At 43.4% G+C, this 60948-nt stretch overlaps 5 protein-coding genes and 1 long non-coding RNA gene across 6 annotated transcripts; 2 read left to right on the top strand and 4 right to left on the bottom strand.

Annotated features, from left to right (window-relative positions):
* The first annotated feature begins 11812 nt into the window (after positions 1 to 11812).
* LOC131916976 (olfactory receptor 5AR1-like) lies at positions 11813 to 12738 on the top strand. Its single transcript, XM_059270641.1, is given in 2 exon segments — positions 11813 to 12206; positions 12209 to 12738. Coding segments are annotated over 2 exon segments (924 nt in total).
* A 2269-nt stretch (positions 12739 to 15007) lies between these two features.
* On the bottom strand, positions 15008 to 17092 carry LOC131916991 (uncharacterized). Its single transcript, XR_009380625.1, has 2 exons — positions 16819 to 17092; positions 15008 to 15337 (listed from the first exon to the last, which is right to left on the bottom strand). It is a non-coding gene; the product is annotated as an uncharacterized LOC131916991 (long non-coding RNA).
* A 66-nt stretch (positions 17093 to 17158) lies between these two features.
* On the top strand, positions 17159 to 25196 carry Cfap144 (cilia and flagella associated protein 144). The gene is made up of 4 exons (XM_059270651.1): positions 17159 to 17368; positions 19874 to 19933; positions 22907 to 23010; positions 25001 to 25196. The coding sequence occupies exons 1-4, from the start codon at positions 17236 to 17238 to the stop codon at positions 25109 to 25111; spliced, it is 408 nt and encodes a 135-aa protein (XP_059126634.1). The 5' UTR covers positions 17159 to 17235; the 3' UTR covers positions 25112 to 25196.
* A 5214-nt stretch (positions 25197 to 30410) lies between these two features.
* Positions 30411 to 31445, bottom strand: LOC131916061 (olfactory receptor 2T8-like). Its single transcript, XM_059269366.1, has one exon. The coding sequence runs from the start codon at positions 31406 to 31408 to the stop codon at positions 30416 to 30418; it is 993 nt and encodes a 330-aa protein (XP_059125349.1). The 5' UTR covers positions 31409 to 31445; the 3' UTR covers positions 30411 to 30415.
* An 8188-nt stretch (positions 31446 to 39633) lies between these two features.
* LOC131916060 (olfactory receptor 2T33-like) lies at positions 39634 to 40724 on the bottom strand. The gene has a single exon (XM_059269365.1). It carries the CDS (start codon positions 40722 to 40724, stop codon positions 39795 to 39797), a length of 930 nt encoding a protein of 309 aa, XP_059125348.1. The 3' UTR covers positions 39634 to 39794.
* A 12619-nt stretch (positions 40725 to 53343) lies between these two features.
* On the bottom strand, positions 53344 to 54264 carry LOC131916059 (olfactory receptor 2AK2-like). Its single transcript, XM_059269364.1, has one exon. The coding sequence runs from the start codon at positions 54262 to 54264 to the stop codon at positions 53344 to 53346; it is 921 nt and encodes a 306-aa protein (XP_059125347.1).
* Positions 54265 to 60948: the final 6684 nt, after the last annotated feature.

The raw sequence follows: 60948 nt of genomic DNA, 5'->3' as shown, positions 1-60948 counted from the left end.
CAGAACCTCTGTGTAATCCACCTGGAGCCCTCCAAGGTGTGTAACTGAAAGGCCCGAAGTCAGAGTGCTACAGAGATGTGTGCTCAGCCACGCTTACTGTGGCACGGAAGAGAACCAGCCCAGGTACTCACCAACAGACATGTAGATTTAAAAATAAAGTTTTGTCCATCCTTAAAGGGGAAAAAATCATGCCGTTGGCAGGAAAAATGGATGAAACCGGGGATCATTGTGTTAAGTAGGAGAAATCAAACCCAGAAAGACAAACACCACACACTTGCTGTCGTATGTGTAATCTTGAAAACCAACAAGAGTAGAAGGGAGACGACTTGGGGAGAGACAGGGGACTGGAGGGAGGAAGCGGGTACAGGATGGGTTAATGAATGAATGTGCTCAGAGCATGTCCTGTATGTGCATGGAAGTGTCATGAGAACACCTTATCTATCTATCTGTCTATCTATCATCTATCATCCATCTATATTTATCTATCTATCTATCTATCTATCTATCTATCTATCTATCTATCTATCTATCTATCTATTATGGGTTCATGAGTGAATGTACTCACCGTATATCCTGTATGTGTCATGAGAACAGCCTTTATTCTATCTATCTATCTATCTATCTATCTATCTATCTATCTATCTATCTACCTATCTATCTATTACGGGTTAATGAGTGAATGTACTCAACGTATGTCCTGTATGTGTCATGAGAACAGCCTTTATTATATCTATCTATCTATCTATCTATCTATCTATCTATCTATCTATCTATCTATCTATCTATGTGTATGTACCCCTGGCAAGTCTGGAACTCTCTATGTAGTCCAGGCTGGCTTCAAATCCACAGAAGATATAACTGCCTCTGCCTCTCTAATTCTGAGATTAAAGATGTGTACCACTGAACACTATGGAATAATCAGAACCTAATGTTCATGTCCCTGTTTTCCTCAAAAGACATACAAAATGATTTTTAAGAGCTGCAATAAAATTATGGGGATTTGAGGTATGAATTTAGTGTAAGATTTTTTTTTTTAACATTTGGGCCTGAAAACCTGAGAGCAAGGTTCATGAACATGACTTCATAAATGAATTTGACTCCACAAACTTAACAGCTGAGATTTCCATTTTTAACCCTTTTTCTTAGCTCTGTCTTGTATCTCCGTGGTGGTAAATTTACTACTACAGAGTAAATTATTTGTCTGAATTGCTTGCCTGGATGTGACCTCTGCACTGGATGTGCCTGAAGGTGGCTGATAACATTAGCCAGTGCATGAAGAATTTCAACTTTTGAATTGACTTCATTATAGCCATACTTCTTCCTGTGTTTTAATGGACACTGATTTTGAGCAGGCAAAAGTCAATGTGAAAATTCTAAATAAACTCAACCAAGTCACTAACTGATGTCTGCACTCCCTTTAGGAAGATTTAAGAATATTTTGACTTTATTGTGCTACCCCAGCACTGGGATCATGGAGATGGCTTTCCTATAGACATCAGGACGCACGCCCCACGCTCCATGCAAAGCCAAAGCACCACATACGAAAGTGATGCAATGAGGCATGGAGGCATTAATGGCTGAAATAATGAGTGTGGTTTTGGAATGCAGGAAAACTTTTTGTAAATGAAGTATTTGGACAATAGTCATGGGACCCATTAAGCTAACAAGATGGCAGTCTCCTGAAACTGTTTTTCAGAGTTCCTTGGTGAGTCTTGGGACTTACACCGCAGCCACACTTCTGATGAAAGTTGGGATCTTTGGGGAAATTAAGGGACTAAAGAGTGAGTGTCACTCTGGGGCTGAAAAAAAAAATCAGTGTCCCAGAGCTTCTCTGGGAGGAATGCACCAAGAAAGAAGCGGCCCTAGTGGACCTGCTGTCCTTGGAAGGCTAGAGCTAGAATAAGTGGACAGAACTCTGCTGCCTTAGCTAGGGGTGACTGTTACCTCAGCTAGCTGTGACTCTGCTACCTCAGCTAGGTGTGACTCTGCCACCTCAGCTAGATGACTTTGTTACCTCAGCTAGGTGACTCTGCTGGCCTTGCCATCAGTCAGCTTCGTCACATAACATGGGAGTAAAAGACTAGGAGTTTAGCTTTAGGAAAATGAATTTGATTGGAAAATATCTCCTTTAAAAGATCTGAACAGGGAATATTTCCTCTGAATTTTTCCTCTCTATAGTCTTTGTTGTTGACATTGGTCATTGATCATGTACTTCTGGGGGCCTAACCTTGTTTTCTCAAGCCTCCGTTCAGTACGTGCTCTGCCCTCATCCTTAATTGGCTACCATGACTGTTCCATGCTGAAAGTGGGCAGGGGGGCAGGAAACCTTCATTACACATTTAACTTCAACAATTATCTACAAATAAGATCTCAAAAACATAATTTCCGGTCTACCTACCACACACACACACACACACACACACACACACACGCACACACCAAAACAAAACAAAACAAAACAAAACCACGAAGTAAAATAAATAAGCCTCACTTGTGTTTTAAGGCTTTTGTGACAAGTATGTCTACTGATACAATAAAGAGTGAAAAAATAAAAACTAAGGTACTTGGAAATAAGAAATTAGAGGGTAAGACACAAGCTTGCAAGAACCTGAAGATGCAAAAGGACTAAATGGTTTATAGAGAAGGGAAGAGAGTTAAGCATTTAAGGAAGAGGTAAAAATACTTTAAGATTAAAAAACAAAACAAAAAACCAGAGAGGATACCAGGAATTATACTAAAATCAAGAGATAAGCTTTGGGTTTCTCAGGTGTTGGTTTGGTGTGTCTACATATTACATCTTTCAGGAAGCTTGTGTTTGGGTGAAAACAGGACCTCTGAGCAGCGAGTTGTCAATGGTCCTTGGTGAACATATTTCTGGACGATCCTAAGGAATCCTACTGTGTTTTGTTCATCAAAAGACTTTTAAAAATGTTTGTCCTTGACCAGCTTTGCCCACTTCTGACTTCACAAGAGCTAGTCACTCCTTATAAAGCTGCTCATTCTAGGGAAGCTGTTTTGGGTCAGATGATCTGAGTTATTTTTTCAGTTGTTCTCAGAATGGTTTTCAACTGTTTTAAAATGAGTTTGTCTACATGGGGAAGAAGCCCCATGCAATACATTTTTTGAATTGACCTTTATTATAGCATTGAACAAATGAATGGGATTTACTGATATTTTCACACGTGTCTCTGTCATGAATTGGTCAAGTCTATACACCCCTCTACTACCCTTGATGCCTCTGCCACTCCCTCTTAGCATCCTTCCTAGACCATAGAAGACCCTTTGAATTTATTTCTGTTCTCTTCTACTCCACACTCCCACTTCTAGCAATCAGTGCTCCATTGTGTATTTCTGGTAAGATTGTCTCATTCCTTTCTGTAAGTATGTGAGAATGTGTGGCATTTGTCTTGTTGTGTTTGGTTTGTCTTGCTTAAGTGGGTTCTGGATAATTCTGAGTCACCTAGTTTGGCCAACAAAACAGTGAAACTAACATATTGTATCTTCTACAAAAATTATCAAATATTAAATGTGACAAATAAAAAATTTCTTAGAGAAAACTGGGGTGAATACTCCTGACTTTGAGTTTTCTAATGGATTCCTAAATATGACACAGAACAAGTTGAGTTGCAAGACATAAAAAAGGCAGGTTACAGTCTATGACATTGACAAAACACATCAAGAAGGATGGTCTCGAGATTAAATGATTTATCAAGCCGCCCAAGTAGCTGGAGAAAATATTCACAGAACATAATCTGACAATGCTCTGGAGTCTGGATATATAAAGGTATCTCTCAACACCAAAATAAAAGCATTGCAATTTGAGAAGAGGCAAAGGATGGGGATTTGGTATCATAGCAGAATAGGAAGCCCCAGATGATGCTGGATCCCACAAAATGCTCCATTCATCAGTTCTCAGACTCAGACCTTCTGTAAGGTTCCAGAAAACAGAGGCTGCCATATCAAGTCCCATGGAAACCTCACAAAAACATACTGGCACAGTGCCTACCCCACACAGTGCCACACAGTATGGAAGGAACACACAGATTTAGCTTCTCCACACAAAGAAGAAGACAGGAGGGGAGTTGGTTCTAAGTTTCAGTGTTTGTGGGGAATTTCTGGATGGAAATACACACATCAAGGGTCTGGAGGACACTAGAACCAAAAGAGTTGTCTGGTGTGACGCTGAGTCACAGGACACCAGGTCCAGTGGACAGGAATTAGGCAGCACGTGATGAAGAACTTCGTGAAGAAACTGGCAAATTTTTCATATTACTAAGTGGACTCTGAAAGTTCAGAGTGGACTCATTAGCTTCCAGAACATAGATGGAGAGGTCAGGAAGTATGTGAAGAAAGGTTGATTAGTGAATTATCAGATGTTTGGATCCCAAATAAGGTCACAAAAAATATTAGGAGACAATGGCGATACTCTGGAAGATTCAGACTAATATCACAATCCAACATGAAAGAGACAGTATATGTTCTGCCTATACTGTCATCATATACATGGTTGGTATACGATACTGAATGAGACCAGCAAGATGGCTCCATAGACAAAGTCGCCTGCTCTACAAACCTGATGGCCTAATTTTGATCAGTAGATCTCACATAAATGTGGAAGGAGAGAACTGACTCTACACATACATGTTGTGCACACATAATATGACAAATACAATTAAAAGAAGCAAAATGTAAGACATCCAAAGGACTCAAGAATACCAGACACAGGGACAATTTGATAAAAGACACAGCTAGCAGCCTGGGAGGGCTAGAGGACACAAGCCAAGGCAGAAGAGAGGCTGAGGGTCAGCCAAGCTTGGCCCAACACAACTTTGCGAGCACGGAAAGGATTTCACCTTCAGCTGCAAAGTTGGACAGCATTGGGGGGATTTTAAGTGTGAATGTGTATGATATGGTCACACAAAACCAGCACCACTCTGAATGTAGTTGGGGTATGAAGCACTGCAGATTTGGGAGCATCTTATCAGATGCAGAGCAAGAAATGAAGAGTTTCTCCTGCAGTGGGTTTTAAGACACACAGGTTGTTCATAACAAAGGGGGTTTGAAAGGGGCTTTTACAGTTTGATTTCTACCTGAAGTCATTTCATTTTCACATTTAGTTTCTCTTCCAAATGTAACATAACAGCAATATACTAAAAACATTTTACTACCAGCTCTAGAACCTCTGCAGAAAAAGAATCTGATATTTAAGCCCATGAGTCCATTTTTTTTTTCTGAAACTGTATGAGTGATTTGATGTGTTCTCTGCATCTCAGTCTAGGTAGATGTCTGCATTGGCGTGAACTGTTCTGCCTGCCATACCCATGCTGATAGAGTCCATCCTCTAAAGCTTCTTCTCCAGAGTCAAGCATTTTGGTGACAGACATGTTGCAGCAACTAAAACATTAACCAGCAACAACATAAACACTTTACACTGTCATGGAAAGATCTGACTGAAGGAAAAGTACTGGGTGTCGTAGATCAAGCTCTCTCCTTTTATAAGTGTCTAGGGCTGTCCTTCACTGCTCCTGGGCACATACATTCCCCAGGTAACTTGAACTTCTTGCACCTCTTCTGCCCACCCCACCATGAAGCCTACCATCTTTCCCAGCCTGTCAATGCCAGCATGGCCAGAATTCCCCTTTCTCCAAGCACCAACTTTACAAATGGCTGATAATAGAACTGCAATAAATGAGGCCATGTAATCAATATCTGTGGAATTCAGAGAAGCCAGTTAAATCACTGGAGTGGGGAATGGTGGTTTCCAATCCTAGAGGGAGTTCCATTGAGGCTGGAACTCTGAGTATAGGATAAGCAACACCTGGGTTAGCGAGGACTGACCCTCTGGTTCAACATCGGATTTCATTGTTTCTTTTTTCTTGGTTAGAATTTAAGATAGCTCATAGTTTCCAGGAACTAAGATTACAAACCCACAGATAATGAAAATAACATTTGCAACAAAATCTGCCTTTTAAAACTACCCGTTAGGAATTCAGATTATGAGCCAATTTGGGGAAATCCAGGGCTCAAACACATCAGATATCTGAGTAATGAAGTTGACGCTGGAAATGCATGCCCAGGTGAACTAGGCACCCAGGCTTCAACAGGAAATACGGCAGGAGGATCTGTTTCCTGAGCTAAGAGTATCACCCAACCTTCAGGATATGGATGTCATGGCTCTGTGTCCTGGACTGACAAAAGATCCTGATCTCCATCTTTCCTGCTCAAGGGGCTTGAGCCAGCATTACTGATTCAGTGTCTTTATCTCTGTGTGATATGTGGGTTTGCATAAAAGGTCCTCACTAGGGGGGCTGGAGAGATGGCTCAGAGGTTAAGAGCACAGACTATTCTTCTAGAGGTTCTGAATTCAATTCCCAGCAACCACATGGTGACTCACAACCATCTATAATGAGATCTGGTGCTCTCTTCTGGTGTGCAGGCATACATGCAGACAGAACACTGTATATGTAATAAATAAATCTTTGAAAAAAAAAAAAAAGGTCCTTACTGTATCTGAAGAGGCCATCAGGAAATTTGGCTCCATATTCAAAACTCTCATCCAAAAGGAAACAGTGTAAAAATAGTATAATCACTTGACTGGTTTTTTTTTTAATAAGATTCTGATCTGCAGTGAGGGTCAACCTTTTATTAGCAGTTCCAGGAACCATTTGCAGTTACTGAGTAGCTCCCTGATGAAAGCCATCTTATTAGTCATTTCACAAAAATCGTATTCAATACAGTTGTGCTAAGTGTTAGATGGGATCAGGCACGTTCAGGGTGGCATGGCCATAATGCTTGTGCTAAGTATTAGAAACACACCGAATCTATACTTACTAAATACAGTCTGTCTGCACCTTTTTAGTATATAAGGTATTTTGTAATAGAATAGAAAAAGAACTCCCTATATTGTTTGTACTTATCTATATTATTTACACATTTTGATTCTGCAAAATTTGTTAATTCAACATTAATAAACATTAAGTTGCTTATGTTTGAAAAAATCAAGTATATAATTAAAATGAACCCTTTTGCCCTCAGGAGAAGAACTTCAGGAATAAATGGTGATACAGCAACCTCTTCCTATTCAAAGCGCTAAGTTCCGGCAGCAGATGGAACATAGTGGTAGAGTGCTTGTCCAGCACACGAGGCCCTGGGTTTGATCCCAGCACAAAACACTAAATCCTCATCTTTTGTTTCTTAGACCATCTGATTCTCCCGATGTGAGATCTCAGAGTGTGGCAGAGCCTTTCATGGCTCTTGCTTGAGCTTAGCTCAGGGTGCTTGGGTCCTGGATAATCAATCACCATCACAATGATCCCAAACCAGTGGTTTCCTGGGCCACTGGATTCTAATTTTGATGTCTCATGAGCAAGAAGAATAAGGAAACCCAGACAGAGAGCAGAATGGACACAGAAAAGAAGGGGCTTCCGGACAGGGATATCTTGTTTGTCTGTCTGCACATAGAAAGTTGTTTTCTTAACAACTGATTTTGAATCATTTATATATTATTGTGAATTTTAAAACTTTTTTTTATTTATTCTTTGTGTCTTTTAAATTATGCATCTTGATCCCATTCATTTCCCCATCCCTTTGCATCCATCCTCTGCCCTGGCAACACTGCCCCCGCCCCGCACAAATAAAATAAAGTTTAAGAGGAAAAAAAGGAAAAATATCGTCATGGAAGTTGTAGTGTGACACAGTGAGTCATGCAATAAACCCCTTCACCCTTATATTTTTATCTGCAAGTGTTCATTGTAAAGAGTCATTGGTCTGGTTTGAGACCTCTGGTTTCTGCTACACTGTCAATGCTGGGCTCTCATTGGAACTCCTCTGGGACATCCTGTTGTTGCCCTGTGTCATGGAGATCCTGCAGCTTTGGGTCTGCAGAACCAACCACTTCACATACTCTAGCAGATCATAGATGGGGTGAATTTTTGGGGTGGGTCAACTCATAGACCTGGTTCTGGGTTGGTCAGCCTGCCAGCTCTCCCCCGTTTCCACCACCAGGGTGAGCTCTCCAGCAATGCTCTGGATAGTTCACCCCTTGCAGCAATGGGGAAGGGGTGGGGCCAGTTCTTCCGCTTTCATGCCCTTAGGGTTGGCTCTCTCACACTTGGATCACCAGTGCCAGCTCTACTGTGTTGCCCAGGTGAGGTGCAGGGGCCACTTTCCTGAGTGCTGCAGCTGGTGAGGGGCAGGGGCAGCTCTCCCAACTGCCACAGGTGGCGAGGGACACAGGAGAGGGGCATCTCTCCCCTACCCACACAACCATATGGCAGATGAGGGGTGGGGCCAGATCTCCCATGCTCATGATCTTGGGCAGGTTCACCCGTTCCCCTGTCAACAGGGTCAGCTCTGCTCTGCTGCCCAGGTGAGGAGCAGGGCCTGCTTTCCAGAGTGCTGCAGCTGGTAAGGGGGAGGGTGGGCTCCCTCATCTGTCACAGGCAGCGAAGGGCAAGGAGAACGTGGGGACATCTCTCCCACGCTCACAACTTTGCAGCTGGCTCACCCACACCTGTGCCAACAGGATCGGCTCTACTGGGATGCCTGTGTGAGGTGCAGGGCCTGCTCTCCCAAGCGCTGCAGCTGTTGAGGGGTTGAGTCAGGTCTGCCACCTGCTGCAGGAGTGAGGGGAGGAGGGCATCTTTCCCTTACCCATGCCACCACATGGCATATGAGAGGGGCACAACCTACTCTCCCATTCTCACGCCCTCAGGGCCAGCTCGCCTATGCCCCTGCAAACAGGGTGAGCTCTATTTTGCTGCCCAGGTGAGGTGTAGAACCCTCTCTCCTGAGTGCTTCAGCTGGTGAGGGGCAGGACCGGTTCTCACAAGTGCTGCAGTCAGTGAGGGGCGGGACCAACTCTATACAGCCCTATCCTCTTGGCTTTCGACGGTATTAGGAGCCACGGACATCAACAGAGACAGTGGCTGCATTAGAGCCATGAATCCAGACATGGGCCCTAGCAGCAGCCCAGGCCCAGACATCACCATGGCCCTGGGTGGCAATCAAGCTACCCACTCAGCCCACTCCTTACCTCTTTCTCCTGATCTTCAGACATGCCTCTGTCCTCAGGACATGAACCATTCTCTCTCTCTCTCTCTCTCTCTCTCTCTCTCTCTCTCTCTCTCTCTCTCTCTCTCTCCCATACCACACCATGCAGTTGCTCACCATCATAGTGCCCATCTTCCTGGTGCTGCAAGGTACCAGGTGGGTCCGTGTTTTCTCCTCAAAGCCCGGAGCAGACCTCCCCAGGCCTGCGTGTGGTTCTCCTTGTCTCAGTTTGTCATGGCCCTGGGCAGGACAATGCTTCCTCATCACAAAGAGATCATAATAGTGCCCAACGGCCCAGCACCCTCCTGGTTGGTGCAGAGTTGTTGCTGGCCTCCTCTTACGGGCAAATTATGAACTTGTAGATTTTATATACTCAAGCTATTTTTTTTCCTGCAGACTCTTACAGTGGTTTTACAGCCATCTGCATGATCCATTCTGATATTTTTCTTGGTGTTTGTGATGGTTTATTTTGTCAATTTATCACAGTCTAACTGCTGTGATTCCCCCACAATGGTGAACTATAACCTGACTTTAATCTTAAACCATTTCTCCTGTATTTTATCACAGTATTAGGAAACAAACTCAGAACAAAATTGGTCTGAGAAGCAGAGCCATTGCCGTGTTGACCCTGACTACCTAGCTTTTAAGCCTTTGGGACTGTTTCGAGAAATGTAAAAGAATTTGGAAGTTTTGGCTGAAAAAAGCCACTGAGTGCTATAAGCAGAGCTTGCAACAAAAGAATGCAGAGAAATGACAGACACCAAACAGCTTATGAGATTTCAGAGGTAACAATAACTCTAACAGAAACTGGGACAGAACCATTCCTGTGATATTTTGGCCAAGAATTTGGCTTTATTTGGCTTCTTGTCCTGAGAACCCGAGTGAGGTTAATTGAGAGATAATGGACTCATTTATTTGGCTGGGGAAATTTCAAGGCAGGCTGGTGTTCCGGCTGTAACAGAGAGAGCAGCACCATCGCAGAGAAGCCTCCAGCATGGGGAGAATGGAAAAAGCGTCCTGAGGGAAAACCTGATCCATTGGAGGAACCATCTTGTTTAATGAGAAAAAACCTAAGCCAAGGGGTTCCTTCCCTGCTCCTCAAAAGCAGCTCCATGGCGAAAGTGTTTCCCCAGGGTTAGCTCCCAGGACCTGTTATAATGTGTTTCAAGGGCCGGGCTACATCTTGAGCAGACAGCAGAACTTTGCAGTGCTGTGAGTGGCATGCGTCTGTATTGGCTCTGAAGCCAAAGATGCAAGATTGAGGGGTTATGAGAGTAGTTGAGGCCAGGTACTGGGTGGGTCCATGCCCACCTATCCTAGGGGAATAATAATTATGCTTTATTTTTGTGATATTTCCCAAACTCCAGGAAACACGGAGTTTTCACTGGGGCATCCATACCCACTCTTTCCCACCCAGCTCCTTCAGGCTCCTTCCATTGATGGGAAATATCTGATATGCTGTATCAGGAATTCCAGGTAAGACCAAAACCACTCTGTCCCACCCCGAGTACACCAGCAGTTGTACTTTATACAAACTTTGCTCTTTCCTGAACACGGTGTACATTTGCCTTTTCCAAGGGAAATCCCCACACTGTTTCCTCCAGCTGTCCAGGCTCTGGTACAGGACCCAGGCTGTGGCCAGTGCCTTCATCACCCCCCATGCCTGCACTGCTCCCTCCCAGCTGACCTGGGGATGATCTTGAGGTCCTCAGCCAAATAGTAGCACAGTCTTTCCCAGGAGTGTAGGGAATACATGATAAAAGTGGGAGCCTCAGCCCCCCGTTCAACACCTGTGGCAGCTGTCTTCTCTGGAGCTGCTGATGAACCAGGAAAAGGGCTCAGAGCAGCAGATACTTCCATGGGTGTAACATAGTCTACTAAACCTAATCAGCAGGCTATACATTCGGCATCAATGAGTGTTGGGGGTTTATGTTTGTCCACACACATGAGCTTGCTCACAGCTCAGTCCCTAGAGCTCAGAGCTAGGCTTCGAGGCTGATGTCTGAGGGGGATTACAGTCACTAACGTCCACTGAGGGCTCATCATCAGATACTGACCATCTCTACAGGCAGAGAAAGAGTATAACATGTTCCTGCATTACACACCCACAGGGTGAAAAAATCAGGAGGATAAATAAAAGCAAGGTCTCTAGGAACAGGGATTTACAGAAACCTTGAACTCAAGTGTTTCATGTTACATGTGCTCTTCAACACTCCTTCAACAGTGTTGGTAGAATGATTAATTAAAAAAGTCTCTTAAGAAAAATTAATAATGAAATTGCCACTAAACAAGGTAGGTGTGTGTGTGTGTGTCTGTGTGTTGAGTCAGCAATAGAAAGATTATATGAGGAGATTCAGAAAATCTGTAGGATATTAAGAAGGAAATGTGCTAATAATGAGAGTAAAAATAAACCTGCTCTGTCCTTTAAAACAACATTGAAATGTTTATGAGTTGACTTGCTTCAATACATAGAAAGCAAATGCATGGGACTGCTTCCCACTTGACTCCATGGAGAATTTAAGAGCAAGTGTGCCCTCTCTCCTCTCTTCTCCCTTCCCCTTTTCCTCTTCCTCCCTTTCTTCCTTCTCATTTCCTTGAAATGCCTTTTGGATAAGCTACTTCTTGGTGTTAGTTTTCTGGTGAAAGCCATGACTCTGCAGACAACATGGAGCTGCAGACACATGTTCTGAGCCTGCCTCCTATTTCTGTCCCCTCCCTTAGCTGTGTGTGGTCCCTGCTTCTGAGCACAACTTGAGCAGACATGTCCAATCACACAAGAGTGACTCACTTCATCCTCAGGGGCTTCTCAGATGTCCCACAGCTGAGATGGGTGGTCATCCCGTTTTTCTTGCTTGTCTACACATTTGGCCTCCTGGGGAACAGCTCCATCATCATAGCAGTGATGAGAGACAGTAGGCTTCACTCCCCCATGTACTTCTTCCTGAAGAATTTATCTTTCCTGGACATGAGCTACACTTCAGCCACCATCCCCAAGGCCGTGCTTATATCCTTCACAGGCTCGGGAGGCATCTCCTATCTCGAATGTGTAGCCCAGCTTTACATATTTCTCACACTTTCATCTACTGAATGCTTCCTGCTCACGGCCATGGCTTATGACCGGTTCCTGGCCATCCTCAGACCACTGCTCTATGGCACCATATGAGCCAGAAATGCTGTGTTGAGCTGATGGTCACTGCCTGGGTGGGTGGGGCCATCTACTCAGCCTTCCACACTTTCAACACCTTCTCCCTCCCCTACTGTGGAGCCAATGTTGTTGAACACTTCTTCTGTGACATCCCTCCAGTCATGAGACTGTCCTGCACTGATTACCGTCTCCATGAGGAGGTGGGCTTTGCTGTCAGCAGCTGCATTGTCATGAGCTCCTTCGCCGTCACGGTCCTCTCCTATGTGGGCATCGTGTCCACAGTTGTCCGCATCCCCTCAGTGGATGGCAGGTGGAAGGCCTTTTCTACCTGTTCCTCTCATCTGACCACAGTCCTCTTGTTCTATGGAACTGGAAGCTTCGTGTACCTGAGGCCCGCCTCACGGTACTCCCCGACCCAGGGTCGCCTGGCATCTGTTTGCTACTCTGTCCTCACTCCTTTTTTGAATCCAGTTGTCTATTGTCTGAGGAACAAAGATATGAAGTTTGCTCTGCAGAAACTTTATTGTGGAAGAAAGTCCTGAGTCCTACAAGACTGCAGTGTGTGGCTCTTAGGGTCTGATGGCTGTGGCTGGAGCCAGACAGTTCATCCTCCCAATCTCATTTCCCTTCCTGTGCCACTTGGCATTGCTGATCAAGGCTGTTGTAGGCCCTGTAGGAGCATCTTCAGGCCCTGAAGATAAGCTTCACTCCCTCCCAGTGACCTTTAACTTCAGCAGCTTATGGATCCTGCAACAGGGCACACAAATGACATTTCTCCAGAAACCTCCCATGAGTCTTGTTTTTTTCTAAGCCAGATATGGTGGCTCAGGCTTGTATCAACTGGGAAGGTGGAGGCAGGAGCATCAGGACTTCAAATTCAACCTCAGTTGTGTGGTGAGTTCAAAGCTAGTGTCCCCATGAGACCCTAGCTCAAAAAAACCAGAGCAGGGGCTGGAGAGATGGCCTAGCCATTATGAACACTTGCTGCTGTTACAAAGGACCTGCGTGGAGTTCCCAGCACCCACAAGGTCGCTCATAATCATCGGCAATTCCAGTTCAAGGGAATCCAACCTTCTCTTCTGACCTCTGTGGGCAAAGCATCATGTGATGCACTACATACATGCAGGCAAAACACTCATACATATAAGAAATAAAAAGTGAATCAACCAAATCTCCCACCTGATATAGTTGTGGAATCATGTTTTCTGAGCTATGCTCATTACAGGAGACAGGAATCTCAGGTCTTTTTCATCAGCTGGTGCAATGGCCGCTAATTTGGATTTTCAATGTTTATTTTTTTATGCTTTATTTTTCCTGGATATCCCACAAGCAACACATTTTTTTAAATCACTCTAACTGTTCTTTCTCTTTCAATGTCAAGCTGTCTTACTCTTTCAGTCATTTGGACCTTCCTCTGATTTTGTCCCATGCTGAAGAATTTTAAATATTCACTTCCTCTTTGACTTTTGGCTAAGTGTCCATCTGCAGCCTCCACACCCTAAATGTCTCATTGTTTGGCCCTTAATTGCCATTTCTTCTTAGTCCAGGATTTCTTTCTGACCTTCTAGGCAACCCTAGCACCAACCCTGCATGAAGGGTCCCAGATACAAGGCTAATAACTCAAGCTGAGTCGACGTGTTATTGACAGAGCACAGGTGCAATCTTGTAAATTATCCTCAAACCAACCATGTGAGTTTGAAGGCTCAGCTTATTCCTTCTTACCCTCCAGAAGGCAGTGAAGATTCCAAGAGGCAATTTGAGCCTTGTTTGAAACACAGAGGGCCAGGCATTGTCACACTGATAAGTCATAAACGTATTATTAAGTCAGTGTGAAACAGTCTATCTGAATGTTTTAAGGGATTATATAATAATGTAAGCAAACAAAACTACAGACACCCAGTCAGCCAGCAAACACAAAACACATACTTACCTCTACCGCGTGGCCTGGAAATGCGGAGAGACATGATATATCTCATCTTAAGTAGCTTAGATATAAACAAGTACATCTAGGGAAGTAACTAAGTTTGCCACAGAGCATCAACAGACAGGGACTCTACAGCTTGGTAAGGCTTTTGAAAGGCGATTGCATGTGAGCTCAGAGAAACACTGGGTAGAAAAGTTCTGCAGACAAGAGGCAAAGAACCCTACAGGCCAAGGAGAAAAAGCAGCTGATTATGAAGTCATTGGTAGATGTGGGGATTTGGGGATGGGAAGCAATGGCCACAAACTCTTGAAATAGTGTCACACATCAACTATCCTGGGTCATGATGTAGGAATGAGTGAATGAATGAACGAGTACAAGCTTTAGCATCTGTGTTTAGCTGCTCACTAGAGCCAGGGACGGCTTCTCTCCCTACTGTAGGCTACTTCTGGTTATTTAAACATAAACTATGTTATAGAAGGCATTTAAGGGTTGAACATAGGAATAGAAAGATGGCGGTTGCCAGGGGATGGGTCAGAAGACAGTTGCCTAAGGGGTGAATTCTGGACCTGGGCTTCACACTGTGCCCGTGCTTCATGCAGCTGGACTGCACACTTGACAATGGCTAAGATGGGAGATCTTAGAAGATGTGCATTTTACTACAATGAAAAATTGAAGGTAGTTGCGTTTGGTGGGGCAGGCCTATAATCTCAGCACTCAGGAGGCTGAGGCAGGAGGATTGCAAGTTCAACCTTTACCTGGGCAACTTAACAAGGTTCTGTCTTAAAAAGGCTGGAGTATAGCTCAGTGTTGGAGCAGCTCCCCAACATGCAGAAGCTCCTAGTTCAACCCCTTGTATTGCAAGAATAATAAATAAAACAAATCACAAAGATGTGGAATTACTTAGATTAGAAAGGGCAGTGGTCCTGTCTGTCTCTGGGCACTGATCAGAAGATTGACTGCAGGTGGTCCTGTCAGAGGACCAGCAGGTGGCAGTTGAGGTTCAGGAAGCCAGCCCACTAGGAAGCAAAGCTTTGATGTGTGATTCTTGGATAGGCGAAGCCTGGAGAGCCCCTGGATATTTCTTGCTCCTGCTGTGTCTTTGCATGTTTACCGTTGCCATTTTCTCTGGTATCTGGCATGGTGTGAATGGGTGTGGGGAGATCCCCACTGCCCTTAATGTAGTCTTGGAAATATCCCGTTCTGCTGGGCATTTTTACCTGTAGATTATTATGAAGATGATTTCCTCTTAAGCTATAATGTTTAACTGAAACAATGATTTTATATATAATAATAGGGTCAGTTTAAATAGAATTTTGATGGTTGAGGGTTTTTAATAAATATAGTAAGGGATTATGCTAGAGATTAGTTTAGTGGAAAAATTAACATAGGATAAAATGTTGCCCCTGCCTCTGATAAAGCAGAGGCTGCAGAGGATAAAAAAATAAAACAAGGAAAGGTCACACAGCTAGTTTCTCTTGAGGAGCCATATATATACAAACTATGGCTTAGATTTATGATTAAGAAAAACAATTGAGTCCCAGAAGCCCAACTAGCTTAAATTCTTTTAATGTTGGGAGATGCATTCCTAAGTTTCAGAGTGCATCATAGCAGAAACAAAGCTTCGAAAATGACTTAAGGTTAGACTAAGATGTTTTTGTCAATAGCCTTGAGGTGAAAAAATCCTAGGAAACAATCTAAAGTTTTAGAAAGGCACATAGCTGAGTGAGGGACTCATTAAAGTCGGGGGACAAGAACAAAGCAGCCTAATTATTATTAGTTGACGTGCCTTTCTTGCTAGGATTGGTTGATGACCAAAGGTGATGATTAATTCTGCCCTTGGCTTCCTGATACAGAAAACTGTTGATGAGTGTGTATTATGCACCCTGAGGACTTAAAACAGAGCTATTTCTTTTTCATATATAAAAATTTAGGTTTGTGATTCTTTTAAGATTTCTTATAAGATTCACTTTTAAGATAAGTAATAAAATGATTGATTCTTTCTCTGTAACTGCAAAATGCAGCCTGCCAGCAAAAGAACTGGCTGAGAAAAATGCCTTGCTTGCTCACACTCTGTTAATTTCTAACAAGCTGCTTGGATATGAATGTATGTGGGTTCTTGGGACAACTTGTTTTTCACCTGTAATACGTAAAATATTTAATCATGTAAGGGGTATGGAAAACATGTTGTTTTTTACTTGTATTTATTGTAATCATTCACTTAAAAAATAGAATGTAACCACATTGTAGTTTTTATATTGCCTGAAAGATTTTGTTGGGATATGTAAGCTGTAAAGGAAAAATAAAAGACAGAACGGAGACAGAAGATGATAGAAAGACCCTAGGAGTGTACGTGTGTGTTCTTTCCCTCTCTCTCCTGCCCCAGAGAGTTAAGTTTAGCAACCCCTCGCTGGCCCCAGAGGATTAAGTGTTACTCCCTCAGATAGAAAAGTCAAAGGTCTGCTAACTTCGTGGCCCCATCTCAAGCCCTGAGCTGCTGGAGGCTGGTTCTCACGGTAGCAGCAATATTTAACTCTTTCTGTCTCTGTCTCTGCCCCGCCCCCTCGTGTGTCCCTGTGTGCCAGAGGTGTTTTGTTCTCTCTCTCTCTCTCTCTCTCTCTCTCTCTCTCTCTCTCTCTCTCTCTCTCTCTCTCTCTCTCTCTCTCTCTCCCTCCCCCCCCCCTCAATTCTGGGCACCTACTTTCAAACCTATAAGTTTCTGTCTCCTCCTCAAACCGTCTTTAGGAAATGATCAGCCATGTTGAGGTCCACTCTTCAGTCTTTTCTTGCTGGGTGGGGGGAGGGACAGCAGCCCTTTCCTAGCAGTGCACCCGGGCCGCTCTAGATCCAGATGCTGGATCCGGGTCTGAGGACATTGGTGGAGGATTAATGAGACACCAAGGAGCCTGAGAACTGGGAGGGGTGGAGTGGACAGAAGCCAGAGAAAGACTGCCAGGGAGGGTGGTGCGATGGAATCTGGGCGCTGTTGCCTAGAGACAGAAAGGACGCTGTTGCCTGAACACAAGGGGAACTCTGTTGCTAGGAGACAGTAGAAGGCGACCTTTCTCCAGGCAAGGGAAGGTCAAATAGCCTGACCTCTCAGAGCAAGGGCAAGGCCATGGCAGGACACGTGGGACAGAAGATGATTCAGGATGAAGTTCATCAGAATCAGATCTTGCGAGAACTATTCCTCAAAGAGCTACGAGCACAGAAGTTGTACACGCAGTATCACGTGAATCCCCTGCGCAAGGGTGAGCAGGCACAAGAGGGTTCGGAGGAGTGGGAGAGCAAGCACCCCCTGCCTCTAGTAGTCTCCTTAGAGTTCAGACATGTTGAGCTTTGAGGGGATCTCTCCCCCACGTCACCACAGGCATGATAGATGCATTCAAATGCACCCAGAATTGAGTATTTTAGATGCAAAATAAAGGTAAATGATTTTTTTTTTCAGGGGAAGGGTAGTTTTGTTTCTCAAATAATTGTGCAGGGTTTTTATGTCTGCTTTTTGTTATGTTTTTATGTTTGGTTTCTTTTTAATACACCAAGGGGTTTTGTTCTTGTATGGTTTGTTGTTATTATTATTATTTTGACTTCTTGCCACAGACCTTCCTAAACTCAGAAGTGGTGGGCTACTAGGCTCAGAGCTTGAAATTCCCCCTCGCTCTCAAGCCAGCAAAACCGCCTCCTGCCCCCAACCTCCCACTGTCTCCCTCCTATGTGACTCGGTCAGGTTCTGTGAAAACTCTTCTGGGCCTGAAACAGAACTCCAGACCCATGTGTCCCACCACTTCCCAGAAGCCTTCCTGGGAGCAGCTCACGGGTACCTTGCTAGCTGAATGTTTTCCCATGCTCTGCTGCTCTGCTAGCCTGGTTTAACCATCCTGTTGCACTAGCTAAGGAGTTACCCACCCCCCAGCCCACTCCACCTCACTGTACACATTGATCATTCCTCAGTTTTCCCAGTTAACATCTGCGCAGCCTGGTGAAAGGTCACAATGCACATGGCAGCCGCTCTGTCCGTTCAGGCCATTCACTCTCTAACAGTGTCTGAGTATGCTGCTATGGACTCCAGACCCCCCAGATTTGGGGTAGTCTGAGGGGCTCCAAGCTACTCTCCCTCCAAGCACCAACTTCCTTCCCCACATTCCTTCCTGCTACCTATGTTAAAAGACCAAACAGAGGAGACCAGTCCCTTTGTACACATTTTGTTGGCCTCCTGCGGTTTCTGAGCTGGTTTCAACCCAGCAACCTCTGAGGCCCCACTGGGTCTGGCTCTGGTTCTTATCCAGCTTCCATCCATTCCGAACCCCCCATATTAATCCTACCCCACCCAAGATCCTCCAGTAAAGTCACAGTGCTACTCTGCTCTGCCTCAGCCACTACTACTCTACTACTACTACTACTACTACTACTACTACTACTACTACTACACACACACACACACACACACACACACACACACACACACACACACATGTTCCTTTCTCCTTCATTCCTGGAGAAACAGATTTCTTAAATGTGTCAGGCCATCTCCCATCCCTATGAGTTCCTTGTCTCCAACATCTGTTCCTACTTAGCCATAGTGCCCAGCAGCCCAGCTGTCTGCAGAAAGTACGGAGACTCCATTTCCCCACAGGTAACCTGGTTTTCGTCAGGAGCCCTGATCACCACAGTGAGAAGAAAAATTATTCTCTAGTTCTGTCTAAACAGTGTCCATTTTAAGAATTAAAATGATCCCTGAAGGCCACATGCAGGCTTTCTTAGACAGTGCTATCTCCTGACCCAGCTCCCTTGGGTTTATGACTAATGGGGTTCCCTGGAATAAACTGAGAATATACTATAGCATGTTGGTGTGTGCTTTCATCCATAAATATTTTGGAAACACAAGGAAAGTGACATAAATGCCTTAACATAAACATCGTAGGTGTTTGGGTGTGTCTGGGATGAAAACAGCGAATAGGGTCTGAGAACAAAGAACTTCTGGGGGGTACTGGTTCCCATCACCTTGCTCATTTTTGTTGCTTCTCACCAGCTGTTTACTCTTGAGCACCCCCTTTGTTTCTGACTTCACCAGGCTCTCACTCATCTTCTTTCCACATGTTCTCACACAGTGTACCCCACCCCCTTCCTTCAGGACTCACATGCACCTCTCTGGGACACTCACCACACACCCATGCCATCATTTCTTTGCACATAGCCTGTTCTCAGGTTCTCTCTCATGTGTTATTTCATGTTGGTGTGTTGTCAGTCACCGCACATGGAGGGAAGGCTCCGAACAGGGAGAGCTTCCCTGTCTCCCTCACAGCACTGTCCGCGGTGCTCCTGTCAACACCAGGAACTGGGGGATACGGATTCAGTTCCTCTGATGAACGGCCTCCTCTGTGTCCATCCCCGTCTGGATGGGCTTCAGGAACCGGTCTTCAGGAATGTTTGCTTCTCTGCCAACCAGCACTGGGCAGAGAATGCTTTTCCATGCTGGAAACCTGAAGCCAGTATCCATGTGGGACACCTGGAGAGTGTCCCCTTGGCCAGGGACTATTAGCTGTACTTCATTTTGATCGTTTCAGGTCAAGGAGGCACTCCTGGCTATGGCACTAGAGTGACATGCTTGCTGTGAGGCCTTGCTTCTCAGTGTCATGCGCACTTCTTGACAGATGCCAGACTCCTTAGTGAGTGCTAACCAGGGAGATAGTCTAAGGTGACTTTCAGGACAGTCTTAGGACCTGCTAATGTGAATTGTGCTGCTTCTTTTTCTCTAGTTCACACAATTGCCAGAAAGCCCATGTCTTGGCATGATAACTTGGAGGAGCCTGCAGATGGTGAGTGCTGGGCTTGAGAACACTGAGGCTCAGGACACAGAGGGGCAAGCCGGGGCACACACCTCTCAGGGTTCTGCCACCTTGAGGCAAGTATGGGGTCCTCTTAAACTGGATTTAACCAAGGTCACAGGAGACTGACTTATTCAGCTACAATGCCAGGTTATTAACCACGAAGCCAACAATGATGTTCCTAATGTCCTAACCCCACATCCATCCATCTGTCCATCCATGCATCCATCCATGCATCCATCCATGCATCCATCCATGCATCCATCCACCCACCCACCCATCCACCCACCCATCAACCCACCCATCCATCAATCCACCCATCCATCCATCCATCCATCCATCCATCCATCCATCCATCCATCCCCTGATTATTATCATATTAACTGATTTTAATTTTCAACCCCTCTACCCACTAAGCAAGTGACTTTGGGCAGTGCTCTAGTTTCCTTCTGTTGCTTTGGTAAAACACTCCGACCAAAAGTAATTTGGGGAGGAAGAGGTTTATTTCATCTTACATTTCCAGGTCAGTTTCCATTGAGGAAAATCAGGGCAGGAACTCAAGCAGGAGCTTGAAGTAGAAGTCATAGGAGAAGGCTGCTTGCTAGCTCAGTCTCTGACTCACTTGCTTACACACTCATGCTCAGCTAGCTTTCTTATACAGCCCAGGACCACCTGAGTAGGGGTGGTGCTGCCCACAGTGGGCTGAAGCCTCTTACATCAATTATCAGTCAAGGTAGTCCCCCATGGACATGCCCACAGGTCAACCTGATCTAGATAATTCCTTGATCTAGGCTTTCCTCTCAGATGACCCTAGGCTGTGCCAAATTGACACTTAAAGCTAACTAGGACAACCAATGTTTTGGTTTTTTTTTTTTAACTTTTCTGAAATGATTTTTAGGGTTATGATTAGAACTAGGCAAAATAATGCAAGTGGTTAGGATTGGGTGTGTAAATGTTGGCTGTTCTTTTCAAAATTATGCTGTAAGAGAGTCCGTGGGCTGGGGCTAAAGAGGGCCTCATTATGAAGCAGAAGGAAGGAGGCTTGTGCTTACCTGGAGAGGAGTTAGGAAATGGGATGTGTGAGCCAATATCTAAGTGGTGCCTCTGTCAGGCAGTGGCATTCTGGGGAGAGTTTTTGGAGATTCCAGGTGGAGGCAGAGCATAGTTTGTGAAAGGCACAGGAAGGAGAGACAGCAGCATGGTCTGAGAACTGTGTATAGCCTGGCTCTTGTCTTTGCTGCCCGAAGTGGGCTGTCCCTCTATCTCTCCGTGTGGAGGACCAAATTATTCAGGGTCAGAGAATCTGGGCTTGCTTTACCCAGCAGGGCTGCATAATGAGGTGATTTGGGCATGGGTGTGTTTACCAGGTGTTTGGAAAGGGTCTGCACTTGGCTGTGTGATGTGCTTTGATCTTGCAAGGGGGAGGTCTTTTGCCTCTCCCCTTGGCATATGATAAAAAGCCCTTTTCAACAAAGGATGAGGCTGTTGGGTACTGACCCAGGCCCTCTCAAAGCTGTCTTGTATTTATTTCTTCTTGTCAGCTAGGTCTCTCTATCACTTCCTAATTCCTCTCTCCTCCACCTAAGAACCCTTCAAAAAGTGGGAGCTGGACTCCCACATCTTCCCAGGGCTGCTTCCTGATCAACATCCAGAGTCCCCCTTCTCTCACTAGTTGTGTGACAGTGGTAAGTTTCTAAGCTGCTTTGTGACTCAGTTTCTTCATCATGACATGGAGGTATTGCAGTACCTGCTCCTTTCTCTGAAGCATGGGTCACTCTTTGGGAGGTTTATGTGTGTGCCCGAATATTCTGTCCTTTGTTGTTCACCTATACCACAAGCCACAGGATAGCAAGGCTCTTGTCTGTCTTGCCTGAGGTTCTGCCCCCAGGACCCAGAATCCAGCCTGGCAGAGTAGTCGAAAGGTGGGCAGAGAACCAGATTTCTACATCTTGGGGCCTGGGCCAATCTGAGGCCATTCCTTTTTCTCTATGGGATCCCATGGCCAGGTCAAAAATAGGGAAACAGACTTTTTGTCCAAGAGTCTGACTCAGATTCTAATCTCTAAAAAATTATAATTGCATCATTTAGTCCTTTCCATTTCCTCCCTCCAGTGTCTCCCATGAATTCTCACATTATTTTTTCTCAAATCCATAGCCTTTTCCTTTAATTGTTGTTATACGTACACATGCTGATCAGTCTGTGTAATGTTACCTGTATTATAGGATTTCAGGGCTGCCCACTTGGTATTATCGACTAACCAATTGAGGACTCTTCCCTGGGGAAGACTATTTCCCCTGCTTTCAGCAGCCTATAGCTGTTTGTAGTTTTTGGTCTAGGGCTGAGGTTTCATGAGCCTTTATCCTTCCATGTTAGCACATGGTGGTGTTATTGTTCAGGTCATGTGTAGGCAGCCATGTTGGTGAAACTTCATGGGGGTAGCTTCTATGGAATTTCTAGGATACATACTCTCACAGCAAACTTCCTGTTTCTACCTTCTCTTCCTTAATAGTCTCTGAGCCTTAGGTGCAGGAACTGTGTTGTAGCTGTGTTAGCTGGGACTGGATGTCACATGATCTCTTGCTCTTTACAGCTTGACAAGTTGTGTTTTTCCATAATGGTCTCCATCTGTGGCAGAGAGAAGTTTCTTGGATGAGGAGTGAGAACTACTCTCACCTGTTGGCATACAGCTGAATATTTACTATGCAATTAGGGATTTATGCTGCTTTAGTGAAGTGATGGTCGTAGATTCTCCTCTAAGATCCATGACTTCACTAGTCCAGGGCAGCTGGCTAGTTTTCTAGTTCCAGGCATGGTTTCCCCTTGTTGAGCGGGCCTTAAGGCCATCTAGAGAGCTGTTGGTTTCTACCAAGGCATGCATGCCACTATTACACCCTTACGTTTATCATGCCATGCTGGTTGTTGTGGTGGTTTCTGCTCCCCTTTTTAACTGTGCCTCAATTCCAGCCAAGTTCCTGAACCTCATCCACCATGCTGCACAGGGCCCAAGGAAGAAATATTCAGAGACACAGACTGAAACCCAAGAAATTGGATGGGACCCAAATCCGTTGGTGAGCATGGCTCCTTTGCTTAGTGGTACCTGGGAGCATAACAGCATGGCCAGGGGCAGTGAAGAGGACAGGTTGGGGAGGCAGTCTCGCCCGAGGTTGAATTCTGCGTTACATTTCCTAGTTATATGACCTTGGACAAGTCACTAAGTTGTTTTGTGACCTCATTTCACAGTTATGATATGAAAATACTATAGTACCTATCTCACAGGGTTTTTAAGTGCGAGAAAGAAGGTGTAAGAGTACAGAGAGAATAATAAAGGTAAGGCGAAATAATGAAAATAAAAAGAATATTTGTAAGGTGCCTAGAACTGAGCCTGACACATAGACACACCACTTCTCAATAGACATGGGGTGGGCTGCTGTAATGTGGATGGGAACAATCAGAAGAGGGAGCCCAGCATCCAGCTGAGCCCCGAGTCAGATGCTGACCCTGGCTTCTTGGCTTGATATACATCCTCCTCACCCACTGAGAGACTTTGAAGCATCCTCCACTCCCAAAAGCTCTCTGCATCCTGTGTGTCTCCCTCCGGTTCTAGGGGCCCAGCTTCTCACCCATTCTACAGCTCTAGTCTAAGTCTTTCCGTTTGGGGATCTTCAATGTGAATGTTCACAGATTCATGTCACAGTGCAGAGTTTACTTTTCAGGGCCACTCTTTTCCATGGGGATTTCAATAAAAAACAAAACAAAACAAAACTCTGTAAGTCCAGTCTTTACCACTGCTCACCTGCAATGGCTCCTTTTCCGATAACGGGGTATTGTCTGGGAGAGAGAATCCTTCAGGAAATGGGGGAAGGATGCCAGCAGGGACCTAGAACTGACCTAAAGAAGGCTGAATGTAAAAGAGAGAGAAAGGGATGGCTAGAGAGCTGGGAAAGCAAAGACCATTCAAAGCAGAAAAGAGAGGGGTGGGAGAGAAAACTTAGTGAATGAGGGAGAAGTGTGAAAGAAGAAATTATTCAACGGCATTGCTGAAGATGGATGATAAATCAGTTATTCGGTGATTGCTTTAAAAATGGAAGGAAGGAATTATTCAGATGAGGGAATGGTGCTCTGGGCAGTAGCCCAAGACTGGGATTTGCAGTGAACAGAGTGTGGGCAAGTGAGAGAGCCTGACTGAGGACCGATGTGTGTGGGTCAACAGACAGAGACTGCTGACAGAAAGCTCCAGGGATGAGGGGGACTCAGGTTGACCTAACCTGAGGGGATCATTGCTGAAGGCAGAAAAGGTGAGCAGACTTCACATGTGGGGTAGTGGAGACAGAGGACCCTGGTGGAATTTGGAGTGTGAGAACACATCACTAAGGGTGGTGTTTTTTTTTAGTGGACTTAGCAGGGATTTTGCTAAAACTGGACAAGACAGGGATGGATATGGAGGTTCCGAGAGACAGACCTAATTAAATAGAGCACAGGCCAGCCTGAGCAGTTTGGTCAATGAGAGAATCTTTTTCATGTGAAAAGGAAAGAAAATCATGGCAAAGGTAGAAACTGGGTTCATTAGGTAACAGATCAACACAGAAAATTATTACAAAGTACAAATTATTTGACTCAGCATTCCTCCCTTTTTGGAGAGAAGTTTATTGTGGATTCATAGATGGTTACTTAAGAGAAAGATAGCCAGCCTATTTGCATAGAATGAGATTTATGTGTCACAGTGCTCATGCTCCATACTCTTCCAACAAGCTCACACTTTTACGAGGTAGCCCATGCAAGGTGCTGTCCCAGTAGCCTGGCTACAGTATTGTATATGTCGCCTCTCCTCTGTGAGCTACTTTCCAGGGGTGGTGAGTCCTTAGGCAAGGCCCCCTTCAGGCAGCAGGGGATCTTCGATGTGAATGTTCACAGATCCAGGTCACAGTGCAGGGTTTAGAAAGGAAAAGCCCTGCTGTCACAGGGGTGTGGGCCTGATTCAGACCCAACTCTACATCATGTAAACCCTAGTCTGCCCCCTCCCTGACAGATTTCCTTCTGATCCTGTCCTCTCCCCTTTAGGTCAATCCAGAACGTCAGGACAACAGGCTGAACCACTTCAGGGTCTACAATGACATCACTCTGTACAAGGCTAAACTGTGGAGCTTGGGGGAAGATGATCACCAGAAGTAGCATTCTCTCTTGGTGGAGTGAGGCTGCACACTGAATTCCCAAGGTGTGCGTCGCCCAGCGAAATAAATGCTTCTCTTGTTAAAAATTACACAAGACATATTTCACAGGCTATCACATTATGATTTAGAGTCAGGCAGTGCCTGACTAAAAAGTGCTTCAGGAGGCCTGGCAGCATCTCACAGGCAAGAGGAGGCATCCACGGAGAAGGGAAGTGAGGTAAAGAAGCAACCTGATTGGTTATAACCTGTGCCCATCTTATTTGTACTGGTTTGAACAGTTGGCCACTGGTGATGGGAGTTGAAGCTCAGCTGCTTGTGTGAGAGAAGGTCTCAGACAAAATAAAACAAAACGAACAAACAAAATGTCGGGCATGGCAGTGCATGCCTTTAATGCCAGCACTTGGGAGGCAGAGGCAGGAAGATCTCTTGAGTTTGAGGCCAGCCTGGTCTACAGAGTGCCATGACAATCAGGATTACACAGAGAAACCTTGTCTCAAAAAATGAGGGAGAGAGGGAGGGAGGGAGAAAAGGAGGGAGGAAGAAAAGGAGAGAGAAAGGAGAGGAGAGTCTCAGTGTTGTACAATGGGTTAGGTTGAATTTACTACCGTGTTCTGCTTTTGTTTCTGTTGCATGATAAATACCCCGACAAAAAGCAGCATGAGGAGGAAGGGTTTACTTGGAAACGGTCCCATCAGTTCAGGGAAGTCAAGAATGGAACTCAAGCTAGTCTAATCCTCAGTCAAGAGCAGAGAGACAAGTGCACCCACACTGCCTGCTTGATGCTCAGTCTGGACATGAAATGGTCTGCCCCCCACATTCAGGGTGGGTCATCCTGCCTTAACAATCAATACAACCCCCTGCAGGCATGCCAAAAGACTAACCTGACCTAGACAATTCCACATAAAGACTCTCTTCTCAGGAGATTCTAGGCTGTGTCAAGCTGACAGTTAAACTAACCAGCACACCACATACAGAAAACTGCCAAAAACTCACAAATTTTTGGCAAATTTTGGAATTCTGCAAAGCAAAGGAGCTAGTTAACTGAGAGCTTGCCCACATAATGAAAAAAAAAGTCTGTGTTATTTGTGCAGAGGATCAGTATCTAGAACATACCAATGATTCAGAAAATGAAGCCAGAAATCAATCAATAGTAGCCCAATGGAAATGGGCAGTTCTCAAACAATGAAACGAAATGGCCAGTAACCCATGAAAAATGTTCAGTCTCACTAGCCACCAGAGAAATGCAGATCAGAACTATGCAGAGATTCTATCTTACTCAGAGAGCACTCACTCACTGCTGGTGCGAGTGTACACTAGTCTGGCCACTGTGCAAGTCAAGATGGAGATTACTAAAAAAAAAAAAAAAACTAAAAAAATGGGTGATGGCGGCACATGCCTTTAATCCCAGCACTCGGGAGGCAGAGCCAGGTGGATCTCTGTGAGTTGGAGGCCAGCCTGGTCTACAGAGTGAGTTCCAGGACAGGTACCAAAACTACACGGAGAAACCCTGTCTTGAAAAACAACAACAACAACAAAAACCCCCAAAAACCAACAAACAAAAAAACAAAAACAAAACAAAAACAAACCTAAAAAACAAAACCCTACTGCCCAAAGGATTCCAAGTCAGCATGTTAGTGTTTACTGCAGTGATTTTCACAACAGATGAACTGTGGAACCAGACTCAGTATCCATCATCAGAGGAATGGATAGAAGACATGGGGTTTACATACACAATGGAATCTTCTTCAGTCATAAAGAAAAATGAAATTAGTTTGCAGGAAAATGGATAAAAGTGGAGATGATCATATTAAGTGTATTAAAGCCATCTTAGGAAGACAAATATTGTATGTTCTTCTCATTTGAGCTTCCTAGATTTTATAACAAGACAAAATTATGTATGTACAAGTGAAATTGTGCAGGACAACAGTGACTAGTTGATGGGAGGGGAGGTGAGAAAGGGTAGGGTAGGAAATATGGAGGGGGATTTACTCCAAGTCCAACATATACTGGAATGAAAATGTCCTTGTGTAACACAATACCATGTAAAATGAGTATGCACAATGAAACTTCCTTTTTTTTACTAATTATTATTATTTTGAGATAGTCCTATTATGTAGCTATGGTTGGACTGGAACTTATGTAGACTAGGTGGGCCTTGAAATCACAGAGATCTATCTGCCTCCATCTCCTGAGGCGTGGAGCAGAAGAGGAAGTGATACCAATGAACAAATGGAAATCCAGAATTAATGAATGAGGTCCTACCTGAAGACCTCTGCCATACGAGAGCAAAGGGATCTGAGGAAGAAAAGGGGTTGGCAAGATGGCACACCTTCTGTCCAACATGCAGAGGAGATTTTTACCCATGTACGCTTCCTGCTTCAGTCCAGGGCTGGGTCTGCAGAATATCCCAGAACACTTGGTATCTCTCTACAGGACTTGGCCTTTAGTACTCAGCAGGTGGAGGCAGGCAAATCAGGAATTCAAGTTTAAAACAACAGCAAACAAGACAAAACAAGAAACACATAATGACAAAAAGAAAGGAAAAAGAAAATCAATGCATTTTGCTCTACTAAGCCGTCTTCATTTTCATAGTGATTAAGGATGTGGTCCTCAGTGAAAGGGGAAATCAGAGTCAAAAGTAAACAAATTCAGTCCAAAAGGAAGTACTGAATGAATGATTATTATGATTGTAAGTTTATTATTATTTTATGACAAGTTAAAAAGTTCCTATTCCATCCAGGCTAAGAGTACACCAACCTACTGAATGTGTCCTAAAGATAATGCAGAAACTAAATAGTTACTGTGGTTATCATTTGATCAAAGCATCCCTGTGTCACAGGAGCCACCGAATTAAGATCACAAACGGGTTGGGCTGCATCAGAGTCCTGAATTCATGTTCATATTTGGGGCATTTTCAAAAGCTCTGAAGGACCTGCAGAGGTGGATCCCATCACACCTTCTGGTTCACCGTCTGTAGACTCTGCCTGCGATCTTATGTGAGATGTGCAGGGCAACATTAACGCTGCTGGAGAAAAGGAAATACTATGGAGAAGGACTTCAGATGAAAACAGCATTAACAAAAGTAAAGGGATAAAAAGATTAATTGTTGTTGTTCTAAAGCATTATCTTAGAGTTGCTTTTGCATTTGTTTTGTCTTTGGAAAAAACAATATATTTATAAACATTTCTAATATACAAATGTATATTAGTAATTATTTTATTTGTAAAAGTGATACTTTAAAAATGTTCTAAATTTATTACCAAGAAATTACTGTAGGCTTATAACTTTCCAGAAAATGATGGGATGTATGCTCTGCCATCTAAAGCTTTGTTTTTTTAAACTCTATTTTCATCCTTCACCTGAAATGTTGTGTATTAGGACACTATTCTTCATAAGAAAGGTTTCAGGTTTTTCAGGGGCTGAATTCCTTGATGGAATAGAAACAGGTGCTGGAATCAGCTCAACCAACAGTCAAGGCTGGTTGCTTTGAGTAAAGTGGAAGAGACTGAAAAGGAACCCCCAAGTCCACACGAAGTGAAAAAGCCCAGACATTGAACGAGAACATTCTAACATACAGCTTTATTTTAAAATTCCAAATACTCCTATGAATATCTGAGTGAATCACTAGTTGTTTGCTGGGGAACCAGCAGCATTTTTTATTTTTATTTTCCAAGACTGAAATACAAAGTTAACAGAAGAAGATACCCAGCCTAGCAGTAAATTTGTATAAAAACACTCAGCCTCAGAAACTACCAGGGAAATACACACAGGAAGCAGGATGAGGTGCTGTCAGACTTCCTGAGTGGAAAGGGTTGATAAAGCCTGGGGCAGCTGCACCCTGTGTGAACTGCTTGTGGGAGTTCAAAATTAAACAATTTGATAAAAGGTTCGTCATCCATCTACCAAGTGAAATAAAAATGTAATTGAAATAAGGTTGAAGGCCTTCCACATATCCATCACAAATCAGGGAACAAGTGGTGGTTTTTGAAACAATGGGCAATGTTATCAGTTTAAAAGAATAGCTTCTGGGGTGTGTAAAAATGCAGAGAATCTTCACAACGTATTAAACACACACACACACACACACACACACACACACACACACACACACGCACACACACACAGAGTACCATCAGTGTCCAGCGATGGAACAGTATAGGATGGAAATGGAATTCAGACTAGTCTTGAATCCGTGGGCAGATGTTTCACTAGAAAAGGACTGAAGAGACCCCTGTGCAGTTTTGGACTTTGCGTCTCTTGGTAACAAGCAGGTACAAAGGCTGAGATCCATAGACCTGTCAGGAAGATAAAACTTGCTGTGAGCGCCCTCTGGCTTGAAAAGGGTGACTTGAAACCAACTGGCAGTTAATACTCAAAGTTACTTCATTCCCTGCTGGCACCAAAATCCGGGTGTGGTGAGGCCTGAGACCTTTTCTCGGCGAATTTGTGATTTTTCAGTTTGTTGTTGAGAGTTCATTTTGAAATGAGACAGCAGCTCTGTAATCAGCTGCCAGCATGTGGTTTTACCAAAACCTCAGAGTAAAGCAGAAAGTAACCAAGACACGGGCACAGACGCACACATACAGCCCTTACCCGTGGCCTTGCTTTCCACACCCATAGCCGCCTGAGACAACTGCCAGTTGAAAACCAGTGAGAACTTCCAGAGGGAGTCAACTTCCAGTGCTGCCTGCTGAGTAACATGTCGAGACAGCTTACAGTGCTGGCACCCAGTTCTGGCCAGCGTATCCACTCTGTGTACGCAACCCACCCATCTGTCACGGAGGAGCCACCTCAGTTCTAGTGACCTTTATTTCCCCAAAGTGTAAAAGCTGTCATACTGAAATTTAGATGTGTTCAAGACAAACTGGCCGGAGACTGATGGTGCATGACTTTTCATCTCAGTGTTTGGGTGGCAGAGGCAGGAGGATCTCTGGGTTCAAGGCCAGCCTGGTCTACATAGTGAGGTCCAGGAAAGCCAGGGCTACACAGAGAAACCCTGTCTTGAAAACCCTACCCCTAAAGACAAGCTGTAAGGTACTTACTAAGTTAAACTACGGAAGCTCCCCATTTACTAAAGGAGGAAGTAGCCTGCTGATTTTGCTAATGCCCACAGTAAGAATAAAGGTGTCCATGAAATTGAGAGGAAGGACGAAGAAACTCGATGCTGAGGTTCCTCAGCTTCCCCCAGTTCCAACCACAGGATAGAAGAGTTAAGGTAGAAAAGAAACTTAACAACAGAGCTTGGAATTCTCAGTGGCTTCAGGTATCCACTGGGCATCCTGAGACGTTATCCCTGGGAAGGGGGCTACTGTATACCTTTCCTCTTTGCACAACCACCCAAATCCAAGCAAACCAAGGCATCCTTTCTAGTTAGGAGAGCACAGTGGGCTACATGCTTCCTCAGGCTGTCCTTGACCTCATTGTTCCGAAGACTGTAGATGAGGGGGTTCAGCATGGGGGTGACAATAGTGTAGAATGCTGACACAATCTTGTCATGGTTAGCTGACCTGGAAGATGTGGGCCTCATGTAGATGAAAATTGCAGCTCCAAAAAAGAGGGCCACCACTGCCAAGTGCGAGGAGCAGGTGGCAAAGGCCTTCTTGCAGGCTTCCACGGATCTCATTCGGAGGACAGTGGCCAGGATGAGGCCATACGACGTCAGGATGAGGGATAAGGGGACCAGGAGCATCAGCACACAGCAGATGTACATGACAAACTCAAAGGCAGCCGTGTTACCACAAGCCAGGCGCAACAACACAGGGGCCTCACAAAAGAAGTGATCGATTTCATTCCCTCGGCAAAACTGGAAGCTCAGGGTGGCGGCGGCCTGCATGGCTCCATCGGCTGCTCCCAGGAGCCAAGACCCGAAGCTCAGTCTCAGACATAACTGCCAGCTCATGAGAACCGAGTAGCGCAGTGGGCGGCAGATAGCCACGTAGCGGTCATAGGACATGGCTGCTAAGAGGAAGCATTCTCCACCTTCCAGTGTAAGGAAGATGAAGATCTGGAAGCCACAGCCAGCAGTGGAGATGGACTTCTTGCCCATTAAATAATGAGCTGCCATTTGGGGCACTATGGTGGAGACCAGCATCATGTCCATAAGGGAGAGTTGGCTCAGGAGAAAGTACATGGGTGTATGGAGCCGGCGGTCCTGGTGAATCAGGAGAAGCAGGAGGGCATTGCCTACTATGGAGTTGAGGGCCACAGTCAGAACCAGCACAAAGAGAACCAGGTGGGCTCTGGTGTTGTTAAAGAGTCCCAGGAGAATGAACCCTGCTGTGGCATTCCCCATGTCCATGATCTACAGCAGAAGCGACACCTCAAACGGAAGAACGGAAGAGAGTTTCATCATCTGCGATGCTGTGTGAACTACACATGCCTGGAAGGTTGCCTATGAGAAACGGTGAAACCCACTTCAAGCCCATCTGTGCTTGCAAAATGTTCCAACACAGTCGCACATTAACATAAGCCTTTTCCTTCCCAGGGTCTACCTGACACATCTCACCAGGACAGTGAGTTCAGTGGTATAATGAATCAACGTTCTCTGTAAGCGGCAAGTAACTCCTGACTTTCCATTACCCGATAGCCACATAAATGGTTGAGAACTATTTGTGAATTTGTCATTTATGGTTTCATGGGCAATCCGTTTTGCACCAACAAGTCTTAGGAGCTTAAGTAAATATTGGGTATATACAACTTAGGGACTCATTAATGTAGGTGACATATTTACTATATCAAAATTTTTGTTTATTTATTGAGACAAGGGGTCGTGTATCCCAGGCTGGCCTCGAATTTGCTATGTAGTAGAAAATGATCTGGGAACTCTGATCTCATTGTCTCTTTCTCCTGATTGCTGAGATTATAGTCATGTGCCACCATGTCTGATTTATGTCACACTGGGGATTAGACACAGGGCTTTGTGCATGGCATGTAAAAATTCTACCTCCCAAATTACATCCCGGCCTCGTTAAACTTTACTGAAAACACCAAATTCACATGGTTCTAACACTGAATAATAAAGGTCTTGTCCAAACAAAGGGGTGCTCGCTCTTGGATCTAGAAAAGGAAAGTCAGACTTTGTGGATAGAGGCTTAACTTGCCCTGGGGTAGGAGTTAACTTGGTTCTGTTTACATAGGTTGACCCTTCAAATGACAACAGCCTTCTTGGGGATTTCTCCAGTGCGAAGCTGTAATGCTAAATGCATGCTTCAATGAACTGTTCCAAAGTATTTGCTCTCTTAGACAGCCCTTCCCTCTTTACAGCCGCACAAACTCTCCCTTTAGTGCATAACTCAGAGACCCTAGCTCTTGCCTAATTGTAGAGAAAACAATGATTCCTGCTTCATTCTCAGGGGACTTTAAAGCTTTACTTTCATTTTAACCTTTGACTTGCTGGCGCCAAGATTGTTTGAGCTTATTGAATCAAAACGTCCACCCTACAAACTTGTGGACACTAATTCATTCTCAAGGTTGCTGTCCAGTTTTAATGTCTTGAGGGAGCCTGTGCCTTCTGGGGTAGCTCCCGGGTTTCCTCTCAGGTAAAAACCAAAATTGTGGCTGAAACAATGGCACTATGACTCACTCAGCCCCTGACCAAGTCCCTGAGAATTTTAGTTAGTTGTTTGAAAGGTGAATATTTTGGAAATTATTTTACTTTTTGAAAGTTACTTTGAAAGTATGTGCTCTTTGCTCAGCTCGGGAGTTGCCCACATTCCCAGTTCTAACATACACTTTTGCTCCATGGAAACTCGATGGAACCATGGCCACTTCTCTCAGGACATCACACTGCTGACCACTCAGAACCCTTCTAACATTTTTTCACTTCTCATTATCGAAGATAGGTGAAACTCTAAGTTGGTGTCATTTAGCCGCTGGAGGGCAAGGAGCAATTTTCTTAAAATTAATTTCTGCAGCCACAGTAATTATTTTATGTAACATAGTCACTCGGGTTGTCATTAGGCACCTTCCCCGCCAGAATCCATCTTCTAAATTCTCTTAATGCCTCCAAATGAGAACTCTGCACTCTGCTAAGCAGAGCTCCCTGTTCTTTTTGCCCCAAACCCGCTGGCAGCCACTATCTCTCTTCTGTGTCCCTGGGACACATGGATGCTGGAATCCCACAGCACGCATCTATTTGTGACTGTACCTCAAGCCATATCCAAAGTCCTGAGGGCTCGTGGATGTCACGTCTGACTTCATTTTTCAGGAAGTTAACGGTCCACTGTGTGGCCTATTGTGATTGCTCTTCACTCGTCTGTGGCCTTTCCCTCCCGTTGTGGATACGTGTTCACCAATTTAATAAGATGCTTGATGACAGCTGTTGGAGTTTGTATTTTGATAAAGAAGTAAGGTACCACACAAAGCAGCAGTGATGAATCTTCGTTTAAAACATGCAAGAGAGGTATATGTGTTTTCAGAAAACCAGTTCAACAGCTTTCCCTTACCTCTCTGTTTTTTTTTTTTTTAAGAACACATTTTCTGTTTTATTCTATTTATACAACACTGGAGACTGAACATAGGACCTCATATAGGCTTGGCAAGCTCTCTATCAATGAGTTATATTCCCAGCCCTAGAAAATATATATTATGAAATTTCTACTTATATATAAGTAATTTTAAAATTAGAAGTCATCTGCTCAACTTTTTAGTGGCAATAGGTGATATATGTATACATTTTAAAGGTGAAATAAATGATTAAAAGTCATCAGTCATTATGAATCTAGTTGTGTGGTCAACTTGTCTTTATTAAAAGTATTGCCTATATCTCTATACAAATGAGACAAGTTACACTAATTAAAAAGCTCATAAACCTCCACTATAGGGATAACATCCTAAAAAACTGACCATGGAAATACATCATGATTAAAACTGGTCCTAAAGAATTAGCTCATTTGAGAATCATGCTAAATGTGTTAAAATGTGGAATGCAAGACCTCTAGCCTGACCAGTGCAGGCAATGGGGAGCTGTTTTACCCTGGAAAACAAGGGCTTCCTTTTCCTCTCCTTGCTCTGTGCCCATTGAGTCAGACATCCCCTTGCTACATTTCCGTAGTTCTTTCTAGAATAGTGCGAACATGGTGGCATCTTTACTCAAAACTACACTCACATCTTTTGCATTTGAAATTGCAGGCTGAGACAGATGCCTTCATTTTCTTCTTACAAAAGCCTCTTGAGAAACCACAGAAAAGTCAGAATGCATAATATCCTTTCCACATTTCCCCAAATTCATTGTTAAATTGTAATTTTAAAAGTCTAAATTTCAGGACACTGAAATGAAAATTAATCAGTATGTGAAAAATAAGGTAGCAGCAGAGGACTTGTTTATATTAATAAAATTAGGGGTTTGTTTTGAAAGAATTAACCTAATGTCAGCACCCACTTGCACACATTTTAATTCATCAAGTACCGAGATGTGTTACCGGGAAGAGTTTCTTTGTAAAATGTACAGAGTGGTGGGGCTGGTTTTTCTACGTAGCTGAGGGCTCTTTGTTCCTCCAGCCTCCACCTCCTAAATTCTGGGATTTGCAATTGAATTTTCTAGAGTTAAACTTCACAAAGAAATAATCAGACATGAAGAGGTTGTCATAACTACCTACAAGAGTCAAAACTGATGCCCGGCAGCCTGGATCTGCATACTCACAGACACATCTGGATGTCCCCACCTGGAGGGAAGTTGTGCCTACCCTGGCCCTCCACCTCCCTTATATCTCTGTCTGGACTGGCATGTCATGAGGATGGCACACTGCCAGCCTGGGCTGCAGACACTATCCTATTAACAATACCCCAGAGCTGCCGGGGTGACAGTTCAGTTGCCAAAAGTGTTCACTGTGTTGAGAAATTAAAACAGTTCCCAAGAGATGATGAATTTTCTGCACATATCATAAAGTTGTGAATCACAGAAATGACAGAGAATCACGCAAGAGAAAAAAAATAAAATGTAAATAAATGTCTTTGAAAGGGGATTGTGATTTCAAACGTATGAATCAGGAAGTCATGTGATTCTGGTATTCCTTGCACAGACTTCAGCAGATAGGAGGATTAAACTGGGGGGCTGGAGAGATGGCTCAGAGGTTAAGAGCACTGACTGCTCTTCCAGAGGTCCTGAGTTCAATTCCCAGCAACTACATGGTGGCTCACAGCCATCTATAATGAGGTCTGGTGCCCTCTTCTGGCCTGCAGGCCTACATGCAGGCAGGACACTGTATATGTAATAAAAAAAGAAATCTAAAAAAAAAAGGAGGATTAAACTGTCTTCCATTCAGACCAGCTCAATTGTCAAAACAGCAATTGAAATAAATGAAGCCTGTGAAGTTTTTTTTTCTTCTTGGACTCAATTTGAGACAATTAAGGTTGTTTTGTATGTACCTGTTTGTGTGCATTTGCAACAGGCTGTTATATTTTGATTTTATATTTTCATTTTTTGTATCTGTATAGTAAAATAATAATAATAATAATAATAGTAATAATAATAAATCTGAATAATAATAATAATAATAATAATAACAACAACAACAATAACAGTAACAGCATCTCCAGGCTATACTCATATCGATGTCACTTCCCAGGGTGAATGTATATGGATCTGTGTTTCGTGATGTTTGACCGTTTTCTTTTCTTTTGAGACAATATTTTTCTGTGTAACAGCTTTGGCTGTCCTGGAACTTGCTCTGTAGACCAAGCTGGCCTCGAACTCAGAGATGTCTGCCTCTGCCTCCCAAGTGCTGGGATTAAAGGTGTGTGCCATCACCATCTGGCTGACTCTTTGCTTTTGATGTTTTTCAGTGCTGGGCACCCTGGGAACTTGGATCCATGCCTTGCAACTTCTGAGTTATCTACTGCTATATAGAAACCACATATTCTACAACTGGAAACAGATAATTTGAAACAAAACAAAACAATTTTTTTTTATCATGGATTATGTGTTAGGGAAATGGACCTGGTAAAAAATGTGAGATAATTTGGTGAACTGCAATCCCCATTTAATTTTATTTAAAGGAAAGTACAGATTTTTAACATTACTTAACATTTATTTACTTATTTATACGAAACTGAGTGTCATATAGCTCAGGCTGGCTTACTAGCAAATTATTGAACTAGCTTAGTAGCAGAGGCTGGCCTTGAACTTCTGATCCTCCTACCTCCACCTCCCAGGTGCCGGGATTGCCACCACAGTGGGTTTGTTTATATGTTGCTGGAGATGGAAGCATTTTCCAACTGAGCTACTCCCCCAGTTCTTTGTATACATTTCTTTCATCAGATGTGGAACTTTATCAAACTGGCAAATCCTACTTGAATTTATGATCGATCAAATGTGTATAGTATAAATTTAAACCCACATTACTGTATTTTCTGAAAAAGCAAACAGCAAAACCCTCTAGGCTCCAGGTGAGTAAAGTGGGACCACCATGACACTCAGCGTAGAAGCTTTCTACAGGAGCGTGACCATCCTTCCTAACAGAGCTTAGGTCCTTTTCTGTTTTGGCCACTGCTGTGCTGGGGTCTTTAGAGGCTATCAAGTGATGCTGCCCTGTCACAGAATTGACATTGTTGCACGACTACATCAAGCCTTGAGAGGGTCTATGGGGTTTAAGAATGATGAGAGGCATTCAGAGTCCTGAAGAGAAAGAATGGGGCTCAGAAGCTCTGGGGAGCTGAGGGTGCACTCCATGTGAGTATCTGGTGTGGGTTCCTTAAGGACTGTATGACTAAGGGTGAGTAGCGAGGTCACCATCACAAAGATGGACTGTATCTGCCAAAAAGCACAGCCCAGAGGCCCAGCTCAGCCATCTTGAACAAGGGAGAGATACATTCTCTGCTGTTGCCCTTCCCATTCAGAGAAGGCACTCCTGGGGTTCCTGGAGAATACACAGACTGGGATGGGCATCCAGGAAGCTGGAAAGACCTCTTAGAATCTACACCTAAAGAAGAATTAAGTGAAAGAACCAAGTAGACTCCATAACAGGCTGTCAGTCTTCTCTCCAGAGATCAGGCCTCAATTTCAGTTTCCTGAGACTTGAGCAAGCAGTTTCTGGAAGGGCTGTGAACAAAAGACATAGTCCTTGAAGTAGCTCCCTTTCTGCACATACTCTGACTACTCAAGGTTCAGTCAATTGTTTACTGTCTGGGACCCTTCACCAACTTAGAGCTACGTGCATGGGTCAGTGTGAACATTCAAGGCCAGCCAGCCTCCATGGCAGCTCAAGGACAGAGCCTGGGCAACTGAGTCAGCCTCCACAGTCAGTATGTACAAGGCCAGCCAGCCCCCATGGTAGCTCAAGGACAGAGCCTGGGACTTGTCCAGGCCTGCCCAAAAATAACTGTAACCCCCGACCAGTAAATTCAAAGGTTACATACCCTCACCCAATCATATGATGCCAAGGCTTGTACCACCCTGCTTGAGGTTTTTTTCCCTTTAAAAACCCCTCACCCTGAGAGCTCAGGACTGTCCTCTTTCACCTTTGTTGTGCCCACAGAAGACAGACAACACAGGTCAATAGTTCACCAAAATAGAGGGCCTCCTGGGAGCACCAGTACCAGAGAAGGGTTGGAAAGAGTTTGGTGTTCACACACCAAGAGCATGCCCTGACAGAAAACCCCAAACTCAGTATTCAAATGTTAAAGATGCAGGAGAGAAAGGATTTCCGATTTGGGGAACAGGCAGGGGGTGTGGAAAGGGTTAGCTCCGCCTTTATACGGAGTAGCCCCAGGGTCAGCTCAGACACTGCTGCTAATGCCTCTCATGAGATCCAAGGATGTGGCTTGCTCAGTGTGCCTCCGTTTTGTCGGAAGGTGTGAGTCCCTCAGTAGAAAAACTGGCACACAACAAACATATATACAAACTGTCTGTCTTTCCTATGACAAGCTCTGAGGCTAAAAGTTGCCTCAGAGAAGTCAACAGGGTGATGGACTGTGATGTTTGCCTTTGTGGAGGTTCCTAGATTCTGTGCCTCCTTCCCATCCTTCTGCCTCTGCTGTGTCCTTTAGCACACCTGTACTCGGTGTCTCCCTCCGTTCTCTGAGGCCATAACAGAATACCACATCCTGGGAACCAAGGAAGGAATGGTAGTTCTTTCGTGTTCGGCAATGGGGAAAGTCTAAATTCCAGGGCCTGCATCTGTCAGGGGTCTGCTTGTGTGTTAGCAGATGGTGGGAGGACCAGAAAAGATGAGAGGGACTGACAATGGACGTTCGTGGAGTGGACTGCACTTTGAAGACTGACTGACTGTTCGACGCTTCAGTGGTTGTGGAGGGATTGGAATGTTGCAAGTCCAGAACGAAATTATCTTTGGCCGTCTTTTGTCTTCACGTGTACGTGACCTAACATGTGAACAACTGTTAAGAACGTCCTTTGGGATACGCAGAGCGTTAGCTTCCAACAGCCTACAGACCAAGAACGCTGCCAGACAGCGTGGGAGCCTGGACCCGAGATGTCCCTGCTCCACTGTCGCTTGCCTACTTCCTGCTTCCCCCAAGTGTGTTTGGAAGGCGTCTTGATTTTTACATTTCTTCCTTCTACTACTATAAAAACCTGATGAAACTGCACCATGTTGGAAGATGGAGTTGAGGGTAACCTAAATCTGGAGGGGCCGTGGTCACTCATATTTGGCTCCAGGATAAACTATCTCTATTCATTTTTAAGTGAACTGTGTGTTTTTTTTTTTTTGTATGGAAAGAAAGGGCCACACTCACTATTATTTCATTTACTATTTGAGACAGGGTCCTATGTAATCCAGCTCTCCTGCATCAGCTTCCCAAGTACTGAGATCACAGGTGTTTGCCGTAATGTTGAATTAACTAACATTTTTATAATGGTATGAATGCTCTTCCATCATAAGAGTGGAGCCCTTAGGCCCAGTAACTTCTTCTTCTTTTTTTTTTTTTTTTGGTTTTTCGAGACAGGGTTTCTCTGTGTAGCTTTTTGCCTTTCCTAGATCTCGCTTCGTAGACCAGGCAGGCCTCGAACTCAAAAAGATCCGCCTGCCTCTGCCTCCTGAGCGCTGGGATTAAAGGCATGCGCCACCACTGCCCGGCGGCCCAGTCACTTCTTAAAGATTTCATCTCTAAACACTCATTTGGATATTTCATTATGATTGAGTTATGTTTTGGTTAGTGGTATTTGTTCTGTTGTTAAAGATGTTAAATATAACTATAATTTTAAAACCATCAGCCCTACCTGCTCATCTCCTTTGTAAGAATTCCCTAAATTGCAAACAGTTTTGGAAAATTCTCCTGAAACATTTTGACAAATGTTTTATGTTTAATAATTCTTAGTGGTTATGTATTTCATTACAATTTACTTCATAATAACAATAAATCAGGCACTACATTTTTTTTTTAAAGTTACTATCCATTTCTTCTTCTATCTCTTGATGTTTTACATCATACAACAAAAATGGAGTTCCATGATTAAAGTCTAGCTAACCAGACCTGTGTCACTGGCTCTCATCTCTAAGACCTTATTTTAAAACAGAGTGGCTGGCACAAGGAACACCAGCAGGGACACAAGCTGATTTTTAATTGATTTTCCAAACCCTTGGTAAAAGAATATAAAACAACAAATGAGCATCAAATAAGTTAATAGAGCACAAAAGAGTGAGTTCAGTGGACTAGATCAGCTGAGTCTGTGAGGGAGGTGTGCCGAACTTGAGTAGAGCTGTTTTGGTGAACGTCCCCCTGCACGTTTATCACAGCGTCTTCTGCAGACACTTCCTCAAGGCTCTCTTGACCTCCTTGTTCCTCACACTGTATATGAGGGGGTTCAGCACTGGCGTGAAGATGGTGTAGAAGGCAGACACCACCTTGTCGCGCGCCCCTGGCTGCTGGGACTTGGGCCTCATGTAGATGAACATGATAGCCCCGTAGAACAGCCCCACCACAGTCAGGTGTGAAGAGCAGGTGGTAAAGGCCTTCTTCCGGGCTGCTGAGGATCGCATGCGGAGCACCGCGACCAGGATGAGCGAGTAGGAAGCCAGGATGAGGGACAGCGGGATCAGGAGCATCAGGATGCAGCAGATGTACATGAAGAACTCAAAGACTTTGGTGTCAGCACAGGCAAGGCGCACCAGGGAAGGCGCCTCACAGAAGAAGTGGTTGATGGTTCGAGAGCCGCAGAAAGGGAAACTCAGGATAGTGCCCGCCTGCATCAACCCGTCAGCGGCTCCCAGGAGCCAGGAGCCCAAGGTCAGGTGCACGCACAGCTTGGAGCTCATGAGGACATGATAGCGCAGGGGCTGACAGATAGCCACGTAGCGGTCATAGGACATGGCCGCCAGGAGGAAGCACTCGCCCCCTGCCAAGGTGAGGAACAGGAAGATCTGGGAGCCACAGCCTGCAGGGGAGATGGACCTCATGCTCATCAAGTAGTTGGCTGCCATCTTGGGGATGATGGTGGAGACTAGCATCATGTCCATGAGGGAGAGTTGGCTGAGAAGGAAGTACATGGGCGTGTGGAGCCTGGGGTCCCTGCAGATGAGAAGGATCATGAGGGTGTTGCCCATCAGGGAGGCGATGAAGATTACTAACACAACAGAAAACAGGAAGGAGTGGGCTTGTGTGTGGCTGAAGAGCCCAAGAAGAATGAAGTCCACCCCTGTGGTGTTACTGGGAGTCTCCATGACTCTGGTCATACCTGGAAGACAGGAGGATACTTTTTTTTTTTTTTTTTTTTTTGAGATAGGCTGTCCTTGAACTAACTCCGTAGACCAAGCTGGCCTCAAACTCAGAGATCCTCCTGCCTCTGCCTCCTGAGTGCTGGTGGATTAAAAGCATGTGCCACCATGCTTAGTCTGAGAATGATTTTTTTAAGTGATTTGCAACAGCCTTAAAAATATTTGTTCAAATGACAGAAGATTTTAATTTAGTGGAATAATTAATTTTTTTTTCTACAACCTGACACTGAGGTTATGGATCGGTGAGTAAGGAGCACTTGCTGCACAAGCTTAAAGATATGAGTTTGGATCTCAGAACCCACATAAGAAGCTAGGTGTGGTCCTCATGTGTCTGTAGCTTAGCTGTGTGAAGGGTAGAGACGGAACGATTTCTAGGGCTCTCTGGCTGCCAGCCTAGCCCCACAAATGCAAGAGCATGGTTCAGGGAGAGACTGCCTCAAGGAAGTAAGACAGAGACTGAGAGAGGAGGACCTCAACACCCTCTTCTGGCCTGTCAGTGAACCCATACACATGAGTGTGTAACACACACACACACACACACACACACTTCTGCATTGTCCACATTTGTTGCATCATATTTTAACTTTCAACTGAATTAAATAAAACAGAACAAATAGTCTACTGCTTCATAATGTGTTTACCCCTGTGCTTATTTTAATCACGGCATAAAGAGGCATTGTGTGATTTCAATTTCCTGCAGTTTGATATTTCTCAATTGAAAGAACCCTAAATTCCTGTAAATTTGTGAGTGCTGCTGTGACCCGACTCATGACCTTTGCACCTTTCTTACATACCTATTAAAGTAGTTCCAGATGAAAGTAAGGCAACACTCTTGTCATCATACTTTGCCATAAAGGAAAACCACACGGCTGAATTTCTCTATTCTGTGTGTGAGGCCCTGCTGACCTATACCATATGTAATGACCACAGATGCTTCACACCCCAGTGCCATGCCTCACACTATCAAGATTTCTTTCCTGATGAGAAGGGCCGTTGGTTCATGTAGATTTCTTCCCTCCTCCTCTCTTTTCTTTCTTTCTTCCTTCCTTCCTTTAAAAAAATTTTTTTTTGATAGGGTTTCTCTGTGTAACAGTCCTGGCTATCCTGGAACTTGCTTTGTAAAAGACCAGGCTGGCCTTGAACTCACAGAGATCTGCCCGCCTCTTCCTTTCGAGTGCTGGGTTTAAAGGCATGCATTACCACTGACTAGCTCATGCAGATTTCTTCTTACACTAATTAATTACCTTTATCTAGTACACTCTCAAAAATGATACTAAATTTCATCAAATATTCCTATGGAAAATCGACAATTTCATGACGACATAGAAGTAGGGGAACATAAATTGTGTTATAGACTTTCACACTTAGACTAATCCCATATTCTTAAGAATCAGACAGTTAACACTTGTGAAAATGTCATGTGGGCTTCCAGTGTCCCTAACAAACAACATGCAGAACACTTCCCAGGATCCCAGTGTGGGGGGCTCTCGACTTACCAACACTCTAGATTAAATCTCTTTCCTGTGAAGATCTGTTCAGTAGAAGGCGACTCAAGACTTTCTTCTCTATCTGCATGAAGTTCATCATTTCCTCCCAAATTCCAATAGCTGAAGAGCAACCGACCAATGATTGCCAAGGGAATTCTGTTCAAGTTTCAACCATAATCTTTATGTAAGACTCATTTTCTAGTTTTTCTTCAGCTTGACTAGAATGGAAAGATAAATTTGTGAGTGGGTATTACACATTGTATAAATTCCAACAGATTTTTTTCCCCAAGACAGGGTTTCTCTGTGTAACAATCCTGCTTGTCCTGTAACTTGCTTTGTAGACCAGGCTAGCCTCGAACTCACAGAGATCTGCCTGACTCTGCCATTAATCCCGAGTGCTGGGATTAAAGACGTGTGCCAGCACACCCATCATGTGTGTTTTTATCTCCCTATTTTGACAGTTAGGTGTTGTCAGGTGTAACAATAGCTATCATTCATGGAACCTTGAGAGTGTTGTCAGGTGTAACAATAGCCATCATTCATGGAACCTTGAGAGTGTTGTCAGGTGTAACAATAGCCATCATTCATGGAACCTTGAGAGTGTTGTCAGGTGTAACAATAGCCATCATTCATGGAACCTTGAGAGTGTTGTTTTAAGACATGTGTGTTCTATGCTGAGGCAGAAAAACTCTGGCCCCCTTAACCTTTGGGCTAATCTGAAAAATTGCATGTGAAATTTTGTTCTCACTGGGTGTGCTGGCACATGCCTTTAAATCCAGCACCTAGGAGGCAGAAGCAAGTGGATCTCTGTGAGTTCCAGGCCAGACTGGTCTACATAGTGAGTTCCAGGACAGCCAACAGTACACAGTGAGACTCTATTAAAAAAAAAAAAAAGAAGAAAATCTTTTTTCCTGTTTTCTATTAAAAATGTCTCTTAAGTATTTTGTGACTTATGTATAGTGGCCTATCATAGTTACACTTATTGCATATATCTTCAATGTATTTCACTCATTTCAAGTTATTTCATTGCATCGTTTTAAACCTATGACGTGTTTGGAATGCTCCAGTACATTATTGTTTTTCAGACATTGGACTGTTTCACTAGTGTAATATACTGGGAAGATTAGTAGTTATTAATACATGAAAGCATCTATGATCATTGTAAATTTGATATTACTGTGGGATAGCATTGAAAACATACTGTGACACCCATGAGACCAGACACAAACACACACAGACATAGACACACATAAACATCAACACAGACACACACATATAGATACACACACATATACATATAGATACAGACACAAACACAGACATACACATGAGAGAGAGAGAGAGAGAGAGAGAGAGAGAGAGAGAGAGAGAGAGAGAGAGAGACAGAGAGAAATATTTTAAAATCAGTTTAAATGAAAGTATTTTTCCAGGATCAGTAGAGCAGCTCTGTGGTAGAGTGTTTACCTTCCATGTGTGAAACCTCGGGTTTGGTTCCCACAGCCACAAAGAACTATTACAATTATCTGAAAATAGATGTCTCATACTCAAATATTTTTAAGAAAAAAATGTATCTCAGAACTAACTTACAATAGAACTTCCCTTATGTTTTAATAGCCTGAAAATGTTTTCAGTGTCTCCTTGGACTTTCCTGTCATTCATGTTTCATAGATTTCTTCTGACTGGAGAGTAATCCTACATGACAGCAGTTAATACAGTCACTCTGATGTCTGAGAGTCTATAGTTAGTGTTTATGAGAGCTTTCTCTACACCTTCACTAAACTATTGCCTTCTAAAAGCCAATAAAATGTTTATATGTCACAGAACTATTATTCATGCTTCAAATTTTTAAGTTATTTTAAGTTTGAAGCAATCAGGTAACAAACAAAATCTTATAATGTGTCATTTCATGACGAAGATATTTACTCAGGTGAATATAATAATGTAATTTCAAAGAATAAAGTGCAAGCTAAATTTGGAGATCAAAAGAATTGTCATTTTTGTATTCCATTATGCTATACACAGAAAAGAGATAAATTCCCTCTCACATTTATTGTCTTAATCAAAAAAGAAAAATATAATAAATAGTAGACTCTTGAATGCCTAGGCTAGATGAAATGATCAACTTTCAAGTAATTGATAAGTTGAATTCAGATAGATTATATCCTCTGTCACATATAACCCCACGTAGGGGCAGTAGTAGGCTGTTTTGCTACCAAAAATATGCTTTAGCAAAATGGAAGGAAGGAACAATTGACTTCAGATATTTATTTTTCAGACAAGGTCTTACTATGTAGCCCAGGCTGTCCTGGAACTTGCAGTTCTCCTGCCTCAGCTTCCTGAGTGCTGGGATGAGAAATGCATGTCACAGAGCAGCATTTTTGTGAACTCATAAATAAATAAAAAGTGTGAAAGATTATTACAGTTGTGCTGCTTTGGCCAAGGAAAACCAGCATACTTCTGTTGTTTAAATGACATGAAAACCCAGTCTGTACATTCCAGGGATGCTACCATCCTGTCAGGAGTCAGTGTGGATCCATGGTCTTGTTCATGTACCTGCAGATTCCACATCTGGAGTGTATCTGTGTGATTACAGCACTTTAAAGCTAAACACGTCTCTTAGAACAGCAGTTCTCAACCCCTCTGGTCTCACATATCAGATATCCTGCATGTCAGATATTTACATTATGATTCATCACAGTAGCAAAATTACAGTTATGAAGTAGCAACAAAAATAATTTTACAGTTGGAGGTCACCACCACATGAGGAACTGTATTAAAGGGTCGCAGCATTAGGAAGGTTGAGAACCACTGTCTTAGATCAAAAAAGTCCCCGGTCAGTATTTTAAAGTAGAGACTTAACTGTCTTATATAGACTTGTTTTAATGAAATATGGTAGTTTAAATGGAGTACTTAACCAATTGCTGTTCTCAAGGAAGCTGCTCAAGGATCATTGCTGGAGCCGGCAAGATGCCCGGTGGGTAAAGCACATCCTACGAAAGTTCAAGGACCTGGATTCGATCCCCAGAACCTGTGTAACAGTGAAAGGAGAGAACAGACTCCCCAACATTGTCCTCTCACTTGTGTGTGCATGCACACATACAGTAATAATAATAATAATAATAATAATAATAATAATAATAATACAATTTAATGACAGAACTGTCACTAGTCCTAGAAGGAAGTACATGAATTATTGAAATGACGGAGTAGAATGCACCGTCTATCTCAGGGTTGGACTAAACTTCTTTGGTATTGTCTGAATAACTTCACCTTGCTAAGAAAAACTATATATAATCAAAATTTATAAATCTTATAAGTTTTCAATTAAGTACTGAAAATATCTGTCTCAATGGACACTAAGAGCACAATTAAGACAATTACCATGCTTATGCACTAATAAAATACTGAGCCTTCCTCTGTGTTTCACACTATAAGTTGGGTTGTACTGAAGTCTATCTCAGGGCAGAAGTGAAAAATAAAACAGAACTATTGTGATCTATAGTCAACCAGGAGTGGAAACAGAGCTGACTCTGTCCCGAGGAAGTATTGAGAGTTGTCCTGGATTTTATCCTAAGAAATAACTTAAAAGAAAGGGGGAAACAAATTATACTCACAAAGGTTTTTTAATATTCCTCTACAATGTGTAATGAGAAAAGCCGTGGAGGACCACTGGGCTACTACAGTAGGACATCTAACAACCCGATGATCTTTCATATCACGTTAACTGGTAGAGACCAGCATCACGCTTTGTGGATTTTACAAAAGGTGATGTCAGAGTTAGGAGAGCAGGCTTAAGATGTTATGAGGGGAGGTGTAGATACATTGGCTTCTCTATTCTCAAAAATGCTATGAATTATGACATAGTCCCTAAAACTGTGTAGGTGGAATATATTGTAACAAAACCCTGAGAGAACACCACCTGCAATCCTTACACTTACCTGTGTCGGGAGCTGTGCAGGACAATCCTGACTCTGTGGCTCTGATCCTATGAATTGACACCCAAAGCTTAGGGCCGCTTGTGCAGTATGAAGCACACCTGCTCACAGTCCAGGTCATCCCACAGTCGGAGTGCAGAATCCTCAGTGAGAGCACCGTTAGTGAAATCCAGCTGAAACTACGTTCTCTGTATATCAGCTCCCTAAAGTTAATTTTCAAATCCCAGGATATTTGATCCCTGATGTAACTGACCAATATTGGTGACATCAGGAGACAGCCAGTTTGAAAGGGATCCACTTTTTAATATCATTACCTGTGATAGTAAACTCATGGTCTCACTCCTGGGAATGCATCAGTCACATTAGCCTGTACATTAGCGACAATCCATGTGTGTGGAATGATCTGGAAGTGAGACGGAGATGGACACAGAATGTGAGAAATACTTGGCCTATAAAGCTACTCTTTGAAAATGGGGATGGCTCAACTGCAGAATTAAAGTTTGTAGCTGTAAGATTTGACACAGTCACCTGAATGCCTTGAGACTCAGGCTAATCATCTATAAAAAGGGCTAAGATATCTAACCCCGGCTGGTTTATTTAGAGGTTACTGAACAGCATTAGGTTACTGAGAAGCATTAAGTTTACCCCAAAGGTATCTGCTCCCACCTGGCCTTCTAATTTATGTATAAGGGGAGGTGTTTGTCTAATGCCTTAACTGGTTAAAAATATAAATTCAATCTATGTTATTCTACTGAACTAAGGTGTAACTGATTGGACACACACTTCTGGGTATGAGCTGGATGAGAAGTGATAAGTCTGCTTGAGTTGTGTTCTCACAATTATACAGGAATTCTTAAAGCCAACATACAGAGCTCTTTGAATCTTGTATTTAAATAGATTGGTACCTATAGGCATACGGAAGAACAATCAAGCCATTCTTGCTGGTGTTCTGTTACACAGTAAGGTGACTGGTATTAATAAAAACACATTATTCATTTCAAAGAAACCTGGAACAGAGGACTCTGAATATTTTTTACCATAAAGAAATGATAAATGTTTATGGTAACAGACATGTTAATTACCCTCAAATGATCATCATACACTATATACATGTATCATGTTGTATGCCATAAACAAGAACAATGATTTTGTGCTCATTGTATAAAAAGCTTAACATACAATTAATTAAGATATTCAATCCCAAATTAAGAAAACAATTTTTTATTTTTAATATTTATTTGATTTTTACGTGTGTGTGTGTGTGTGTGTGTGTGTGTGTGTGTGTGTGTGTGTGTCTTTGTGGGGGCATGTGCATATGAGTGAAATATCCACAGAGGCCAGAAGAGGGCATTGAATCCTCTGAAGCTGGAGTTACAGGCAGTTGTGAGTCACCTGATGGGTCCTGGCAACTGAACTTGAGTCCCCTGCAAGGCCAATACCTGCTTAACTGTTGAGTCATCTCTTAAACCCAGGCACACTCTTACTATTGACAATAGATGCTAAAATACTGTTTATGCATCTCTAAAATGAATCCAGATTTTAGACTCCAGAATCCAGAATCTTTTGCTATCCCTTGAGATCCTTCAGTATCATTAGTTCATTGGTTACATTATATTCAACATCCAGTCTTAGCTTAGCAATATCAGAAAACTTCTGACTTACTTATGGTTGACACTTAGGCATGAAGAAGTTCTCATATTTGTTAGAATATAAGACATTAAGACTTGCCTGATCACAGGAGATGACCAGTTTAGGATACATATTTCCTATTGCTAGGAGTTTTAGGTGGGGTCATCCTTGTAGATTCCTGGGAGATTTCTTTGTGCCAGGTCTCTACCTGACCCTAAAATGGCCCCCCTTTCCACTAGTCCCTTTCAGTACTCTCCCTGCTCCAACCTGATCACTCATGTTTCCATCCCCACCTGCCTGCAGTACACTCACGAAATCTCTTCTATTTCCCCTTCCCAAGGAGATTTGGGCATCCCTCCTTGAACCCTCCTTGTTATCTAGTCTCTCTGGGTCTGTGGATTGCAGCATAGTTATCCTTTATTTTACAGCTAATATCCACTTATGCATGAGTACATGCCATGTTTGTCTTTCTGGATCTGGGTTACCTCACTCATTTGTCTGCAGATTTCCTGATGTCATTGTTTTTAATAGCTAAGTAATACTCTATTGTGTAAATGTACCACATTTTCTTTATCATTCCTCAGTTGAGGGACATCTAGGTTGTTTCCAGGTCCTAGCTATTACAAATAAAGTTGCTATGAACATAGTTGCACAAGTGTCCTTGGATATGATTGAGTATCCTCTGGGTATACACCTGTGAGCGGTATAGCTGGGTCTTGTGGTAGACTGGTAGATTGATTTCCCAGTTTTCTGAGAAACTGCCCATGTAGGTTTCCAAAGTGGCTGTACAAGCTTGCACTCCTACCAGCAATGGAGACATGTTCCCCTTGCTCCACATCCTCTCCAGCATGAGCTGTCACTTGTGTTTTTGAGCTTAGCCATTCTGACAGGTATAAGATGGAATCTCAGAGTAATTTTAATTTGCATTTCCGTGATGGCCAAGGAAGTTGAACATTTCTTTAAGTGTTTCTTAGCCATCTGAGATTCTTCTGTTGAGAATTCTCTGTTTAGATCTGTATCCCATTTTTAAATTGGATTATTTGGTATTTTGATGTCTAGTTTATTTATATACTTTGGAAATCAGCCCTTGGTCAGATGTGGGGTTGGTGAAGGTCTTTTCCCATTCTGTAGACTGCTGTTTTGTCCAGTTGACGGTGTCCTTTGCCTTATGGAAGCTTTTCAGTTTCATGAGGTCCCATTTACTGATTGTTGGTCTTAGTGTCTGCACTATTGGTGTCCTGTTCAGGAAGTAAAAATGTCAATGTAATGATGCCTAATGATATTCTGTTATACTCATAGATGGTTCCTAGCCCATTGTCATCAGAGAGGCTTCATCCAGCAACTGATGGAAACAGACGCAGACCCACAGCCAAATATCAGGCAGAGTTTGGGAAACCCTGCAGACAAGGGGGAGAAAGGATTATAGGAGCCAGAGAGGTCAAGGATACCACAAGAAAATCCGCAGAATCAACTAACCTGGCCTCCTAGGGCCTCATAGAGACTGAATTAACAACCAGGGAGCCTGCATGGGACTGACCTAGGCTCTCTGCATATATGTTACAGTTGTGTAGCTTGTTCTTCTTGTGGGACTCCTGACAGCGAGCAGAGGCTGTCTCTGACTCTTTTGCTGACTTCCAGGACTCTACTCCTCCTACTGGTTGCCTTGCCCAGCCTTAATAGGGGAGGTGCTTAGTCTTGCTATAACTTGATACGCCATGTTTTGTTGATATCCATGGGAGGCTTACCCTTTCCTGAACAGAAGCAGAGAAGCCAATTGGGGGTGGGGACAGAAGGGGGCTGCGGGAGTGTGGGGGGTGTGGGGGGAGGGACTGGGAGGAGAGGGGGATGGGAAACCATGGCCAGGATGTAAAATTAATTAGTTAATTAAAGAAAATGTTAAGACTATTTTAAAAAAATCACCTGGCCGTCTCTGTAAAGGGAATACATAGAAGAATATTTTCTTCTCTGTAGTCAAGCAGTTTCAATGCCGGGTGGTATTATAGGGAACTTTTGCTGTATCGACCCAGATAGAACAGGTCGCTATAAGAGCATCTGTGGCCTCATGATGGTCAATCTTATCAACTTGGTTGTTCTGAAAGATGCTGAGATCAGTGAAGCAAATCTCTGGTGTGTCTCATGCCAAGGCTCTGACTGATTGATGCTTTAATCCAAGAATGGAGTCATTTTTGAGTAGACTCTTAAGAACTGGTGGAAATATGGAAGACGAAACCTTCTTGGAATTGTTAGAAATTGTGGAGGGTAGAGCTTGGTTACAGGAAGTGCATCAGTGGGGGGAGGGGAGAAGGGGGAGAGATGTCTTTGATGGTTGTACCTGATCCCTAGAACCTTACTCTGTTTCCCACCCTTTATGAGGTGAGCTGTTTCTGCTGCATATTCCTGTTACTGTGAAGTCTGCCTTTCCATGGGCCCAGAACCAACATAACCAAGAACAGAATGTGCATTCCAAAGCACACAGGTGGAAGTCACAGGATGGGGTGTCGGAGTCAGTACTCTTCTACCATTGGGGTCCTGGCTATTGAACTCAGGTCGCTGGGCTTAACAGCAGGTGTGTTTACATGCTGAGCCATCTTCCTGACCACTGTTTATTTTTAACTAACCAGTAACAAGCAATTTGAAGACTGTGTGCCAAAGCTAATGTTTGAAACTTTTAAATTGTCTCTTTGGGAATCTGCCTCCCTTCCCAATTTCCTGAATCATTGCCTACCTTAGCAATAAGATATATTTAATATAATTCTAGCAGTTCTCTGTGAATTTTAAAATTGAAGACTAAATTGTGCTATACTGACAGCATTTTTTTTTTTTTTTGAGACAGAATTTCTCTGTGTAGTTTTGGTGCCTGTCCCGGATCTCACTCTGTAGACCAGGCTGGCCTCAAACTCACAGAGATCCTCCTGGCTCTGCCTCCTGAGTGCTGAGATTAAAGGTGTGTGCCACCAACACCCAGCCACTGACAACATTTTATATGAGCATTGTGATAATAGACATTTCTCCCTTGGGGGCGGGGGAAACAGTTGCCGCTCTTATCTGCAAACAAAATGTTGCATGAATTTTTATAACCAGAATTCTGTGTCAAATGAAAGACCCAGGCAGCACCAGTTACTTTGGGAAAGGAGCTGACACACGATAACTCTTCAAGAATGAAGTCATTAGAAGAAAGGGCCTGGGGACTGTGGTGAGGCCTGGAGGTGGGACAGTGTTGAAAAAAGAACAGTATAATTTGATCAGAAACAGCATAACATGGCCCCAAAAGGAAAGAGGGGCTTCTCTTCCAGAGAGGAGCTTCATTAAGAGGGACAGCTTAAAAGAAGAGTGAGACAGGGAGATAAGGCCGCCATGAGAGTGGGCAAGGGACAGAGAAGTGAGCCTTCAGACACGTGGCCTGAACAAAGGAAATATCTGACTTCATCATTTTTCAGGAGCTGATGGGAGTTTTACATCACATGATTTAGTCTGGGAGAGTGTATGTGACAGAGAATGGGGGAGCCAGGTTCTGGGAGACCCATAAATTAGAGGTGTAAAACCACAACACAGAACAGCTTCTTAACTCTAGCTTCCAGAAGGAGCCCTGCAGGAGGGTGTGGCCCGATTTCTTTAGACTGTGGGATCTGGACACCAAAATGACCAGAATCTTAAAGGGGCAGGCCTGTGATCAATTGCTCTGGTCACCAGGCCTGGCACCAGGTTCAAATGCTCACTGGCAAAAAGAGGAAGTGACAGACAATAAAGAGAAAATAGAAAAGTCTTTATGTGCAGTTCTGCACAAAGGTTGAGAGAAGGGGCATTTTCGATCTATTTCAGCCTTGCTCACAGAACAGAGCTTCTTACAGGAAAATGAATGAAGCAATAGCTAGGTCAGGGCCAGAGAGATCACTCAGTAGGGGAGCTTGCTGTAGGAACCTGAGCCCCGTTTCCCAGAACCCAGAACTGGTGTCTAAACCTGTCTTCCATCTCCACTGGTGCCCTGTGGCATGTGCATACCTGTGTTCACACATGCACATTATGCACACAACAATAATAATGAATTTAAAAAATTGAGCCAAGACTGATTTGTATGGATATAGTCTTCTTCCTGGAAGATGAGTTCTTCTCCTGCCTCAAGACCCCTGAAGCAGCCCATCGCTACTCCCAGTTGGAATTCCTTCCCCCGTTTCTAATTCCTATGGCCTGTCTTAAAATCTCTGTGAATTCCAGACTTAATAATGGGGAATCTTAAGTCCCCAAAGTAACATAAGTCATCTACCAATGCATTTTTTTGAAAGCTGAGAATTAATAGTCTAATTTTTCGGGTCTTTAATACAGTAGGATTTTTTTTTTCTTCAGTCACAGGAATATAATGTGAAGAGTCAGAACTTGGATTCTTCAGCTTGGATAGACACACCTCTAATTAATCCCCAGATAAAACTGACCCTTTAAATCCCTTTAAATATCAGATTCATTATGGTCAGAATTAGGTACAATAAATAGTATAAAACACGCGCCCCCGTGCGGAATGCAGTACCCCAGGAGGCCAGAAGAGGGTGTAAGATTCCCCTGGAGTTACAAGTTACAAGCAGATGTGAGCCACCCAACATGGGCTCTGGGAGCTGAACTAAATATGAGGACACAGGTTGTGCTGAAAATCCAGTAGAGGGCTGAGGCCCCGGAGTCTTCAGCGGTTTCTGCAACTGAGTGTTCTCAGTGATTCACATCTCCTCTGGCTGGAAAGGAGAGAGTAGCCACCGAGTTCTGTGAGCTGGCCACCACTGGCTTCACCCCTGCCCTGGCTAAGGGTCTTACCAGTATATCCTTATATCTTCAGGAGTTTTTTGTCTGGTACCATCTTCTCTTCGGTATACCTTGTAAATCTTGTCCCTTCTTTCCACACCACACAAGGCTGAGAATATGAACAGAATGGCCATCGTGGTGGAGAAAAAGGAAGCCTCCAACTCTTCTATCACCAAAACTGCTATATTTACAAGTGTTGGAGAGGCTCTGGTATGTAGCTGTCCTCGGTAGGGTCACATTCCTCATGGCTTAGTGCTTTTGAACTAATTCCTTCTTAATAACAGAATTAGCCTCTATTTTTTATTTCTACCCACATATTCTTGGTCTGATTCTTTGCTGGAGGCCCTAGGTGAAATATTTACATAAAAAGTCCACTGATGGAGAGAGTAGGGGAGTGTGAGCAGGTGCTAGGATTTTCTCTTTGTCAGCCTTAGACACTATATAAATTACTGCTATGTTGAATGTTTAGGTAGAGTCTATTTCCTATGGACTGTATTTCAGGATACTGGAAAGGACCATTTGAAACATCAGTACCATTGTATCACTGAGAGAACAAAATTCTGTGCTGTGGCTTCATTAGATATACAAGCTTGACGAGAACACAGTCTCTCTGGTGCTTTTACAGAAGACCAATCTTTGCAATCGCCCCGATGGTTTTCATGACCAGTTTTAAATGGAATTTTCAGTCCATCAGGCATTGCAAAACCACATCTTTTGTCCCAATATCCATCATCCCATCTGTCTCCTCAGGGCCCCCATGACTTCCTTGTTGCGCAGGCTGTAGATAAATGGGTTCAGAACAGGGGTGACAATTGAGTAAAGCACAGCCACCACCTTGTCCCTTGCAGGAGAATGCAGGGAGTGTGGCTGGGTGTAGGTGGAGAGAGTGGTGGCATAGAACAGGCTGGCCACCGTCAGGTGGGAGGAGCAGGTGGACACGGCTCTACTCTGCCCTTTCCCTGAGCGCATCTGGAATACAACAACCAACACCCGAGCATAGGAAGCCAGAATGGCCAGGAAGGGTAGCAGCAGAATGACAAGACCACTCATGAGGATTGTGTGCTCATATTGGGATGTGTCTTCACACACCAATGGCAGGAGAGATGGAACCTCACAGAAAAAGTGGTTAACAATCCGAGATCCACAGAACGGAAGCTGAAATGCATACAGCGTGTGCACCAAAGCGTTGACGGAACTGCTGCTCCAGGCACAGGCCACCATGGAGCAGCAGATCTTCCTGTTCATGAGCACAGGATAGTGCAGGGGCCGGCAGATAGCTATATACCTGTCATAGGACATGAAGCCCAGCAGGAGGGCTTCAGACCCACCCAGGCTCAGAAACACAAAGGCTTGGATCTCACAGCCCAGAAAGGAAATGGTCTTGGTGCCTGACAGGAAGTTAGCTGCCATCTTGGGCACGGTGGTGGAGATGTACATCATGTCGATGATGGAGAGTTGGCTGAGGAGAAAGTACATGGGAGTGTGGAGTCTTTGGTCCAACCTGATGAGGTGGACCAGTGTGATGTTGCCTATCAGAGCTACTGCAAAGAGGATGACGATGACTGTGAAGAGGAGAGTGTCCATCTGTCCATACTGGAAAAGACCAACCAAGATGAAGTCTGTCACCGAGCTGTGATTTCCTATTTCCATGGCTTAGACCGAACCATCAAAACAGACACAATCTGGAAAAGGCATGGTCTGATGAGGACTGCCTTTGGGGAGAAAGTAAATGGCAATTATTACATGAGGTAGGCTTTTCTGGAATAGCTCTAGGGCAAGCTCTCTTCCATCCTGTCTCTCAAGCTTTCATATGTTGAAAAATGCAGAATGCAGGCCCTGAGTCAGGGGATCCCCTTCCCTGCCCCGTCTCATGTTTGAAGTCTGCAAACTCTTCCCTCACAAGGTCTTTGTAAACACAAAGAGGAAACGGAAACAAAGGGTTTTCAGGATTACAAAAGTGAAATGCAAACAACAAATTAACTTGGTTATCTACTTTGTTTTCAAAATCTGTATTCCTCTCAGTCGGTTCTTTATGTTGAGGGGCTGGAATTTGGGTTTTTGGCAGTGAAAACATTCTCTCACATTTGTAACTAATTTAGTATGAAAGAGATGATCAAATACAGTGTAAATTAATGATTCTTGATTGCACATTTTAGTTTTGATTATAAGTAGGAATTAAGGTTTTTGTAGCATCTGCATAGAAGTTTGCAATCCTTACGAATTAGAATTAACTTATTCATGTAAACTGAACCTGGAGAAAAAGGGACAATGACGTAAGAAATCAATGAGTCAGAGCTGGAGAGATGGCTCAGCAGATAAGAGCACTGGCTACTCCTTCACAGGACACAAGTTCAAGACCCAGAACACACATGACAGCTCACAACTGTCTGCAACTCTTGTTCCAGGGCAATCTAATACTCTCTTCTGGCCTCCATGAGTACTAGATACACAGCGGCACACAGACATGCATGCAAGCCAAGCACCCACGCACAGAAAATAACATAAAGTAAAATAAAATAATTTGATGGAATTTGACTTGGTACTTTTTATTCTTTGAGGTACTGTGCACAGATTGTTAGATCAAAACTGTAGAATAGAAGGTTTTGCTCTGGCCTGACGCAAAGCCTGGCTTTTCCGTGTTTGCAGCGGGAGGACTGACGCCCTGGTAAATGCTGGTTCTGAACACCTGGTGAAATGGTCTGAAATAGCTTCAGGTTTCTTGGCTTTTATTTGACCTTGACTGTCTGAGCACAGAGAGCAATCATTCCTGAAACACAAAGATAATGGAATTATTACAATGAGACTGAATCATTTTACTGTTTTGAAAATAGAAAAGTGAAAAGAAAACAAAAACCTTGCAAACATTAAGCAGGCTGACTGTATGAGTTAGGATTATCAAAGTAGCAGAGTTTTATCACGGTTTTTCCCATTTGCAGTAGCCTAAGACACCTCACATTATTAACACACCTAATGATATGCAGGCTCTATTTTAATATGGTTATGGTAAGAACAGCTTATGTATTACACTCACTAGACAGTACTTCTTGGCACTCACATAGACTCTATGAGCAGATGGTTTTGTGATAATGGACTCTCAACCTTCAAGGTTACACATTTCAAAGCATGATGTAAAAACTCATAAAAATTGAGAAAGAAAAAGCAAGCCAGAAGGATGCGAAAAGTGTTGTCAAGAGGGTAACACAGAGAATTTGGTGTGAGATTTTGTGGAAGAGATAAAAAAGAGGAATCCAGCTGTGTGAGAATTTCATCTTGAAATACACACACTATGCAAAGTAGACCATTGTGCATTGTAATGTCATAGTATAATGCCAAGTGTTATAGAAAGCACAGAGAACTGCCCAATGCTTAGGGTAGTTGGTCAACACAAGTTGGACTCGGCCTTTTTTGTGTTTTGTTTGGGTTTGATTTTTTTTTTAATAGAACATGAAATTGAGTGGGTAGGGCAGTGAAAGTGGGTAGGGAGGTGGAGAAAGAGCTGAGGGGTTAGGGAGGGTGAAAGAAAATTATGAAAATATAGTGCATGAAATTTCAAACAATAAATAAAAATACAAAAAGAAAAATGCTCTTAAAATGATGATAAGAAAATGGAAAACATTTTTCAAATATTTGAAATGATTATCCCTTCCATGGCTACCTTAATGTATTAGTATTCGTTCTTGAAAAAGACATGTACTGACAAAAATTCTAAAGAAGTAAAAATTAATCTCCTTAATAGTAAATCTCCTTAATATTAAAAATTAAATCTCCTATATATTATATATTATAATATATGATATAATATATAACATATATATATCTTCAGCAGCAGGAAAATTAAATACCTGAGTAACTGGAACATAAGTTGTAAATAAGTGATGCATGAAACAGAAAATAGAAGTCTATGGAATGGTTTGCACAAATATTCATAACTGTTAGTTAAATAAAATAATCTCTTTAATCTCAGTACTCAGAAGGTAGAGACAGGCAGATCTCTGTGAGTTCCAGGCCAGCCTGCTCTACACAGTGAGACCCTGTCTAAAAATCATCATCATCGCCATCTCATGAAATTATCAAGATAAAATTATGTTGAGAATATAGTCAGTTGTGCACTGGGATACTTTTTCTTAGTGCATGTGGGTTACTTAGCTTAGCCTTTATCATTTAATACCTTAGGGACTAACAGTTTCACATTTCTAATAAGCACGTAACAGAATTTCCTGAGTGTGTAATTCTAAGAACAAAGTGACTCTGTGACACAAAGGGGTCAAATGAGGTTGCTTTCTGAGAACCATCTGGAACACTGCACATGACATTAAAAAGAAGCTTCATAGTTTATGAGCTGATGTCACCTGCTCACAGCTCAGCTCTGAGCACTGGTGACAGATTTTCTTTGTAAAACCCAGACACACGTGCATAACTATAATGCCTGTTGCTCACGATGCAGTAAAATATGCTACATGAATGCAAATGTGAAATAATAATAGCAATCCCTAGAGAAGCTCAGAGACACTCTCCAGTCTGTGTTTGTGTGTCTTCTTTGACTGTGGAATTGCCCCATGCATCCCCTCCCCCTCACTGAGAAGAAGTGCTGAATTACTCATGGCTTTTACATTGCTCCTATATTTATAGTGATAAAATTCTCCCACTGCTCTCAATGTCTGAGAGTCAATCTTGGGTATCAGGTGTTGTCAAGATCATGATGTCTGTCACTGCTAAGAGTGTTGGTTTCTCTCTCTGTCTCTGTGTGTGTGTGTGTGTGTGTGTGTGTGTGTGTGTGTTCGATTGGGGCTCTAACTCGGAGTGCTGGACAGGCTAGCCAAGTGCTGAACCACTTTGCAGCATCAGACCTTGTTTTTCTGACATAGAGCTTTGCCCTGAAACTAGGCTGGATTGGATCTGGATCTTGAGCCCACACTTAACCTTGAACCAGTAATCCTCTTGCCTCCACTTTCTGAGTGCTGAGATCAGAGGCCTGCACCACCATGCCCAAGTATGCTCTGACCTTGGATCACCAGAAGTGTTAGTCACACTCAGAGCCCACGAGCCCTTATGTGTTCTAAAGCAGTGGTTCTCAACCTTCCTAATGCTTCAATCCTTTTATACAGTTCCTCATGTTGTGGTGACCCCCAACCTTGGGATTATTTTGTTGCTACTTCATAACTGTAATGTTGCTACTGTTATGAATCTTAATGTAAATATCAGCGTTTTCCGAAGGTCTTTGGGGTCACGACCCACAGGTTGAGAACTGCTGTTCTAAAGTCTTTGGAGCTGGAACAGTCCCAATTGTCATTTTCTTCCTTTGACCACAAATGAGGGCAGAATTTTTTTCAGTGTGTTGGAAATCACCTAGTCAGGTTTCTCCACCTCGGAAAACAAACATCGTCACTGTAAGCCGTAGCAGCAGCAGCAACAGCAGCAGCAGCATCGATCCTGTAAGCTCCCCTCCAGATGCTGATGGCTTGAACTTCAGGCCATCCCCAATCTGACATGTTTCAGAAGTGGCTCTTTCTCTTGTGTAGGACAGAGGGTCCTGAGAAGCCCAGGGCAGCAGGCATATCCTAAGCTCTTCACTCCTGATGGATTTGTGTCTCAATCACCAGGTGAGAAGTTGAATAAAGGGTCATTTGAACTTTTTCACACAATTTTGTGTAACTCATGCTGGTTTTGGAACACTGTATCCAAACATAAAACCGCAAACTTGTTATCCTCCTGCCTCTGCCTCCCGAGTGCTAGGATTTTACAAGTGTGTACCATCACACCCACATTGTGAAATCCTGTAGATCAAACCCAAGGCTTGCTGCAGGCTAGATGTACATTGTTCCTGCTGAACTAAATCCCTAGTCCTACATGGGCTATTTGAAATCAACATAGAATAAGTCAGCCACCTGCAATCTAACATGTAGCAAGTTAACACACTGTATCTCAGTAAATTAAAATCACAAGTCATTCAAAAAACACGGAGAGGTAGCATCTGACACCACATCCACCACCATGTTAAACACATTGCAGTGTCCTGCCCCCCTTGTCAATGGTGGTGATGCCATTCCACCTGTGAGGTCACAGCTGAGCCCTGCAGCAAGCGTCCAGCTGCACACAGTCCTGCCCACTTAAACTGCACTGGCAGCCAATCCCAGAGCTTCTAACAGAGAGACAGGAGGTGGTTTGGTATTTTTCCTGACCATCACAGACTCAGCAAGGAGTTTTCTATCAACAAAATGAGCAGCAGGTTGGAAGGGTCTCCACTACAGAGCTTCCTCTCCTCCCAGCCTCACCGTTCACACTGGCCTGTGTGTTTAGTATCAGTTCTGAATACTGATTAGTCAGGCATTGTACCACGGAATGGTTTAACCATGTCCAGTAACTCTTTAAGGCTCCAGGACCTGGACAAACGCATGGAAATAGAACCAGGGATGTGAAAATAACTATTTCCTCACTAGGAAAGTCAAAAATCAAGAGAAGAATGAAATGTACCATGCAACATACAAACAAATACAAACAGTTACTCTATGAAGTAAATGAAAATCTTTCTATTTTAAAAATATTTCAAAAACATAATAGAATCTCCTGCATATCAGAAATATTTTGGAATGTAATTATATGATAACAGTGGTTTTAAAACCTGAGGTCAAAACAAGGAAGAGATGTGCTTTTTTGCCCTGAGAAAGAACGGGACTCTGCCAGGTCCTGTTCCCTCAGGTGGAGAATTCACTGGACTACCATACCTGTGCTCCCATGCTGGGACACTGAGCCGCAGCCCTCGTCCTTAAAACTGTGAGATGGTTACACTCTTCAGAACACTAACTCCATGCACACACCTCAATAATGCAGATATTTTTAAAGAAATACCTGGAAAGACTTCTAGCCTGGAATAAATCTAAATCAGAACATGAGCCTACAAGAAAAGGATGCAGTGCTCTGCACAGGGTGATGCCTGTGGGACATACCTGAACCAGCAGGGCGGGGCTGGTTTGTGTCTTCTCAAGGATTCTCAATCAGTTCACTTCAGTACTTCACTGGCTGCCCAGCTCATTGACAGTTGAAGAAACCCGCTGTGAACCAACCCTCTGGACTCCACCCACCTGAGCCTTGAACATGGGAAATGATGATGGGCTCTTCTCTCCACATGTCTAGGTGTATGGGTTGTCTGTCATTTCCTAGCATAACTAATTCAATGATAACTCAGCTATGGCATATACAGCCACCTTGTTGCACATAAACCTTTTCTCTCGGGCAGTTACAGGGAATCAGACCTGCAAAGGCAGACACAGAAGAGCTTCCTGACAGTTTGCCTGAGAGACGGGCTCTAGAGAGGACAGCTGTGTCTTCCTAAATGAACTTTTAAATGAAATTATGATATATATGATCATTTTTACCGAAGAGACACAGGAAAGGAAAGTGATGTGCTCTGAGAGATGAATCCACCAGAGCTGAGTCTTCTGAAGAGGAAAGGCTAACATCCTACAGCCTCTAATCTCAACCATATTTTAGGAACTATGACCACGCTATGAAATTGGAAAACATTGCGTTTGCCCTAACTAAATGAACCTTCCATGATCACTAAAAACTTCAGTGGAAAGTGGAACTTAAACAAAACGCGGTCATTTCTCTCATCCTCTCAAGTGCTTTGAATGTCTCCAATGGTCTGGCTACCTAATAAAGGTTGGAGCTCACAGGGCTTCCGTCTCAGCCCTTCTGGGAAAACTAGTCTCTCGTCCACAATTAAACACACCGTGTACTAAAGATGTGCTTCATTAGAGCTGGTGGCTGCATTTCATTTCAGGAAAGCCTTTAAAATAGCATTCGTAATTAATGCTCAAAATATTTTTTCCAATTAGAAATAGTCACAATTGAAAGTGTAAAAACCCTTTCTGGCTTTGATGTCCATGTGAGGTACACACAACTGCTCATAAGTAACAAACTGAAATATGCAGATCTTTGGAAAACAACATAAAGTAACAATACGTTATTCTAAGGGGTTAAATAATCCAGGCTTTGGTATGTTTCAGATATTATAACATTGGCCCCTGAAAACCATCTTGGTGACTGAAGGAGACTCACACTTCTGAAACTCCCAGGTGCATTCAAATGTGCTAATAATACATTGTTGGACCCCCATGGAGAAGAAATTAGATTGTGGCCAAGTACCCACTTAATCTCTTCTTGTTGCGACAAAGTTTATTCAGGGGATTTGCAGTGAGATTGAATAGAACGGTCTCCTTGTACACTGAAATAACATCAGTGACCCATCTGCTCAGGTGGAAGGGAGAAAGGGGCAGAGGTTTGGGCAGAGTGGGGACTGGAGCTCAGATCCAGAGGAAGCTGATATGGGTTCAG

This window comes from Peromyscus eremicus, chromosome 8a (assembly GCF_949786415.1).
Source record: "Peromyscus eremicus chromosome 8a, PerEre_H2_v1, whole genome shotgun sequence".
NCBI lineage: Eukaryota > Metazoa > Chordata > Mammalia > Rodentia > Cricetidae > Peromyscus > Peromyscus eremicus.
This window is presented reverse-complemented; position numbering and strand designations above follow the sequence as displayed.

Coding starts and splice junctions, on each gene's coding strand:
- Cfap144 (XM_059270651.1), top strand. CDS start 17,236: ATGGCAGGACACGTGGGACAGAAGATGATTCAGGATGAAGTTCATCAG. Junction 19,934..22,906: donor CTTGGAGGAGCCTGCAGATG/GTGAGTGCTGGG, acceptor CCTCAATTCCAG/CCAAGTTCCTGAACCTCATC. Junction 23,011..25,000: donor GATGGGACCCAAATCCGTTG/GTGAGCATGGCT, acceptor TCTCCCCTTTAG/GTCAATCCAGAACGTCAGGA.
- LOC131916061 (XM_059269366.1), bottom strand. CDS start 31,408: ATGGACATGGGGAATGCCACAGCAGGGTTCATTCTCCTGGGACTCTTT.
- LOC131916060 (XM_059269365.1), bottom strand. CDS start 40,724: ATGGAGACTCCCAGTAACACCACAGGGGTGGACTTCATTCTTCTTGGG.
- LOC131916059 (XM_059269364.1), bottom strand. CDS start 54,264: ATGGAAATAGGAAATCACAGCTCGGTGACAGACTTCATCTTGGTTGGT.